At 41.4% G+C, this 72,089-nt stretch overlaps 1 long non-coding RNA gene across 1 annotated transcript; it reads left to right on the top strand.

Moving 5' to 3' along the window:
• Window positions 1-31,004: 31,004 nt before the first annotated feature.
• On the top strand, window positions 31,005-60,095 carry LOC117071420. The gene is made up of 3 exons (XR_004432289.1): window positions 31,005-31,171; window positions 49,209-49,586; window positions 56,759-60,095. It is a non-coding gene; the product is annotated as an uncharacterized LOC117071420 (long non-coding RNA).
• Window positions 60,096-72,089: the final 11,994 nt, after the last annotated feature.

Here is a 72,089-nt window from a genome sequence, read left to right as displayed (position 1 = left end):
AGATAATGGATGTATAGATGACAGAAACACAGATGTACACATAATGAATGAATGATTGAACAGATGAGTGGAAGCGTAAGATAGACAGACATAGATAGATAGATAGATAGATAGATAGATAGATAGATAGATAGATAAAATTTTGGAATTCATCAAGTCTTCCTAACACAAGAACTTGAATTTATGAAGTCTACCCACAAGAACTAGAAACCAGAGAGAAAAGACTGGCATATTTGTTTATTTTGTTTCGTTTGTTTTTTGAGATTAGATGGAGTCTTGCTCTGTCGCTCAGACTGGAGTGCAGTGGCGCAATCTCAGCTCACTGCAACCTCTGGCTCTGGGTGCAAGCAATTCTCCTGCCTCAGCCTCCTGGATATCTGGGATTACAGGCAACCAAGATGATGCCCAGCTAATTTTTGTATTTTTCATAAAGATGGGGTTTTGCCATGTTGGCCAGGCAGGTCTCAAACTTTTGACCTCAGGTGATCGTCCCACCTTGGTCTCCCAAAGTACTGGGATTACAGGTGTGAGCCCCATGGCCAACTGGCATATTTGAATATATAAAATTATGCATATTTTATGTGTCAGAAGATACAATGCAAAAGTTAGAAGACAACAGATTGAGAGACCATATTTGTCACTTTTGCACAAAAATTATTAACAATTTTAAAAGCAGCTCAATAGGAAAATTAGTCAATTCATAGAAAGATGAAATATTAATTCACTGCAAATAGCCACTAGTAGTCAGAGAAATACAAATCAAAGCGATAAGATGGCATCGTTCAACCATCATGTTTTTCTTTAAAAAAATTGATAATGGTTCTAAGCTGAGAAGTTGGAAGAACGTCTGCTCTTTCACAGACAGCTACTCAGAGTGTTTCATAAACTGATACAGTCTTTTTAGTGAGCAATTTGGCAATTAACTTTCAATTTTTTTTCTTTCTTCTTCTTCTTTTTTTTTTTTTTTTTTTTTTGACACGGAATCTCGCTCTGTTGCCCAGGCTGGAATTCAGTGGTATGATCTCAGCTCACTGCAACCTCTGCCTCCCAGGTTCAAGCAATTCTCCTGTCTCAGCCTCCCGAGTAGCTGGGACTACAGGCGTGCACCATCAAGCCCAGCTCATTTTTGTATTGTTAGTAGAAACGGAGTTTCACCATGTTGCCCAGGCTTGTCTCAAACTCATGAGCTCAAGTGACCCACCAGCCTCAGCCTCCCAAAGTGCTGAGATTACAGGCATGAGCCACCACTCCTGGTCTTCAAAATATTTTAAAAGTCCACACTGTTTGTCCCAATGATATGCATGCAGCAGTTTGTTACCACTGCATCATAACCTGTAATAGCAACAATGGCTCCAAAACTAACCTCCATGTCCTTCGATAGATTACATATGTGTGTATATGTATATGTATATGTATATGTATAATGTGTATATATATATATACCCCAAATCCTTGAACTCTGAATTAGCAAAGAGCTCTTGAGCATAAGTTATGGCAGTTATATGAACAGCTGTAGAACTATGTCATTGCTAGTTAAAAAGAATAAGCCCCAGAAATATATGAATGCCCCATTCATGTAAACAAATAAGTAAAAATTTGTCTGCATACAAAGACCTCTCAATGAGTAGAAGATGGCCTGGGAGGCTTGCGGGAGTGGGCAGGCTTGTGTGAGGGTGCTGTATTTTTTTTTTTTTTGGCAAAAAGGGAGTTTGTATAATTGGCTTTATATTATTTATTTTTAGACATTTTACAATGAGAATGTGTCTATTATTTACTCATGTGATTTGAAAGAAAAACTAACTAACAAAATGTAGTTTAAGAAATAGATCACTCTGGTAGCAATGCCCAGGATGGATTGAAGTGATCAGAAAGCCTGGAGAGGGGATCTTGCAGGGATCTGGGCAGCATGTGAAGACCTGTCAGCTGATCCACAATGGCCATAGTTGAATTTGGAGAACAGGAGCTAAAGTCATGAAATACTGAGAGGGCAGAATCCAGACCATTGGGTTATCCGACAGGGCAGGAAGTTGTCAACAAAGATGCTCAGAGTGTATTGGGTAAGTTACAGGGTGATGGTGCTGCCATTAACAATGACAAGTAATGCATAATGTGGAAAAGCAATTGAAACCTGAGGAAGCGTGCACTTGGTGTTATTTTATGTGGGGGTTATACTTAGGAAACTGCAAAGAACAACTGGGATCAAGGCTATAGGAGCTGGGTGAGCTGTAGACCAATTTTATTTGGCCTCTAACTTAGGTTTAATCAGTGGACTTACACCATCCCACTTTGGAGCCAAAATGGACATTAATTGTCTCAGCTCCTGACCTGTAGACCCTGAACTTCTAGAACTGCTCAGGACAGTAAGCTCTTAACTGCCAATGTTTCAAAAATCTGAAAGGAAATGTCTGTTTGTCTGGAATGAGGCTGCCTTCACTAACTATAGTCATTTTCTTTGCTTTTGCCTGGAATCATCCCACTTGTATTGCTCACCTGGTACAGCTTAAAAGCTCTGATTGATAAAATGGAAAGACAAACCAACAACCAAACATCTATAGAAAACAATAGTCTACAAAGAATGTGCTTCACCCCATACCTTCGGGGTTGGATAACAGGGAACATTTTTTTTTCCCTTTTATCGATTTAGGGGGTAGAAAGTCAGTTTTATTAGATGGATATATTGCATAGTGGTGAATTTTGGGGTTTTATTTTTGTGTATATGTCACCCGAATCAAATAGACTTTACCCAATAGGAAATTTCAAGCTTGCTTTCGCAGGCTGGCCTGGAAGCTTGTTGAGACTCGGTTTTCTCCCTTTCTTTTATGTTCATTTCCTCTTTCACATTATAATGTATGATCAACCTCAATTTTGATATCACCCCCCAGCCCACACCCCACTTTTGGTGTATAATTTTTTTTCCTCTGGAAGGGTAGTTGATTGATGGTAGCAGAAAGGACACCGGAAAGAAAAATAAATTAAATTTATGCAAGTGGGGAGGGAGTTGCCTCATTAACAGAATAATTGAGCTGTTAGTTAATTTTACTTGTTATCCACAGAAAAGGGCAAAAATCTAAGCAATGACTCCTCTTCTTCCAAATGATTAAAAGAACAACAAAAAGGTTTGTATCTTGGATGTATCTAGTAATTATGTGCCTGACACTTTTTTTTTCTTTATAAATATCATACAAGGCAGATGTATTTTTAAAATCCTGGCAATTTACACAACACTATGAAAGTGTCAGTTCTTCCTAATCAGAATTTTCTGCACTTCCCCCACACTTATTAGCAGTAATTTCTGCTAATTGATAATTATTACCTTTTTTCTTAGTCAAATCTCGTTGTTAGTGTAACACTTCCTACTTTGCTAAGATCAATATGTTTAACTATCACTGTAAATAATGCATAAAATTAATAATAAAAGTATGCCTGCTCAATAGAATGCAAACTTCATCTATTTTCATATCAGCTCCTTAATTTAGAGTCTTTTTTTTTTTGCCACAGACTGGTAATAATAAGTAGCTCGTAAGCCCAAATAATGAAACTCTTCATATGTAAACGTCATTAGGACTTTGACTAAAGCCTGTTGACACAAACTAGGCTATCACTGGGCTCTGGAAGTCCCTGTGGAGAATAAATCTCACTCCCTTTTCAAGTCCCTTGCAATAAATCTTAATTGATTTGTAAAAGAGAATTGTTCTTTACATCCTTGAACTGGACTGGACTGAGCCCTGAGTGATCACTCTTGGATTTCTGTAGCTAATTTCCAGGAAATTGATGATGTCTTTATGGCAGTAAAGGGCAAGGCCAGCCAGCTGCTGGGTCCTAGCCCAAAATGAGCCCTTACCGAGGACCACTGGCAAATGGCCCCAGAAAAGCTTCAGAGAAGGTTATCCATCATCCCATTCTCCCAGAATATGTCCTCCACCCCAAACCTACCACTCACCTCACATCCATGCTTACTTAAGTCAAAACTACTCACTCTCTGTAAGACAAAGACCATGGTCTTTGTCTTAAAAGATATTTATGTATCTATTTATACATGATTCAAGAGTCTGTTGCGGATAGAAGAAAGAAGTAGTCACAAAGCCAAAGCTTTGCCCTTGTTTTGGAGCCAGGGTAGTCCTTCAAGAAACACTTTCCATGTGACAGGATTCTTGTAAGAAATGATACTCACTTGTAGCTGTAGTGGAGAGAGCAGGGGAACTGGGAGCACAGGTTCTTGTTTCTAAAGCTTTGTGCATTAGCTTTGTGACTGACCAGGACTATGTTCTTTTGGGGCCTCAGTTTTCTCATTTGTAAAGTGAAGAAATTCAGAGCATAAGAAGTCTCTAAGCCTCTTCCTATTCTTTTACTCCACTCTAAGTCAATGTCCATCAACCCCACTGCTTATTTACTTGCTTTGAGGATGAAAGCAGGCATAGCCAAAAGATTGATTTCATAAACTACAAGGGGACAAAAAGAAGTTAAGAGCTCACCCACTGGTTGGAGGCCACTGCAGGCCAAGGAAATGCTCTACCCTCATAGTAGTAGAGAGCAAACAGTGCTGGAGGTAAGCTCATGTGTCACCAGTTGTTACTCAACATGGCCACTCTCGCTTTTTAAGTAGGAGTAAAAGTATCAAGAAAAAGGAAAGACTATTCTCAGAATAGAGAAAAGATCAGCTTCTAAAAGAAAAAAGACAAACTATAGTGACCTGAAAAGTGACAGGCTTTCCATATAGAAAAAGAAAGAAAAGAAGAGATTACATCCCTGAAATCAAAATAGCCCCAACTAAGAGAAGCAACAGGATAAGATGGGAATAGAAATGGGACAGACAACAAACCACCTGGAAGCAACGCAAAGCAGGAAGACAAAGATGAAACTCACTGTGGAGCTAGAAAAGTACTATGAAAGGCAGAAGAGGCCCAATCAGCCCTGTGGAAAGTAAGCCACTGTTGAGGACTAGGAATTTTACATTCCTCCTCAGAATGTAAAGGTAAATAAAAATGATATGGCAGATCGCAATCTTGGGATACAAAGACGAATTTTAGTCTATGGTCCATTCAGTGAGTATCTATTGATAACCTATCATATAGCAAGAATTGTTTTTGTACCTCAGCTGTATCAGTGAACAACACAGACAAAAATTCATGAACTCTTGGAGCTTATAGTCTAAGTCTGCAGTCCCCAACCTTTTTGGCACAAAGCACCAGTTTCATGGAAGACAACTTTTCACAGAGAGCAAGTGGGGAGGGTGGCAGATGGCTTCAGGATGAAAGTCTTCCACCTCAGATCATCAGGCTTTAGTTAGATTTTCATAAGGAGCAAGCATGCAACCTAGCTGCTCTGAACCCTTGCATGCGCAGTTCACAAAAGGGTTTGTGCTCCAATGAGAATCTAATGCTGCTGACCTGACAGGAGGTGGAGTTCAGGCAGTAATGCTCACTTAGCTGCCACTCGCCTCCTGCTGTGCAGCCCAGTTCCCAACAGGCCATGGAGTGGTTCCAATCTTGGCCCAGGGATTGAGGACCCCTGGCTTAAGTGACTGGTCTCATTGAGTGCGAATGTTACCAATCAAAAATAATCAAGGGAACCCCCATATTTTAGCTACCAGGTTTCCATTCTTTATATATAAGGTTCAGCCACCCATTCTTTGAGGTAGATTATGTTCATATATAACTCAGAGCCCTATGCCCAAAAAAGGGCACCAACTTCCCATAAATGGCCAAGCAGAAAAGGGAAGAGAAGAAATTCTCAACTTGTCACTGAGCAAGCTGCTAACTCTTTCTTAGTTTCCTGTCTTGACCTCTGTTGAACTCTAGGCTTTGTGAGAACCAAAACCTGTCCCAGTTACCACTGTGCAGGATATTTTCCTGAACCAAATAGGAGACCAATAACTATCTGTGGAATGTTAAGTTAATGAACAAAACCTGAAGTTGTTCTACTGCAGAGTTTATGCTTTCAAACACTTAGCTATACTTAGCTTACAACTGAACAAAAGGTTCCAACGTTTATAAAAGACCTGAGTATAGAAATTGAAGTTTAGTCCATGATTATGGGAAGCCAATAAAAATAAATTTGGGTCTAAAGATGTCCTGACAAAAGCATCAAAAGGATGTGAACAAAGACAGTGTGTATCTGATTAATAAATAATTTGCCTAAAAATAAATGCAAATCATGCTAACTCGGACTGTTGCTTTCCAACACTAAATGTTTTGATTGTTATCTAAATACTCTGCAAGAAAAACAGTTCTGATCTTTAACTGTAAGACTGACAAGGCTTTACTCCATCTAGGGAGGCAGTCGAAAGATATCATCATGTATTTAAACACTCAAAAAAGGGTGCCACACACTCCCTCTTCTTGGAAAAAAAGAAAAACTGATGAAGAAGAACCCAAGTTTTGTGAAAGATGAATTCAATTTAATGAACTCAAGAATGAAAAAAAAAAAAGAGAAAACATTGGTCACAAATGTGGACAAGACATAAGGCACAGTGCAGTTGCTGTTCTTTTGAAATAAAGAACTCTGCCTTGTCAAGGTTAAGTTTCAGTTCTGCCATGCTCCATATGGATGTCTAGGACAGGGGGAACTTCTGAGGCCTTCATGGAGTCATTTGGTGCCATGGACAGCGTGATCTCCATGACAGATGAATCTTTTTCCTAGTCATTTCTACTGTTCCCCACAAGGGTCAGGGTCTCTGACCCCTTGTTCACTTCTTCCCTTGTTGCCCTTTCCCTGAAGCACTCAGCTAATTTTGTGCTCCAGTGATCAAGATGGGCATTTGTCACTTTCTGGAGAAAAGAATAAAAGCTGATGAGTACTTGACATTCCCAGAAGCTGGTAACTAAATCTTGGCTCAGGTGACAGCCCACTGAGCACATTCTCTGAGTACTTCTGCATCTAGACCTTGGGTATGTCCCACAAGATGCACATGTGTGTTTCTTTCCATACTTTAATAGCAAGAATATTTGCTTTGAAATCCAGTGAATTCATCTAAAAAACAAAAAAGAAAAAAAATGTTCTGAAAACATTTTCAGTCTTTCCAAGGAAGAATCCACATTTGAGAGCTTTGTCTTATTTAGGGACTCTACAGACACACTGTATGAGCTAAGATAAATAATTCATTTAATCAATACACCTACATAATGAATTGGCCTGGGAAAATTTCTAATACAGACAGACAGATCAACTGATGTTTTTCTTGTTGCATTATTGTGCAACAAAATTCTCTAACCACTCATCCACCTTGTGAATGCAGATTTGATGATTAACTGAAGTATATGATTTGGATTATCCAAAGATCACGGCTGTGGTCTCTAGATACCACGAGCCTCCATTGACGTCATTCCTGGATCCATTGCCTTCAAGATGCCAGGTGAGGCCATCTACAGTTAAGCCTAGCATCATCCGTACCTGCAACCTCTCTTCACCTGCTAAGGAACAGACATACTAAACTGTACACACACCCCTTGCCTGAGGCACCATGTTCCTGGATGCCTTCAGATCTTTGTCTATATTTCCCTTTGTCTGAAATGTCACTCCTACCCTTCTGTTATTTTGGGGAACTTCCGTCCAGTCTTCAAGATCTTGCCCTATTCTCTCATTCCATGGAGGAGGAAATGAAAACCAGAGAACCTCAGTTATTTGCCAGAGATCATGTAGTTGGTGCTAGTGTCAGGACTTGGCTCTGTGGCTTTCAAATCTATGTCTGTGTCTGCCTATGGGTGGAGAAAGAGAGGCTGTGTATGCTGTTTGGATCACAATATTATTTATTTATGGTGTGTGGTTATGTATAAATTGAGTGGAACTTTATTTTTCGAGTTTCTTAATATGGAAGCTGACGTCACTGATTTTAAGCCTTTCTTCTTTTTTAATACAGGCATTTTTGTGCCAAAAACTTTCCTCAAAGAACTGTTAGATCCATCCCACCCATTTTTTTATGCTGTGTTCTAATTTTCATTCAGTTCACAGTACCTTCTAATTCCTGTCTTTTATTTCTTCTGCTTGAAGTTCATTGGGATTCTTGGATCTTTGGAATATGGTTTTCATTAAATTTTAAAAATTACAGTCTTTAGTTCTTCAGGTATTTTTCTGCTCTGCCCTCCTTCAAAGACTCCAATTACATGTATTTTAGGCCATTTGAAGCTGTTCCACATGTTGCTGATCCTCTGTTCAATTTTTTCCTTAACCTGCTTTCTCTCTGTATTTCATTTTCAATAGTTCCTATTATTTTATCTTCAAGTTCATTAATCTTTCCTTCTGCAATGCCTAATTTGTTGTTAATCTTTAGCAATGTACTTTTCATCTCAGACATTATAATTTTTATCTCTAGAAGTTTGACTTGGATTTTTCTTTTTATATGTCGCATGTCTCAACATACTCATTCCTCGAGGTCATTAAACACATGAAATACATGGAAAAGTTATAATAATTGTTTTAATAGCCTTGTCTACTAATTCTATCAGTTATGTCATTTCTGAGTCAGTTTCAATTGATTTATTTTTCTCCTCGTTATGAGTCATATTTTCTTTCTCCTTTGACTGTCTGGTGATTTTTTATTAGATATTGAAGACAGTGAATTTTACTTTGTTGAATGTTGGATATTTTATATTCTCATAAATATTATTAAGTGTTATTCTGGGATGTAGTTATGTTATTTGAAAATAGTTTGATTCTTTTGGATCTTACTTTTAGTGTTTATTAGATAAGACCAGAGCAACATTTAGACTGCATCCTACTGCTAAAATAAAGCACATCTGAGCGTTCTACCTGCTGTCCTGTGAGTTACTAAGTTTTTGATTGTGGTTGGTGGGAACAGGAACTCTTCCCAGGCCTGTGGGAGCTCTGGGGATTACTTCCTTTGATTTTGTGTGTGTGTGTATGTATGTGTGTGTGTGTGTGTGTGTGTGGTTCTTTCCCAGTGCTGGGTACATTCCACACATACATGTGTTGGTCAGCACTTAGTTAAAGAATTGAAGGGAACCCAGAAATTCTCAAAATTTCTCCTAGCACCTCTTTCTGCTCTCTGATACCCTGTCCTGTGAGCTCTAGTAACCTTAGCCTCCCAGCAGTATCCTCTCAACTCAGGGAGACTGAAAAGCCCTCTAAGCAATCAGCTTGGATAACTTGAGACTATGTTCAATTTGTTTTTCATCTCTCAGGCATCCCTGTTCTTCTTGAAAATGTCCCATTGTTTAAAATGATTCCTCAAGTATTTTAAAACTATTTTTATGCATTTTATTTTTGAGGCTACTTTTAGTCTCTTTTACTTCCCCTGGTCATAAACTTAAACTAAAGTTGGGTTTAGGTTTCTATTGTAACATGACTCATGTAATTAGAATCTTTGAGAAGAATCTAGAGAAATATGTTTTGCTGAAAAAAAAATGTTGATTTTTTTTTTTAGATCATGGACAATTTTATCCTTATTTTAGGGAGCAGTTCTCTTTGAATCAACTCTTTTTCTTCAATTGCCCTTTCTTTTTTTTTTTTTTTTTTTTGAGACATAGTCTTGCTCTGTCGCCCAGGCTGGAGTGCAGTGGTGCAATCTCAGCTCACTGCAAACTCTACCTCCCGGGTTCACGCCATTCTCCTGCCTCAGCCTCCGGAATAGCTGGGACTACAAGTGCCCACCACCACTCCCAGCTAATTTTTTTGTATTTTTAGTAGAGACGGGGTTTCACTATGTTAGCCAGGATGGTCTCGATCTCCTGACCTTGTGGTCCACCTGCCTCGGCCTCCCAAAGTGCTGGGATTACAGGCATGAGCCACCGTACCTGGCCCTTCAACTGCCCTTTCTAAGAGTCTGATAAACTGGGTTCATGCCTTAGATTGCTTTTAACAAGCTATATTATATCAGACAAATTACCTGAACTCTCTTGCCTTAATATCTTTAAATCTGAAAAATGGAAATTGTATCATCTACATAATGTACTTATAATTAGTAAATTAGAAACAAACAAAATATACATATATATACACATATATATGTATATTTGCAAAAATACATATATATGTATATTTGCAATAGCTTCCTCATAGGAAATGTCTGGAAAACAATTGTCTAATTAAAAGCAATTAAAAACTGTACACTTTAAAATGTCAAGATTCATTCATTGTCCCAAAGCCAATAACAGTTTTTTTAATCCATCTGCCTATTTGTTTATTTATTTATTCATCTTCATTTTCATCAAGAGAGACCTATAAAATGTGTTCCTTTAACAGGGAACTCAGGCTGGGCATGGTGGCTCAGCCTGTAATCCCAGCACTTTGGGAGGTAGAGGCAGGAGGATCACTTGAGCTCAGGAATTAGAGACCAGCCTGGGCAACACAGAAAGACTTTACCTCTACTAAAAATTTAAAAAAAAATCAACTGGGCCGGGTGTGCAGTGATGTGTGCCCATGGTTCTATTATAGTCCCAGCTATTTGGGAGGCTGAGGCAGGAGGATCACTTAAACCCAGGAGATTGAGGCTGCAGTGAGCTATGACTGTGCCACCGTACTCCAGCCTGGGCAACAGAGCCAGATCCTTTTTCTTTTAAAAAAAAAAAAAAAAAAAAAAACAGATAAAACTCAAATTTGGACTTTTTTTTTTTCTTTTCCTTTCTGTAATAACAGCTGTTCTCTAAAAGATGCAGGAATAAAATATTTATTTGAAATTTAGTATGTTTGCAGCAATGTGTTTCACATATAAATGAGATTGAAGTTTCTCTTATAGGTAAAAATAAGTCTTCAATTAATTACCTCAGCCCAGGAAGAGGGCATTTTCATTTGGGAACCTGCTGAGAGGTCTGCAGGAGACTCATCATAGCGCCAGTAGCTCCCATAACTTCGCCTGAGTCCCACCAGGCCACGCATGCAGAGCTGCCTACACACCTCAGTCAAAAGAGCTCTCGCCATCTATCCCACTGGAGAGAGATCATTAAAAATGCAGCCAAGTGTGATGCTCTCACATTCGGCAGTTCTGTGCTTTATGTAAAGGAAACTTCCCCTGTGCTAGTGTTGGTATTTAAGCTTCCAGAGGCTTCCAGTGGCTTCCAGATGATGCTTACAGTGGGCTCACTGACGCAATTTATTTCCCTCCATCTTAGATTGTCAACTCTATCATGACCTGCAACTGAAACCAGAGTGATTTCTTTATGTCCTTGGAATTATGGGAGTAAGAAGAAGGAGGCAAAATGCTATTTTTTCTCATCTATGCTATTCAGAATAAAAATAAAATCATTCTTAATTGCCCTCTGTAGTAGACACGTGTGGTGTCTATTAAACTCACAACATCATCTTAGCTTCTTTCCTTACTCACAGAAGGGGGCCCTGAGAATCCACACAATGGCACAGTGGGTTGGGCTAGGTGTAAAGAGCTGATATAAGATGGGTCAATTGAATTTGGAATTGAAATTTTATAAGCTATATTTCATACCAGATTAGCTCCCAGCAAACACGAAGTCTATGGGGGCGTCTTTAGAAATTCAGAGCGATGATTTCAGTGACTTTCACCTGATAGATACTGTAAATAGTAAAGCAGACTTGCAGATAGAAAAGAAGAAGTTGGCTTGAACAGAGAGACTTTGAAATATGACATCTTTGTGCATTTCCTAGACTGTATAGATGCTGTCCCATGCCTTGTCCAAGGGCTGGGTGTATTACCACTCCTGAAGACATGACTGTGGGCTTCCACTAAACGCCCAATTTTTATTTTATCCAATTTGTTTTGGTTTCTTCTGCTTGCAAACAAAGTGCTCTAACTCAGTGGGGTGACATGTAGTAAAAAAAATAGCTGAGCTATACCTAAATACACAGAAAAGGTGCCAAGCAATGAGTGAACACCTAATGTGATTCCTAACAACTTTGCTATAAAAAAATTCATTTAATCCTAAAAGGGTCTCATGGTAAGGAGATTTAGCAGGTCCTTCTTACTGAAGAATAAACTGAGGCTGAGCTAATTCAAGTGATTTGGACAAGATGCTAAAGTCCGTAAGTTTTGGAATCAAAGTGTGAAGCCAGGTCAACTATATCGAAAGTATGAGGATGCCGCCCTAGTCCTTAAAGAAAGACAAAGGCAGTATATGACCTGTCACTTCTGAATTCCTTGACTACAAGTTGGTTTATTTATAGAACATAGAGACATACTTATCAAATTAACTGAACTAGAGCCTCAAATATCATTCAAATGCAGTCAGGTAGGGATACAGTCCAGCAAGGACAACCCATCTTCTCCATGTATAATAAGCAATTAAATGAGCTTCTTGGCAATTCAATCAGAGAGGGACAGAAATATTGAAATTCCTTGGATTAAGAAAAATAAATTTTTAACACAGTTGACCTTTGTCATTTTCATGTAAGAGAAACCAATGATGAGCCACTGAACTAGCAAATTAGCTCTTCAGAGCTGTTGACAAGGTCAGTAAGAAATGAAACCCATTTTAACAAAGATGAACTGGTTTTTTAGGTGTATGACTCAGTTTTGGAGGCTTTAGCCATAAAGAAGTTCAGAGGAACTTTGAAAACAGACTTTAAAAATGTACAGATTTTATTTTTTTGTCTTGAGACATTTGACTCTTTTCTTCTCCCTCAAAAACCAGTGAAATGTAAAGGATGGGATTTTCAAATCTTCTGAAAGATGCAGTTGTTCTATTTTTTTCAGCTGTTTAAAAGCAAACATTTGAAATGCTGGGCATCTAAACTACATTAGGCACTGTTACTTCCATAGATCATTTACTCCTCACATGAGAAGAGGAAACATTCTTTCAAATTTAAAAATATACAATTTACAAACAGAAAATTTTCATAATTTGTTATAATCTCTTTCCCCCATAATTATGTTAAAATTTAAGATCTCTGTGGAGAATGTGGGGTGCAGAAATAAGGCAAAGGCTAGTTTGAAGATCATCAATTTTATTGTTTATATTTTCTGGGTACAGGCTTCACTATAGTTCCTATACTTTCTTGAGATGGGCATGGACCTTTGACTGAGTTCTAGCCAATGGCTGTAAGCAGAAATGCTTTGTAGCAATTCCTCTCTGGTCTATAAAATACTCCCACTAACAATTTTTCTTATTCCCCTCATTCCATTGGCCTGATGGAGACAAGCACAGCAAGTCTGAAAGTCCTGCGTTAAAGGTAGGGTAGTGCAACATGAAAGATGCCTGGATCCCGGAATCACCACACGGAGAAGAGCCATTCACCAATGGGGAGCATTTATTCTGCACCTCAAATGGCAAAACATAAATTGTAGTGTACTTGAATCCTTAAGACATTTGGGTATGTACTACCACAATTAGTGTCAATTTAACTAGTATAAAGAACTAAAGACCATGAGGGTGATAGGTTTGTTGGTAGGACTTTTACTTTGAAGCGTGGTCCTTAAATGTGACAATTAGTTTTATTAATATATGACAACTTGACTAGGTTGTGGTGCCCAGTTGTTTGATCAAACGCTAGTCTAAATGTTACTATCAAGGCATTTTTCAGTTGTAATTGACTTTAATGAAAGCAGATTACCCTCCACTCTGTGGGTGAGCCTCATCCAATCCGTTGAAGGCTTTAAGTGGAAAAACGAAGGTTTCCCAAAGAAGGAATTATGGCTCCAGACTGCAACATAGAAATTCTGCCTGAGTTTCCAGACTTTGGACTCAAGACTGATACACTACATCTTATGGATCTCCAGGCTACTGGCTTGTCCTGTGGATTACAGACTTGCCAGCTTCCAGAACTGAGTAAGCAAATTTTTTAAACTAAATACATATATATGTATGCTATATATATTATATATACAAATATATCAATTTAATATATACCATATAAGTCTACTATATGTTATATATATTAAAATATAATGATATGTGTTATATGTAATATTTATTTAAAGAAATTAACTTAAATGCATTTATTTATTTGTTTGTGTTAAGCACTATAGACACACATGGAAAGAGAGAGAGGTGGGGGCGATGGTACTTGGGATGCTGGCTGATGAATGAGATGCTACTACTGCTCTCATTTCTGGAGAGTCAGGGAAAAACAGTAGGGAGAATCAGCCAGTTTCCAGGACTCCTAACCAACATCCTGCAACACTGGGACATTGGCTAAAATCCTCTGTCATATTCCATGGCAGACAGTCCTGCTAACTCAGGTATTCACTGTCCTTCCCAAAGGAGGATTATGCTTTCTAGCCCCACCGACATCAGGGGTGGCCACTTGACCTGCTCTGTCTGATAACACCTGATCAGAGGGGCATGTCACATCTAGTAAGAGGCTTTAAGAGTCAACATAGGGTTCCTTCTCTTTTCCTTTTGCAGCATGGCTTGCAATGTTCTAGAGACAGGCTGCACCCTCTGTGTGGATCCCAGAGACCCACACGTGAAGGAGGGGCTAAAGCCAAGCCACTGTGAGGCAACAGCCGACTCACTATGGAGCCACAGTATGAGCAAGAAATAAGCCTTCTCTATTGAAAGCCACACAAAATGTGTAGTGATTTGTTACTGTAGCATATATTAACCTATCCTGACTCATCTATATCTAACTATCCACAACTATAGATAGCCCCAATTCAAATCATGGTTCCTACCAGTTCCTAGCTGTATGTTTGGACAAGTCATTTAGCTTCTCTGTTGCTCAATTGTCTCCTCTTAAAAAAGAAGTAGAAAGTACTCATATAAAGGGTTGTTGTAAGGATTCAGTTAACATATGTAAAGCTCTTATTTGTTACAGGCACATAAAATGCATTAATAAATAGTTTCTGTGATTGTCTCATGCTTTTTTTTTTTTCAGACAGAGTCTTGCTCTGTTGCTAGGCTGGAGTGCAGTGGCGTCATCTCAGCTCACTGCAACCTCCACCTCCTGGGTTCAAGTGATTCCCTTGCCTCAGCCTCCTGAGTAGCTGGGACTACAGGCACGTGCCACCACACTCAGCTAATTTTTTTTGTATTTTAGTAGAGTCGGGTTTTCACCATGTTGGCCAGGATGGTCTCGATCTCCTGACTTCATAATCTGCCCACATCAGCCTCCCAAAGTGCTGGGATGACAGGCTATCTCATGCTTTTAAAACTCCCCTCCACATAGTGACCAGGAAGCCATCACCTTCAGACAAGACAAAACTCAAAAAGTAATGCATAATCTCTACTCTACAAAGAATCAGCCAATTCTTGGGGAGGAGCAGTGGAAGTAATTTTTTTTTAATAAGGTGCCAGGTAATACCTATTTTAGGATTTGCAAGTTTTATTTGATATCTCTTACATATTCTCCTTGTTGTCATTTTTTTCTTTGTCCTTCTCTTTTTATAGATCTTTAAACATGCAAAAGCAATTCTTAGTTGGAGGGACATATAAAAACAGGTCATGGCCAAATTTGGCCAGTGAGCAGAGTTTGACAATCCCTGATCTAACCAATACTTATGGCATCTATTTCGATTGATTTTCTTTATAGGAGATTCCTATCTAACCTATATTCTGGAAGGAGCTCAAGGCCACCTTTCGTGCAGGTAAACATTCAGCGCACAATGTGTATGCCTGCATTCATCCATTCAGTGTACTTTCCCTGAGAGCTAACTGTGAGTCATCAGCTCTTCTCTAGCTGATTTCACTTCAATAACATGGGAGGTGATGCATTCCCTTGGCTCATTGGTCAGCAGTGAGGTAGACTTATTCATTACTAGAGACATTAAGTACAGCCAATGAAACCGATTCTTGAAGGGAAAGCAGAAATTTTTGTTTATATGAACAAATATTGATGAGCCACATTGCAAAATAACAAAGGACTTCTGGTGTGGGCGTTTAGTACAGTCTTGTTTGATAGGAAAACTGTGTTGCTGGCATGAATTCTGTTCTGTCCCTGTGATGGCCGTCAGTGGTCCATAGAGGTTGGGAATGCACTGGGTTAGGGTTGTCATGAGCATGTGGATGAAACAAATGCTGACAGTTCCTCATTGGAAAATCCCACTGCAAGTGAATCTTCAAGATTGGTTCCTCTTTCCAATACTGCAGGAATTCCACCTTCTGAGTTTTATTACAAGACAATAGATAGAGTGAGCAGGGACACACATTTCCATAAGGAAGTTGTGATGCCCTGTGTTTCAGCTCTACAGGTAGGAGCCCTATAAGATTTCACATTGACTGAATCGGATGATTTCGCAATCTTTCTAACAATGTTGTCCAACTTAGCTACTGCCTCTTCTAGTCTTTGGCATTTGCTTTCAAATTCTGTTTGTCCATCTGTTATTTGTCCTCTGGCATTGTTGCCTGCCCATTTTTTATGTTTTTCTGTTTTTTGGGTTTTTTTTTTTTTTCTGTCTTCCCAGTAATTTTGCAATATGAGCCTATTGATTGACTTTTTTATCTTGCTTCCTTTTTGAGGACAGGCTATGAGAAATTCTAGAACTGGAGAGAAGTGTAGGGTCTGATTTCTCTGGTGGCGTATGTCTGCATCCAAAGTGTGTGTTTACAGAAACACAGGGTACACAGCTCTATGCTTATAAAGCCACAAAGTTAATGTGGCCTGTTTTCCCGGAAAATTTTACATCACAATGAGTTGAAACTTTTTATTGTCATCAATATGGGTCTATTATAGAAACTGTCAATGTGTTCTGTTGTTTTAAGTATATATAAAAACAACATTGCTGAATGCCTTTTTAGGTTTTGCCTCAAGTCATCTCTCCCTGCTCTTAGAGAACAAGTGTAAAAAAGCAACTTGGAAACACCGACTAAGCCGTAGGGTGAGTGGGGGGAGATCCTCTGTGCACACCCCTCAATGCTTCCTATGCACCAGGCACTGTGCTTGATCTTCCCCATGGATCATCTTAATGATAATCTTTATGATACACAGGGCCACAATATTTACCCTTTTGACAAAATCAAGGCTGAAAGAGCCAAATTAAGGTTAGCAGGATAATGTTATTTCCATTTTATTAAGTAACTTTTCTAAGGCCATGCCTAAGAAAGATATTAACCCAACATTTCAAGTTGAGAGCTGTTCTCTCCTTATAAGGAGAGATTTTTGCTGATATTATGGTCTGAATTGTATATGTCCCCCCCGCAAAAAAAAAAGCCTGTGTTGAAGTACTAAGCCCCAGTACCTCAGACGGTGACCATATTTGGCTATAGGGTCTTTCAGGGGGTTATTAAGTTAAAACGAAGTCATCAAGGTGGGCTTTAATGCATTATAACTGATTTCCTTATTTTAAAAGGACACAGAAACACACAGAGGAAGATGATCTGAAGACACAGGGAGAAGACACTATCTGAGGCCAGGAGAGATGCTGCAGAAGGTACCAGCCCTACTGGCATTTTGATCTTGGACTTCCAGCCTCCAGAACTGTGAGAAAATAACTTTCCGTGGTATTAGTCACCTACTCTGTGGCATTTTGTTACAGCAGCCATAGGAAACCAATGCAGGAAACTAATGACAAGGTATTCTCTCTATCTCTGTCTCTGTCTCTGTCTCTGTTTCTATCTCTATCTCTATCTCTCTCTGTATTCTATATCTATATCATCTATATCTGTATCTATACTGCTTGACTTTACCTTATCTGAAATGCTTGGGATGAGAAGTGTTCCAGATTTGGGATTTTTAACAATTTTGGAATATTTGCATTACCCTGTGGATATCATGCGGGGCTTTTTGACATTTTCAACATTGTCTTTGCACCATAGAGGACAGAATAAGAAAACGAATACAGTGAGTAACACACATAGGTCTAGGCCCCAAGTAGGGCATGGCAGGGAACCTGCCATTGGGATGTCCAGCCTGTACACATGCCGTTTTATTACTATTTGTGTGCGTGTTTGCAAGGGGGAAGTTGAGTATGCAAGAAAAAGACATATTACAGCTGAAGGGGTCGGTCACATGAGGTCAGTGTGAGATTTTCCACTAATTCAATCGTGTCGGCCAACACTCAAAAAGTGTAGGATTTTGGAGCATTTAGAATTTTGGGTTTTCCCATTAGCGATAGTCAATGTCTATCTGCATCTATCTATCCAATCTATTATAAATCATCTATCAATATTCAGATATAGTAGACGCCGAGACACATGTAATTCAACTATAACACATTATTAAGGGGATTTAGTCTTTCCTTTCTAACTATTGTAAAATAGAACCTATTTTAATGACAACACGGTGTTTTCCAATCTTTACTCATCTATATGCTTGCAAGGTTTCTACACAGTGGTAATTACAGCATACACATGCATGTATGTTCTAATATTTCCCTTTATCGTTAACTTGCACATATTTACAAAAATTAAAAAGAAGAGTCTGTTAAATTACAAACTATTTCTTATGGCAATATATTGAAATGTTATATATTTTTTGTTTTTGTGTGTTCATCACATTAATAATCATTTTAGAAAATGTACAGAGTAGAAATATCATCTCCAGAATAAATTTTAAAATCTCGCATCATTTTATTATTCAGAGATGGTATGTGAACATTTTGTTGCTAGTGTTTCCATTTTACATTTGTATAAATGCACACATATACACATTGAAATGTGTACATATTCAACCTACTTTTCTGTGTTCTTTATATAGGAAAAGTACTAAATCCTTACCTGTTATCTCTGAAGCAAATATTTTCCCAGATTTGTGTTGTTTTTATTTTCATTTAAAAGAGTTTTTTTTATTTATTTGTTTGTTTGTTTTTTACATTCAAACCTCTTGACTTGTATGAGGTATTTTTTCGGTCATTTTCATGCTTCAAAATTATGCCTCTATCCTGAGATTAGATAAGTATTCGCTTGGATACTATATGTGTTATGGACTAAATGTTTGAATTCACGTGTTGAAATTCTAATCCCCAGTAGCATGGCATCAGGATTTCAGGAAGTGGGGCCTTTGGCAGGTAATTAGGCCATGAATGTGGAGCCCTCATGAATGGGATTAGTGCCCTTGTAAGAAGGGGAAGAGAGCTAGCCCTCTCTCTTTCTCCCGTGTGAGAACACAATGAAAAGTCTGTAGTCGGCCGGGCGCGGTGGCTCAAGCCTGTAATCCCAGCACTTTGGGAGGCCGAGACGGGCGGATCACGAGGTCAGGAGATCGAGACCATCCTGGCTAACACGGTGAAACCCCGTCTCTACTAAAATATACAAAAAATTAGCCGGGCGAGATGGCGGGCGCCTGTAGTCCCAGCTACTCGGGAGGCTGAGGCGAGAGAATGGCGTAAACCGGGAGGCAGAGCTTGCAGTGAGCTGAGATCCGGCCACTGCACTCCAGCCTGGGCGACAGAGCGAGACTCCGTCTCAAAAAAAAAAAAAAAAAAAAAGAAAAGTCTGTAGTCTGCAAGCCTGGAAGAGAGCCCTGACCAGAACCCAGCCATGCTAGCATCTTGATCTCAGACTTCCAGCCTCCACCACTATGAGAGAGAAATTTCTGTTGTTTATAAGCTGCCTAGTTTGTGGTACTTTGTTATAACACCTCAAACAAACTAAGACAATACAGTTTCACTTTTTCCACCTAATTATTTAATCTCTCTGGAATTTACCACTACAGAGTATTTTATAGAAGCCCCTACTAGTATTTCTCAAGAGGTTAATAAACAATCCCAGTGATATGTTGTGAACTGTTCTTCCCTTTTCCACTGCACTGGTTTTCTATTTCTGCATTTCAAGGTCCACAGACGTAGTGACTTAAAACAGCAGCTGCTATTAGCTCACTGTTCTGTAGGTCAGAATTCTAGGCACAGTGTGTCTTGGTGCCCTGCTCAGGGCCTCACAAGTCTGGAATCAAGATATCAATGCATGTGCCATCATCCAGAAATTCCATTAGAGAAAGATTTCCCTTCTTCTCTCTCAGGTTGTTGGAAGAATTCATTTTCTTGCCTTTGTAATACGCAGGTCCCCATTTCCTTGCTCACAGCTGGGGGGCTGAGGATCACCCTCAGCCCCTAGAGCCTGACCTCAGTTTCTTGTCATGTGACCCCATCCATAATCCCTCTCACATTTTTTTTTTTTTCCTTGAGACAGATCCTCACTCTGTCACCTAGGCTGGAGTGCAGTGTTGCAATCTTGGCTCACTGCAACCTCTGCCTCCCAGGTTCACGTGATTATCCTGCCTCAGCCTCTGGAGTAGCTCAGATTACAAGCCTGCACCACCATGCCTGGCTGAGTTTTGTATTTTTAGTAGAGATGAGGTTTCACCATGTTAGCCAGTCTGGTCTCGAAGTCGTGACTTCAAGTGATCCAACTGCCTGGTCCTCCCAAAGTGCTGAACCACCAAGCTCAGCCTCACATTTTGAATCTTGAGGAAGGACTAAATCACTTTTCGATCCCTTCTGATTCAGTCAAGACTACCAGAATGATCTCCCTTCTTATTAACTCAGTCGACTGATTACGAACCTTAATTACATTTGCAAAACTTACTCATATATGGTAACCTAACAAGGGGGATGCAGCTCGTCATATTCACCAGCCCTGGTGACACTCAGTCAAAGGAGTTGGGGGAAGGGGATGGCGGTTATGCAGGGTATGTACCAGGGAGCACAGATCCTGGGAACAAGCCCAAAAGTTTGCCTGCTTCCTCATTACTTTTCTATCACATGTTACTATAGTTCATCTTTGATAAATATTTGATAACTTCTTTATCACATGTTACTATATTTCATTTTTGTTCTACACATCATGACCTGCCAATGAACTCTGTACTCGGGCCTGTGCTCTGTTGCTATCATTATTATAGAAATAGAAAATGTTTTGTGACATCGCTAGGCTGGATGCCCTCAGTTTTGTCTTCTCCCAAGAATAACTGTCTGCATTGCCTTTTATTTATATATTTATTCTCCCAAAGGAACCCTGGCACCATTTGTCAAGCTCCCATTCCCCAGTCTGGAGGCTGTCTTATTTGAAATTTGACTTTGAGCTAGTGAAACCGATGTATCATGTTGGGGAAAAATTACACCTTTACGGAGTGTGGCCTTTCTACATAGACCGTACATTTACTTCCAAATTTGATTAAACACACATGGGGAGTGTCAACTCTTTGCTGGACAGAATTGAACATAAAGAAGGATGCTCCATAGAGCTCTGGTTTATGTGAAGAAGATGGATGATAAATAAGTAAACAAGTGAATAAAATTATTTCAAATAATGCTAAGTGCTGGGAAGAATAGGGTGAAGTCGTGAAAGTGACTGGGCTGACCGTGGTTGTGAGAAATGGGAAAAGCCATTCTTGTTCCTCTTCTGATAAAGTCAATACTTCTGACACAACATCTGTATGTTTTTTCCCACACATCAGTTCTCTAGCAGACACCAACTGGGTGTCCCACGACTTAACTCAATTCTGACACTATGTATTTGGAGACAGCATCAGATCCCATGGGTTAAATTCTCAAACCTACAAGACTGCTCCCTACTTTAGATGCCCGTGAAAGGTAGTAGGTTACCCACAACTTCAGCCAACCTTCCTTACAAATCAAGTGTTCACCAGCCCTGTTCTCAGGTGTGATTAATTTGCTAGAGTGACTCACAGAACGCAGGGGAACATGTGCTTATGTTTACTGTATTGCTTATGTTTATTGTGAAGGATTTTCCAAAAGATACAGATGAACAGCCGGATGAAAAGGTGCATAGAATGAGATAGGGGAGAGACAGCAAGAAACTTCCATGCCCTCTCCAGGCAAGCCACCCTACAGGTATCTCTAAGTGTTCAGCAATTTGGAAGTTCTCAGAACCCTGTCCTTTTGGGGGTTTATGAAAGTTTCATTACGTAGGTATGATCGATGACATCATTGTCCACAGGTGATCAACCCAACCTTCAGTGTTTCTCACCTCCCCAGAGTTCAAGGACAAGGATGAAAATTTTGATCCCACCAATTCTAGGGCTGGTACCTCAGCCTGGTACCAACCGGGCACCATCTTGATGCTGGGAGCCACCAGCCACCAACCATCTCATTAGCACACAAATTAGGTACTCTTAAGTGATACTAAAATATTCCAAGGTTATTGGGGAGCTATGTGCAGGAAAAAGGGGACAAATGACGGTGAAACATATATATATATAAAATTACAATTACAGTATCACACTGAGCAGTTATGGAACGGAAGTAAGGGAATCCTCTTTGAGATGATTGGACGCTTTGATAATTCTCAACCAATTATGAAATCAGGAGGAAATGCATTTGGGGAAGAGGAAGTGGTAAGTGCAAACACCCTGGAACTGCACAGGATACTATTCGTGAGGGACCTGAATCAAGTCTATGTTTACATTTCTGGTGAATAAGTTTGTGCAATGTTTCCTATAAGTGTACTGTATCCATAGTGCTTCTAGATAAAATTATATTTTCTGGTTTCTAGGGAGAATGGATTAAGATTTCCATATTTTCTAAATGATTGCTGCTAATATATGGAAAAGCCATTAAATTTTATATTTTTTGAAACAGTCTCATTACTTAACTGCGATTTTCCAAAAAAAATTTTTGTTTATAAACCACTGGATTTTCTGTTCTCCTGTTTTTGAGGTAGACATTCATAACAAATGCAATCATGATGATTTTGCAATAATCTAAATTTTGCATCCTCCTTTTAAAATGTCATCATAGTTTTGCTCTCATTTCATATCTTAGCACTAGTTTTATTTTCACACATCCCAGTGGGAATTATTCTTCTGTTTCACAGCAAGTTGCATTTCGGTTTAAGGTAGAGGGGGGGATTCTTTTCTGATATTTTCATGTTAGATACAGGAGCTCTTCTCATTTTGGATGTATTATAAATGAAAGCACTCTAAAGTGTCTGTTTTCTTCAAGTTTAGTTTTCCTCTGAATAATTTCCTTTAACTATATAAAGAAGAGCTGGATTCCTGGGTTAGAAGGAATCACTGGGGTGCTGGTTGGGGATAATGACTTTGGGCAATGTTTATCAGTTGTTTACTTGCAATGACCTATTTAGGAGTTGGCTTTATAAATAATAATTCAGTTGTCTTGGGGGGAAACTGACTCTTCGTGACGGCCATGGGGAGGGATGAAGAGAAGAGAGAGGCAGTCTGACCCAGGCAACATCTTGAAAACACAGCTAAGAGTCTGTTCTACTCCTTTTCTGCAAAGTGGCTCCTGCCCATCAGGAATTGGCCATTCCCATCCCTGTGAAGTAGTAATGCATCCTGTCCTGAATCTACACCCTGCTGTTAATTTGCTGTGCAATTTGGGCGACCAATTAACTCCTCTGAGCCTCTTTTTCCTCATGAGGGTTATGTCCTGTATCTTGTAGGGACTGCTATTAGTATTCAGTAACATACACTATATAAAGTATCAAGCATCTTGCACAGAGCAAATCCTCAAAAATGTTACCATGTTTTCTTTCTTTATTCTTCCAAACCAAAGAGACTTTCTAGTTGCAACAGAGTCTACAGACATTTCTGTTTAATGTCTCATGTGGAAAAGCAAACACTCAGTAACTGGGAATCATGATTACTGTGGCTGCTTTGTTGTTATTGCTATTTCTGTCATCATCCTCATCATCATCCCCATTGAGATGAGTCTAAGTCAACTGGGTCACCTGGTGAACAGGACTTTAAAATGGTTAGGCCAATTAGACACTGTATCTTGAAATCCTAAAGCATAAAGATAGTTATCTGCAAAACATATACTCTGTTCCTTACACGCTAAGAATGACTGTATCAGTGACCGAAGAAGTCACAATGGCCGTTTCTTCCTCCCTGTGGAAATTCTTTCCCTTTTCCTCCACTTCACTTCCCCTCTGCCCATCAGTCTATTTGACTCAACAGACACTTCTGAGAGCACATGTTTCTATATTTATTACAACTGTGCCCATATAGCTCAAGACTAGACTGCCAATCTAGTGCCCTCTTAACCCTGCCCCACAAAACACCAAATTTCTCATGTAAATTGTACGAATTTATTTCCAAACTCTGCCATAATTTTAACCATCATTTTGGGTGCCATTTCTCTAGACTTTATTATTCCCACATCATTTCACAAGGAATAGCTAATATACAAAGTGAAATATAAAGTGGAGGAATGATTAGGGAAATTCAAAGCACAAAAGCCATTTAAATTCACGTTCCTGTACCTGGGTCGTTTTGTGGAGATGCTGTGAGCAGGCGGTACAGTCTTCAGGCCCAGCAGTTATCACACTTGCCTTTAGGAGTTGGTTAATGCTGGCTTGGGCACTGCCCAGGTACAACTGAGCAACACTCACCAGGGGTCATTCTTTGCCATATACATATTAAGTGTCTTAGTGAAAAAAAAAAAAAAAAAAAAAAAAAGAAACACAATCTACTGCTGAAATGTTGGCCTTTGACTTGGAGTTAAATCAATACACTAGATTTGGGATCTGCTAGACCAAGCTTTAAAGCTCATTTACAACACATAAATAACTCTCTTTGAAATGCAGTTTTCCACCTGGAAAATTGGAGTAATAACATTTGCCACAATAGCATTTTTGGGGGAATGTTAGTGATATAGTAAGCATTCTATATAGAATGACACTTTATAAGCTTGTAGTAAATTATAACTATAATGAGTGTAATTATCATTTGTTGTGTCTCCAAAGTAGAACCATTGTCACCCATTGAATGTTTATAGCTTCTACTTGGAGTTGTGACTTCTGGGACAAAGCCCTTATCACCATGGCCAATGACCATTTCCTCCTTTATCGTTAAGACTTAAAGTCCAATGATCTCTCCAGTGAGTTAATCCTAGCTGAACCCCAAATTAGTTTCCTTTTGTCAGCTTCCAGCCAGATACTTCTGCTGAGATCTGCTTGCCTTTCCCTTGGAGCTCAAAGCCATAATGGTTTAAGAATTCAGCCGGGGATAAACTAGAAGCTTCTTCTGGATTATTTAGTATGGTCCATAAAGTATTCATTTGCCCCTGACCATTGTCTGGGGTGCATAAGGAACAGGTTTAGGCCCTAGCAACTAAGTAAGCACTGAGCAGAAGATGTTATCGCTAACCCCTTGTGAGGTCACCCTGCCCTACTGCACATCACTGAGCTTGTGGTCCCAAGAAGCAGAGCCTGAGATGGAGATCTTTGTGCAAGTGATTTACTGAGAGGGAAACTTTAAAAAGAGGGGGGAAATCAAGGAGTGGGCATATGAAGATGCTGAGCAAGGATGAAGTCTCAGATGCAGGCTAGCTCATGCCTGATCCCACAGAAACTCTGGGGTATAAATGGCACCACAATGTTGGTCCCCTTGGTGACTTGGACTCCAGATGATTGTTCCCACGCATCAGTTAGCTATTAGCTGCAGGCCACCTGTGTTGAGTTGGGTGGGTGGAGTATGCAATTTCTAGGGTGAGGAGTTCTAACAGCAGACGGTGTTTCTCTACAGAATAGTGCAGCTTTGAGCCTACAACAGCCAAGACTTGCAGCAACTGGAAGATGGGTAATCAGTCTGGATAAAGCAGATCTGTACAAAGTCCCACAGTGACCACTAAGCTGACTGCTCTCCCTGGACCCCTGAGACACACATTTGCCCCCATTTTACATAGGAATTGGTACTTGGTCCTGATTCTCAAATGAGTGCCCAGAGGAAACAATAGATCCTCAGAGCTCAATTCTGCATCTGACAATCTCCTACTATCCTAAGTGTTGAGTGCATTCATAATCATTTATCTAATGCATCTCTTTTTCACCAGATGGCAAACTTCAGCCCAGTAAAGACAGCGTGCCATATCGCCTTTATCCAGAACATTGCCCCTACCCTACAGTAGATGCTCAGTAAAAACACGTGGACATACACACATGAACATACACATCTACACAGATGTGGCATCTCAGGGATGTATAATCATTCTCAGAAGTAGAGCAGTTTAAGTTCATGTTAAGAAAATATTGGCTCTAACTGTAACGTAATCTGCTTCTGTGTGTCATTGACTTGGCACCATCCACCACTTACATCATTCCACAGAACAGAGCCAGTCCTGTTGTTAATCATCCTGATTCCTCACTGTGCTAAAGTTCACCGTGGATAGAAATGATTGGCATCTCTGATATGCAAAGACCTAGTGAAGGTTTGCAATGACTGACTTTCTTTGACCTGGGCCACTGTAGGTATCTAAGCAGAATCTCCTCTCCCAAACTGGCCTAGAAAAGTAAAAACAAAAATAAAAACAAAAAAACAAATGAACAAACAAAAAAAGGCAGGGTGGGGGGACTTGGAGGATTTGACTCTCTTCTGGACAATGAGAATAAATAAGGAAGAGTCACCTCCCGATGACCACACAGCCAAGTTATAAGGGAGCTCCCATAACTTACATGTGTATAGAGCAAACCTGCCCATGGCCCACCTTCAATCAAAAAGTATTTTCTGTTGCACAAGCCCAAGCTTCCAAAACTCTCTCTCCTTGTCCATTCTTGCTTCCTTCATCCTTTTCTCATTCTCTGATCCTTTTTATCCCTACCTGTCTAAGACATGGTGGAGAACAGACTCAAAGCCTGACCAAGTCAAACTCAGGATCTTGGATATATAACTTGCCCATGATCCCATAGTCTGAACTATCCCTGGACATAGCTTGATCTTCACTTTCAGTCAAAATCATCTTTCCTCCTTGCCAGATCTAGTTCCTCCCCTAAATGTACACACAAAATAAGCCTCCTTTTTTCAATATAGTTGTCATTTCCAAGGTCACTGTCAGACATGAGCATGTTGACCACACAAGCAACACTCCAACCACAGGAAGTAGGACTTGAACTAGAGGCCAGAGTGAAAAAGTTCAGATATGGAAGGAGTCTGATCAGAGAGAGCTCAGGACTCACATCATGTAGCTTTTCTGGAAAGAGGACTGAAAGCAGAGGATAAGTCCTGGGATTTGGTGCTCAATGACATGTTCCTGGGGAATGGCATACCTCAGAGCCAACGGTGCTCATTGCAGAGCTGCACACTGAGGCTACAGAAATGCTCAGTGGCTCTGTGGCTGGAAGGGGCTAGTATAATGTAGTATGTGTGCCTGAGGAGAGAGCAGCAACCCTGAAGGCAGAGTGGATTTGGCTGCTGAGGTTCTGTGATTATGGGTGCTAGGATTCTCAGGCCCAGTTTTGAAAGGAGCCTCTGAACTCTCGGAAAAGCTCCTTCCAAGTCAGAAATGATGAGAAGCTGAACCTAACCTTCGGCTCAAGTTCACCAGTGAAGAGCTCAGGAGTAGTGCAAGAGCCAGGGGCTATCAAATTGAACTTTATGCTTTTAAAGGTAAATACCATATCCCAGAGCTGTGTCTTCTTTGCTAAAAATTACCAGCCAGCCTGGCTATTTATGAACTTTATTCAGAAGTATTTATTGAGCACCTACCATGTACCAGGCACTACATTGTACGTTATGGATACTCACACAAAGTCCTAGTTCCTGCCTGTTGTGGTTAATTTTATGCGTCAGCTTGACTGGATTGCAGACTAATTAGATATTTGATCACACATCATTCTGAGTGTTTTTATGAGGCTGTTTTTGGAATGAGATTAACATTTAAATTGGTGGGCTTTGGATAAAGCATACTGCCCTTCTGAATTTGAGTGGGCCTTAACCAATCAGTTGAAGGCCTGAACAGAACAAAAAGGCTGACCTTATCCTACATTACAGGGAACCTCTGTTATCTGACTGGCTTGAACTGGAACATTGGGGTTTTTTCCTGTGTCAAATCTCTTTCTGGGTTGAGAGTCTGCTGGTCTTCAGATAGAAACTTCTACAATAGACTCTCCTGATGCTCAGACTTGGACTGGAACTAAATTACTGGGTCTCCTGACTCTTGAGCCTGCCAACCACAGACCTAGCCACAGGAATGATAGGGACGCATTTTCTCCCTGCCTTTCTGTACTGCCTTTCACAATGTTGGCTTCACCCTCTGGTTCTATGCAATAGTCCTGGACGTTCTGGACTCTTCCCCATTGATTTTTTAAAAATGGCTGTAGCTGTTTCAGACTTTACACCCTCACAAAATACAATACAGAGAAAGAGAAAGAGTTCCAAGAGATCCTATGAAGAAAAAGAAGGCTTCCCTTTCTCAGAATCCCCAATAAATACCTCATATTTCCTTGTCTCTGATTGGGTTGTGTGCTCATCCTTAAACCAATGACAGTAGCCAGAGGGATGGGTACAATAATCGGCACAGCCAATGAGAGTCCACTCCTGAAACTAGCCGCAGGGGTTAATTTTGCTATTAATTACAGCTGAGAACAGGAGGGAGCGGTTTCCCCTTAGCAATGCTAAGTACTGTTTCCTGAAGATGGTTGGACGGAAGAAAGAGAACAAGTACCATACAAGTTCACTCCACTGGCCTCCTCATTTAAACCCTTCTATGTGCTGTTCCTCTCACCTCTGCCAATTCCCCTACCCTCATTTCTCATCTCAGACTAGCCCTATTCTATCCCCATTGACTGGTTGACATTTCTGGGGAGCTCTCCTGACCACTCTCTTCCTAGACCCACTTAAGTGTTCGTGTTGTGCCTTCTCCTGACACTCCCCTAACAAGCACCTGCTGCTCTCCTGGCACTTCCATCAGTGTCTGAATCACTTGTTTGCTTGTTGCCCAAACCCACTGGACTATAAATTTTTTTCACAGTATTGCCAAGAGAAAACACATAGCTTCAGGCAGTAGGAGCTGTGCTCAAAACTATTTGACAGGTTAATGCAGGAATGTATGGATGAGTGAATGAATGAAGTGGGTGAATAATTAAATTAATGAATGAAGTGACTTGGACTTTAATCTTAACCAACTGAAAGAAAGCTCTCATTATCAGCATTCCAGGTAAGTCAGCAGAGATCTTGTTTTCCTAGATACTGGTCAAATTTGACAGAGAATATTGTTTTGAAACGTGAAATGCTGAAACCAGGGAAGAACCTGATTTAACATTGTAAGAAGAATCAGACATACAAAAATAGCAAAGTGAATGCAGTTAATTATGATTTAAATATTGATCATAAAGGACTCTTTCAGCCTGAATTAATGTAGTGAATTTCAAATCAAAGACCCTGCATAATCAGATAAAGATTGACCATTGATCCTGGCATTGTGCCAGATGACTAAATCAGGTCTCATCCTTTCTTGAGAAACCTCCTCTTGGTGTTGACATTCCAGGGACAGACATGGGTCCAGCAATGGACCCAAATGTTGATCTGCATAGAGGTAATCAGAGATGGAGGACCAGACTGTCTTTGAGAGGGATTTCCTCCAAACCATGAAACTGATCATTAATCACTTTTGTGTAGCTTGCTGCATTATTGCAATGATGGGAAAATTCAAGTAAAAAACAAAATTCACCTGACAATAACAAATAAATTTGGGTCAATATCACAGTATATGTGGCAAAAAGCAGCTCAGCCATGGTCTCAACTGAAGATAGTCAGGACAGAGAGTCTTTATATAGCACTTGGAATCTCACAGGGGCCTTGGCTTTCCTGATGTCTTTACTGTACTTTGGTTTAACCAACCTGGGAGGACGACATCACCTCCCCTGTCTTGCAGAAGAGAAAACTGAGGCCCAGAAGGTTAATGGGATTTGTGCACAGGTACTAATAATTGTCCACCTAATGATTTGAATTCAGATAGCTTCTTTAATGCTCTTCAGCACAACTTCCTCACTCTCCTTCTAAGTCAAATGTGAGCAGCATTGAAAGAAAATAAAAGTACAGTATCGTACAGAAAGCAACATATGTCATTCATGGCTGTGTGTGTCCATAAATATATATATATGTGTGTGTGTATATATGCATGTATATATGTATGTATCTATATGTATGCTAAAAAATACAAATAACAACTACAACAACAACAAAAACAAAACATGGAAGTAAAAAAAGAGAGTGATTTTCCAGCAGGTTCCTGCAGAGCCCTTCTCTTGAATCCTGAGAGGTTCAATTAACGGATGCAAGTCATAAAACAGTGCATTTTCTCTCTGCTATGATGCATTGTTTTTAATCTCACTGCCTTGTATTATATCACATTCCTATAATTCTTCCGACAGGAAAAGGCTTGTTTCATAAAAATATAGTCCCCAGCATTTGAAATATAAGTTCACATGCCGGCAACATATATATCACCGAGCTGGCAAACTAACTCACTTACTTAATCCACTAAACTTCAGGTGCTTTCTACATTATGTGAAATGGCTTGAAACAGGCAGAAGCTGCCAGGACCCATCACGGCTTCTTTGCTCAAGAGAGACAAGAGGAGAAGGGAGAGAGGGGGGAGTGGAAATTCCCTCAGTGGATTCCACAATAACATGCCTTTCATTATCACCCAGTGTCAGGACACTGGGTAATGTTCATTGTGCATGCACAATAAATTACTATTTACCTGGCAGTGCCTTTGATAAGCTCCCCTCCTCTCCCCCTTTCTGTCCACGCAGCACGGAGCAGTGAAACCCCTTTGCCTATAATTCTTATTAAGGTGATACCTTTTCTGAATAGGAAAGTACACACTTCCAAAGCTGGCACTCTCTGGGGTTTTTAAGGGACATTGTTTTTATTGGTTCCCTTTTATTTCTTCCACCCCGCTGTGTTTTAATGCTATAGTGACTTCTGTGTATACAACTCTCATATTGAAATGTCGGCTGCAGATATATGCAATATTAAAGAGCGCTTATGAATTTTTGACATCTAATTAGTCGCTACCCAGTTAACATGTCAGGACTCAGAGGGATTAGGGAGGCAGCCCTTTCTGAATAAGTTACAGTGAGGCTCCTGTCCTTTTCATGTATTATTCTTTAATGTAGGTGGTGATTATTTGGCTGTGATTAATTGATGAAGCCCATTGGTCTGGCAAGTGGTGCCGAATTCACCATTCCTCACTTTTATTTCTCTCAGTAGGGTTCTGCCACTTAATCGGAAGGACTTGCTTCCTTCCAGGCAATCTCTCTGTGCAGCATTCTGGGGCAGAGGGACTTTTCCTGGGTGACCCACTCAGACCCTTTCACAGCTCTTGACTCCCTGGTCAGCAGTGGGCTTTGAATCCTGCCTTCTTGGACAAGTCCTGTGCCCTGTGGCCCCTGGCCAGGCATGTCTGAAATGCTGCGGCACCCCCTATACAAAGGCTTCCTGTTGCTCCCCTTTTCTCTCATATCTGATTTTCGAGCCTTGTTTTCTGGTACCTTTAACACCTGTAGCTCCTGGCCTGGCTCAGTTTACTTCTAGGTTCAGCTGCCTGCCAAGACGCCAGGTGACACTCGGGGCTCTCCAAGGCCACTCCTGCCATTGTCTCCAGCTGGGGGGCCCAAGAAACCACACACGTGAGATGCACAGTCTGATATGGCCAGCTCTGCCCCTCTGGGTAAGTGATACCAAGCTCTAAAAAAAGGCAACAATGAGAAGCGGATGTTGGGGAGGGGGACCTGCTGGCTGTTTCTTTTGGGCACTGCCCCATGGGTGTCAGACACCCTGCTGTGTGCAAGCAGTTTCCACTTCCTAGGAACTCTATGCCCATGCAGTCTTCCCAGAAGCCCCTGTCCCAGCTCCCTGGGCTCCCACGGAGGAATCATCTCTGGAAGTGGGTTCCTGGGAATGTCAGATCTGATCGTCTTGGATTTGAAGCTGGGCATGATTTTTAACATTGAGATAAAGCAAGCAGGGAAATGGTTTGTGAGTACAGCTCTGTGTTTATGCACAGGGCAAGGGAGGGGTTTTCTGCTTCACTGCATGACTCCCCTTCCATACCCCCACATGCGCACGCAGGCACACACATGTATACACACAGGTGCATGCATCTATGCACACAGACCCACACATATACACACACAGGCCCACACACACCCATAGATAGACACACACACTCCCATATACATGTGCAGGTGCACACACCCATGCACACACAGGCACACACAGGTACACACACAGACACACACTCTCTCTCCCACAGCTTTCTAAACAAAGGCTCTGCCCTCAGACTTTCCTACCCTGGCCTCCTGGTTTTATGAACAAATAATTCGGTGTTTTTGCAAAGCAGAATCCCCCCACCACCATTATAAACTCCCACCATTCAAATCTATAATTGGGGGACTAACAGAGCTGTGGCTGACTTATCTTTTTAAATGCACCGACCCTGGACGAGCCATCCTAAAAATGTGTAATTATAAATAAACCTTCACCTATGTCAGCTGGCGGGGTTTTTAATTACTGCACTTGATGTCAATCAAGGCCAGCTCTGGGTGTGCATGTTAGGGGGTAATTTCAGAGGAATTTTGCGGACATAAGCTGTTCGCCTTATTCTATTATCTGCATTTAAAAGGGGAGGGGAGGAGATAAGGCGACAGCCAGGAGGGGAGAGAGAAAGAGCAGCTCATGGAAAGAAAATGGTGGGGGAGGCGTTTTACCCAGGCTGCAGCATCCTGCCTGGGCTGGGAAGGGCAGATACTGGACATCTCTCCTAACCCAGGGCCCCATACTGCTGACCCCCTCTTTGTCTCCCAATCCTTTCTTGCAGGAAGATCAGGAGGGAGCTGGGAGTGAGGTGTATATTTGCTGATGGAAGGGGGTGGGGGGGATCCCTGCTAATCACGTGGGGACAAGGCAGGGATGGGGGTGGGGGTAGGACAAGGCGGGGAAGGAGAAGATCAGGAGGAGCAAGAAGTGGGGCGGGGAGGGGGCGCTAAAAGGAAAAAAATCAATTGATGCATATTCACTTTCTCCTCCACTGCGGATTCTATCCGAAGGAAACACTGAACTTTGTAGTGTTAGCAGCAGCTGAAATTTAGAATTATTGTTTCCTTCTAACAGAAGACTCATTTTCCACGGCCGCATTTGCAGCATAATAAGCTTTTTGTTATTTTTTCAATTAGAGTCAATTGACCTAACAAAATGCTTGGCAATTAAGTGATTTTTGTAATGGTCCGGGGGTAATTTAGTCGAGCTTGTCAGCTGTGTTTCATGAAGCCAGGCTGTCTTTTTTTTTCCCCCACTGCCTCTCTCTCTCTCCCTCTCTCTCCCTCTCTCTCTCTCTCTTGAGCATAATGGCTCATAATTTCGAAATCTTTTCCTTCTGTTTCCCTCACAATAATTCGCAATTACAGGAAGTTGTTGGAGGTGATTTTTTTTTCTACCTTGCCTTTTGAGTCAGTAATTTTAAATAAAATGTACATACTTATAAAAAGGCAGCTATTACTGAAATCACTTTTTGTGTAAACTCAATTATTTCATGAATAGTGACACCAGCTTATACTGGGTCCCACTTCTGAAGGCTGAGGCATTATTATCTTCAGGGTAAAAAGGTTGGAACATTCAGAACACTCTTTCCAAATCAAACCAGCATTCAGTAAGGTAAACACGACTTCAGGAGAGCAGGAGGCTGCGCGGTTACCTGGCCATGAAAAATGGCAACCTCCGGGCAGCCCTCATCTCTGTTTCCTCCCCTGGGCAAGGACTGGACTTTCGCTTCTCATCCTCTGATTTATGAGGAAATTCCTCATTTGCCTAATTGATTCATTTTCTTAAGACGACATCTGGAGTTACATTTTCTTTTAAAAGGCTGCAGTTAGAGCTGATGACTGGCTCAGATGTTCCTTCATTGTATTACTATCTGTTTATACCTATCTTAAAAATATACAATATTCTGCATGTATCTGCATACTTGCATACATACAGAAATAGCAGAAAGCCACGTGCCTTTGTTTTTCAGACACATTAGCCTAGGAGGTAATGTGAGTCGTTATCAAGATTCATCTTCAACCTTTAGGAGGCTCATGCACATTTTCGCATTGCCTTATGTGTTTGAAAATGATCTCTGCCTTCTACTCCTGAGTTACAATCCCTTGTTGACTTTAGTTGCCTCCATTGTGAAAAACAACTTTGCAGCAGCCGACTTCGTTCCTTGGTAAAAATATCCCCAGTAGGGGGCAGTAGAAGAGCAAGCCAGCGGAACCCCATTTTGGTTGGCCCTTTAACAGGGCCAGGACTTCCCCGCTCCGGGAGACCCATCCCCTCTTGGCTCCCGTTGGAACGCAGAGTTGGAAAGATCCATTAGTACAGAACACTGGTTTTGAACTGGTCTCCCAATTCTGTCTGGATAACATCTAATCAAATGCTCCTCCCTCTCCTTTTAGGTTTTATATCTTTTCAAAGGGGTTCATTGAAAGCTGTGGCTGTTGTCAGCTGGGTGCTGGGAGCACTGGACAAATTTCCTGCCTAGGTTGTGTAGACAACGTGGGGAATGGGAGACCCCTGGGATCCTGATGGTCTTGTCAGGCCTAATGAGACAAATGTCCAGTGCCATCGGACCTGTGCTGATGCAGTTACTTGCCATGTGAATTTGACAACCAAAATTCTTCCTACATTTCAATTCCCCCAAGTCTAAAATGAGGAGGTTGAGCTTGGTACCATCTCAGAACTCTTCCAGCTATAAATTGCAAACCAATCAGGTATTAAAGAATTCACTCATCCACTCTTTACGAGATGCACTCTGATCTGCAGAAGACATTCCTGTGTGTAACAGAGTTATCATATTCTTGGGTTTGATTTGTTCTTTTTTAAAATATGGAATTTTTGTTAATTCCAAATGGTTTTCTTTATTCTTTTTGTTGTTGTACAATTTACCCTCAACCAAAGAAAGAATAAAGATATTTTGGAGAGTTAAATTTATTTCATAGCTGTAAATAGGTATGTGATTTCCACAGTGACTGACATCTCACCTCTATTTTGAGCTATTTGGAAATCTTTACCTGTTTCCCCAGTGGTCATGGACAGCCTTGGGCTTGACTAGGTTTAGATTCTCAGACACTGTGGTTTGGCCTGGGCTAGGGCTGGGCCCAGCGTCTCAGAGCTTTGATTAATCCACTGCACCTCTCATTTTCCTGACTATAAAAGAGAAGCTACAGTTCTGAATAAGCATCTTGCAGAAGAAAGAAGCCAAAGCAGAAAGTATTAAACTTTCATCCAGCACCATAGGAGAGATGTAGTTATTAAATTTCAGCTGCTTATCAAACTGATATGAAAGTCATTTTGCATGATTGCTTTGCATCCTCAAATCTTCTGCTTTTATTTGCAATGCATCTCCGTGCTTTCTTATTAGAAAAATACTCAAAGGATAAAAAAGCTGATAATATTATTCGGTTTTGACAATTAGGTAGAAAAAGCATTCAAAGAAGTGCTTTTTTATTGCAGCTGGTAATACTATTGGAGGTCCTCCTGATAGCAGTCTATACTGATGCTACCCAAGGTGACACTGGTTTTATCTTTTAATTGCCATGTACTGGTTATACTGGATCTGGGCAGGGGAGGCTATTTATAATCTTTGCATTGGGACATAGGACACTAGCTTATGTGACAGGTTGAGCTTATCCTGAACCTCTTGCATTTGCTCACTCTTGATTTTATGTCGTGTCCACTGCTCTCACTTGCATTGGGCCTAGGAAGAGGACCTTTGCTGGCTATTTAACACACCTTTATTGAATATTTACTGTGTGCTGGGAAATGCCTTAAGGACCAGAGATGTAGCTTCAAGCCGTAGACCATCTACAATTGAATTTTATCTCCCCTTTTCAATTAAATCATCAGAGTTCACTTTTAAATTATATGCACATATAAAATTCTAAATTATGTATACATGTATGCACATAAAGACATATGACTTTTTGCATCATGTCACTATCTTTTTGTGGTCCAGAGAATGCAAAAATGATTATTTTGACTTATTAGCCAGTTCTATAGACCTTATTTTACTTTAGCCTTTTAAATAGCTCTATGAGGTAGAGACACATTTTCTTTTGACAACAGAGGAAAGTGAAGCTTGGAGAGGTAAAGAGACTTGTTAAGGATAATACAGGTGGTATATGACATCTGTGTGATTCAAGTCAGGTCTGTGAGACTATGAAACAGTGCTATCTTTTGACCTTAGCTTACTGCCAGCATCTCCATCAGCATCTCTCACTAACAGCCGTCAATGCCCTTTATTTCTATGTGTTCAGATTCTGGCAAGGTAGGGAGAGACCTTAGCACAACTGGCATCATCACCCAGTAATAGACATGAGCACCAGGGCTTTGGGAGTTGAGACAGAGGAGTAGGAGCCCCATGCACCAAGGTCTCTAAGCATCACACTTTCTGCTTTTTGCAGGAAATGACATTACTTACAGCAACCATTAGACTGAAACTGACAACAAGGGAGATGCAGCCACTGAAATCTAATTCTGGAGAGCTAAAGGAACCCTTGTTGGAAGAGGGAAGTGGTAGCTGTGCCCCACGGAAATAGCTCAAACTGAAAGTCAAGGAAGACTCTAATTAATTTAACAATAGTTTGTTGAGGTCCCACCATGAGCCAGACATGGTTCTTGGTGCTTGGGATATCAGTGCAACACATGAAGACAAAGATGCTTGCAACAGTGGAACCTACGTTGTGACTGGGGAGTCAGACTAAACAGCAAGCCACAGCACAACATGTCAGAAGCCAGTGTGCTTTGGAAAAAATAAAAGTAAAGCTGGGGTCAGGCAGAAATGGGGAGCAGTTTCAGTTTTCATATTAAATATCCTGATCAGGAATGTAAGATCTAGCTCCAGGTATGTCTTGGATATCTTTTCCTTCTGGGCTTTATATTTCATGAACCAAAATTTCTCACACTTGACAGATCTCAGGAATTACTAAGGAGGAATGTGGTTTTTTAACTTTATAGAATCCCAGGCTCACCTAGGGATTCAGACTTCCAGACTCTTTTGGACCTGGAGCCTTGGAATCTGCATTGTTTAACAAACCAGCCCAAAGCATTACATATGTGCAACTATATTTAAGAAGCCCTGGACTAAAAGGCCAAGCATACTCTAGGGGCTCTAGGGTGAATCCTCTCTGTTCATTATCTCCGTGACCTTGGGAATATTATTGAACAAAGAGGTATTCTTTAACTCCTGTGGCTGTTAATGTGGGTTAACTAATACAACAAGAGTTGGCAAACACCTAGCCCAGGTCTTGGCACATCACTGGAGCCATGTTTTGTTTTGTTTTTTCTCCTATTCCTCCTAGTGACACTAACATCAAATCATACCTCGTTGAAATTATGAACACAAGAGAAAGCCGTTTGAATAGAAGCAGCAAGCTCTATAAAGGTGGAGAAAAGAGGAGAATAAAAAATTCGTTAGGCCAGGCATAGTGAGGTATGCCTCCAATCCTAGCACTTTGGGAGGCCAAAGAGGGAGGATCTCTTGACCTCAGAAGTTCAAGACCAGCCTGGGCAACATAGCAAAATCCCATCTCTACAAAAAATTAGCCGGCCATGGTGGGCACATGCCTGTAGTCCCAGCTACTCATGCAGATTGAGTTCGGAGGATCACTTATGCCCAGGAGGCCAAGGCTGCAGTGAGCCCTGATAGTACCACTACACTCCAGCCTGGGTGACAGAGCAAGACCCTGCCTCAAAAACAAAAGCAAAAACAAAAAGAATTTGTAAAGTGGTTACTCTGCCAAGAGAGAAAAATAACTCTAAGCCATAATTTAGGCAGAGCCTATTTTACCAATGGGGTTGGGAAAATATGCATTCAATGAGCTGAGATGACGACGAAAGGATGGACCTTAATATTCCCCATCATTAATACAATCTATATTGGATGGGGTCTGATTTCCTTCAGGTTGGGGATGATGGGAGACAGTGATCATTGAGTCTAGCTGGCTCAATGTCAGTGAGAACGGTTGCTATCTCTCCTGCTTGCACAAAAACCTGACATTCTGCCTTTGCCGTAGAATTGTCTGGGTACTAAGCAGAAACCTGTGTTTCATTTGTCACCTCAGCTCTTACAAAACTGAAATTGTATTTAAAAAGTAAAAATGAAACAGAAATGCAGGTGCCAAAGAGCACACAGCACAAAAGTATTCATCCACGCAAGGGAGGAATTTTCTCTTTCACCTCTACCTGCCAAGCAGGCTCCTCCCGCTCCCCCCATCACTCCTTGTCCTTTTGCCCTGCTCTCTGCTTTATAGGACTTATTCCCACCCAATGTATCATCTATTTCATTTGGGGTTTTGTTTGCTTGTTTGTTTTGCTGTATACCATCTCATTCTCCCACTTTGCAATATAGTGTCTTTGCTCGCTGCCCCATCCCCTAAGCTACCATGTTACAGGTGCTCAAAAAATATTTTTTGAATAAATGAATCTCAACTCATTCCAGTTTTCCTAAAATGTTACCAATCTAGTTATTCTCTTTTATAAATTCATCCAGGCCACTAAGCTGGCATGATCATAGTATAAAAGGCAATTCAAAAAAGAGAGAGAAAAAAATACAGGAAGAAAGAGGAGAGTAGTAGGAAATTGAGCATAAAGGTATTCAATGCAGCATTATCAGCTTCATAAATCATATGTCAATGTCTATAGACGCCACGTATCTTATAGCTTAAATTTTAACTTGGGGGACATTTTTTGTAGAATTCACCATGGTAAGGGCAGAGCAAGATTTTAATGGCCAAAGGTTATTTGCAGATTTGCTTGCAAAATTGCCAGTTTCAAATATATTACAGGGAATTTGGACAAGACTGAAATGTATTTGCAATGAGTCAAATATAGAGTTTATTTTTAAAAACATACTTTGATTAATTTCAGGTACCTAATTATCTCCTCAATTTAACAACTACTTCTGTTTAAATGACAGCTTTTAAAATATTTGACTCTAATAAACCTCCCCTGAAAACTTGTTATGCTATTAATTTGATAATACTTTTTGTAAATGGAATGTTCATTTGTTAAAGAAAACTTCAGTGTGTATCTAAAAAAGTCAATCCTTGCAAGAATATGATACAAAATAGTATTTTACTGTCTCACTACTAAAACGACTGTACTGAGTGTCCATCCCCTCTGCTCTGATGGTGTAGGGTGATGTTTCTCTGAGGCTATGGACTGGATGGCAATCCCAGCTGAAGCCCATCCAAAGCCCCCAAGTCTCTAAGGACTCCTGTTGTAGAAGTGATTCTCACAACAGTCCAATCTCATACCCAAATGCAAGTTGAGAAACTCAGACTTCTACCCTTTTCCATGTGTCCTTGACAATGATAAAAACGATGTTTGTAGTATCTAAATATGTCTTCCTTTCATTAAATCATCATTTGATGATCAGCAACTAGAGAAGACTATAGAGAAACTGTGACTAAGAACAAATGGACTTCTCCGTTCCCATGAGATGTGGTATGTGGAGTGCCGCTTGGGAGTCAGGTTTAGATTCTAAGTGTAGTTCTGTCAATGCCTGTTGTGCTCAAGCCCTTGTAGCTATATCTGTAGAATGAGAATTTGGGACTAGCATTAATATTTTACCAGTTTATGAAGGTAAAAAAAAAAAATCACGGTGGACCATCTCTTAGACTTGGAAATTAAGCCAGCAAGCATTTAACCATTGAACATTCTGTGCCAGGCCAGTGTATAGTCTCTCTGCTAAGTGGAATTAAAATACATAATACACATATGTGCATGCCCATGCACACATGCACACACACACACACAAGAGAGTGGCTGCCTGCAGGAGGATTGCAATCTTCAAGATGCTGTCAATTGGAAAGACAATATCATATAGAAGAAAAATAGTAGACTTCTGGGATTCAGATCTCAACTCCACCCATCAGCATCTCTGTCCTGGTGGGCAAGTTGCTTATTTGACCTTATCTGACCCAGAGTATCCTCAGCTGAAGAATAAATGGAGATAAGATTGTATACATTATAAGGTCATTACACAGATTAACATGGTCTTTTTTTTTTGAGATAGAGTCTTGCTCTGTCACCAGGCCGGAGTGCAGTGGCACGATCTCGGCTCACTGCCACCTCCCAACCTCCACCTCCCAGGTTCAAGTGATTCACCTGCCTCAGCCTCCCAAGTAGCTGGGACTACAGGCACACTCCACCACACCCAGCTAATTTTTTTTAGTAGAGACGGGGTTTCACCATGTTGGCCAGAATGGTCTCAATCTCTTGACCTTGTGATCCACCCACCTTGGCCTCCCAAAGTGCTGGGATTACAGGCGTGGGCCACTGTGTCTGGCCCACATAGTCTTTTTTAATAGACCATAATATGTAGTACTCCCAGGCACACAGTAGGTGCTTGGTAAAGAGTGGTTGTGATGACTGTAAGGATGACAATGATGGCAATGAAGATAGAAGGTTCTAGATTGAATCTTCCCATAAATGAGTTTGCCAGGACAATAGGAAATTGCAGCTCAGAAGCTGTAACTCAGGGACCTGAAGGCTATGAGTCACCACTTTGCTTCGTGCCTGTCAGTTCATTTTTGAGAATCCACAGAAATAGAAATGTTCTATCAGACCAACTTGGATTGCCATCTGGCCCACACATTTTCCTGGCACGGCCCGAAGGCCAGCACTGCTCTTCTCCCCTCCAAGCAAAACCCCAAGTTTAGCAGAACAAAATCTGCTGCTGAAATGCATCAAGCACAGCATTGGTTCATTATCACGATTAGCATATTAGTAGTAGTTATAAGGCAATTAATGTTAATAATAATTGAATATGTGTTAAGGTCATTAATATAACTACTAGTTATTTTAAATGGCTAGTGTACTATTTAATAAAAACAGAAACAGTAATAGAGTGCACTTCATACTTTTCACATGGCTTTCACATTTCTTCAGCTCACTGAGACTTCTTTGGATATATTATTATCCTTAGTTTCTCTTCAGGGAAATTGAGGTTTGGAAAGTTAAGAGACTTATCCCAGATCATAAACTAATACGCAGAAAATTTGGAATTAGGAATTCCACCTTTTGATTACTGGGGTAGCAAGCCCTGGCGTTTGAGTAGAACGAGGAGAGACATGTTTATCAAGTAAAGCACTGTTTGGTGCAACCACTGAGTATCACAGGATGCCAGGACCAGAAGAATTTTGGTGTCCATCTGATTCAATGCTTTTATTATACAAATGAGGAAACTGAGGCCCAGAAAGATGAATTATTCACCTCCAAAGAATGGCATTGTGACACAGATTTCAAATTAATTTTTATGTCAGAGTCCCTTTATGTAGTTCCACTCTTGAGAACCCGAAGGGACCTATTTAAAAATTTTCCCATGAGCTGAAAACCAGATAATCAAGTTTGGTAAAAGTGTGTATTAACTTATCGATTTAGCTCTAAAACGCACCCTAGTTGTATTTCCCAACATGTGTCTCTTTTAATTCTGTTGCATAGTATTAGTTATTTTGTAAAAAATAGGATTCCCTGGACAATTACATGTGAAATATACCGGGTTAAATTGTGAGTTACACAGTCTCTGTTTTTGTTTTTATTGCTGACCTTTTCATTTTTTCCTGTGTTTCCATCCATGTTTGACCATAACATTATTTGCTCTCAGAAAACTCTTTTGAGACTCATATTTAATAGATCATATAATTTGGGGAACTTGGGGGCAGTGGGATCTTTTGCAGGGCTTCCATGCATTTATTTGTAGCAGGTATTTCTGATATCCGAAAGTCTGCTGGGTTTGCTTCTGGGTCTGTGACCAATTTATGTCAGGTTAAGGTCTCTGAAAATATCAGCTGCAGATATGAGGGAAATCTTAGCAATCTTGTTTTATTTTAACTCACAAGGACATTAGAAGCCACCAAATCCACACTATAGAAGATGATTCCAAATTTCTTTTTCAGCCCTAAAACCCCTAATGAGTGGCGCTCGTCCTCAATCACTGTTTACTAAGTGCCTACAATGTGCCACTTTTCACACCATTTCTGGCTATTTTTGGCTCCTTCTGGATCTGGGTGTCCTGCGGTGAGACACCTGAGGAGGAGGCATGCACAGAAGGGAGAGTATTTATAGGTTTGGGGCTTTGAAATTAGGTAGTGGTACTGGAGCAAGTAATTTCTAACAGTATCCTAATCTCTGAAGGAGGCCAGATAAATAAAGCTGTGAGTGAAAGCAGTCATTTCTTCTATGTCTCCTGGATTGTGTAGCTACTGGAAAAAAAAAAAAGTTCTGATGGAAGAAAATTAAGAATAATTAGAGAAGAAATGAGAAAAGTCAAAAGGATTTGGCCAAAAGCTTGGTAAGAGCTGCGATTTTCCTCCGAGAGACGTTTGTGTTACTAGTAACCCTTAAAATGCACAGGCTTAGAGATGGAGGAGTTAGTTCTTACTGATCTAAAGTTTGGCTTCAGCTGTGTCAGTCCCGAAAATCTGTTTGTTTGTTTTATAAGTTTTTAGGAAAAAAATATTGACTTTGAAAATTGCATGAGAGTAAAAAGTCCAATGAACAATAACTTTCTTTCTGAAAGACCTATACATATGGATTTTTTTATTTTGCATTCAGGACCACATTTTCAGCCACTTTTCCTCCCCCAGCCTCCTCTTTAAATATGTAAAACTCTGCATGCCTCTAATTGTTCCTTCAGTTGTCCACTTGCACCTTCAAATTATGGGACAAGTGGCCAATTGGGCCTGCAATTGGCTAATTGCGCCGACAATTAGCCAATTGTGGGTATAATTAGCTGCATGTAGAATTAATCATATGCATAAAGTGGGCGTCCACTCTTTGAAATCATAGAACTAAATGTGTTCTAGATGCACATCTGTACTCGGGCACAAAAGGGACACAGGCGAGAATCCTGGATGAATCACTGTTAAGAGAATCATTAAAACAAATCTGGTGCTCGGTTAAAAACGCCACATGATTCAACTCTGAATATTAGGTCTACTTGCTTTCTTTATAAGGAGCTTGGTATGGACAAGGCAAAGAAGATAAAATTATTTCATCAGAAGCCTTCTGCAAGAAAATATCCTGGCTGCTGTCACCCTCCAATTGCATTTTTTAAAAAATTAAATCATTGTATTTATGATACAATTGGCCAGTTGTAGCAGGTGGTCTCTGACACTAGAGTCTCCATAAGGAATCACATTCATTTTGGTCCAAATACTTGCCACAGTGCGACATATTCCATCTCAGTCACATTTAGCACTCATGTTTCTTAGACTGGTTTGTGCATATTCTTGGGGAGACCAGGGGAGCCTCATGCAAAAGTGGTACCCCAGGATAAACACATTGAATGTTTTCAAACCAATAATTTTATTTGATGGCAAGCAAGATAAAATAATTTTAAATTTCAAAGTAAGCAACAGAAAATTTTGAAAGCAGTTAAAGTTGTAGTGGTTAAAAACTCTCCTTAGATTCATTATTTATTAACTCTGGGACCTTGAGCAATAATTTAGTTTCTTCATCTATAAAAACAAATTAATATAAACGAGTGATAACTACCTCATAGGGTTTTTTTTTTAGAATTAAATAAGGTTATTTAAATTTATATGACAAAAGTGAGAGCGTGGAGGGAAGTAGACAGAAAGAGACAAAAAGAGAGAGAGAGACATGAAAATCCAAGACTCAATAAATCAAGACACTAATACATTAAAAGCTCTATGATTTCCTGCTATAAATAATTATTTGTTTATCTCAGAATTTTGCCAAACAAAAATGATCAAATATCAGTCTTTTTTTTTGGTAATACTATTACTAGCCACTAAAAAATACCAGTCTAAATCAAAAATGGTCAGTGGATGCCCATTGATCACAGAGCAAATTTCAGATACTTAAGCTGATTTCACTCTTCATAATGTGCCCTTACACTTCCCTTCCACTCTAATCTTTCATTTATGGAGGAGCCTTTCAGAAATGCACCCATACTCCAGGCACGTTTGTCTACTGAACCTGACCACCATGCTACCTACCCTTATGTTTAAAGTGGCCATCACTGACATGGGAAAAGGTTATGAGAAATGCATGGAGCTATATCCACAGTTAGAGGTTTTGAAGGAGAGAGAACTGCAAATAAGAAAACATTTGCTGATAATAGAGAAATGTTTCTTTATTACCCAGAGTCTTTTTTTTTTTTGAGATGAAGTCTTGCTTTGTCACTCAGGCTGGTGTGCAACGGTGCGATCTTGGCTCACTGTAGCCTTCGCCTCCTGGGCTCAAGCAATCCTGAGTAGCTGGGACTACAGTCGTTTGCCACCATGCCTGGCTAATTTTTGTATATTTAGTTGAAATGGGGTTTCACCATGTTGGCCAGGCTGGTTTAGAACTCTGACTTCAAGTGATCCACCCGTCTCGGCTTCCCAAAGTGCTGGGATTACAAGCATGAGTCACCATGCCCAGCCCATTTTTTTCCTAAGTTCTAAATTTTGGCTGGATTTTAAACACATATCATTATTCAATGCATAAAAAATGCACACACGCCATATGTATTTCAAGAAAGGAAGAGAGGGAGGATAAGAAGAACTTACTTTTACATCAGGTACTTTACAAGTGTTGTTTCATTTGCTTTTTGAAATAATAACATTACATATGAAATAATTGCCCAGTTTCGGGGATGAGACTACTGAGCCTCAGAGAAGTTAAATGATTTTTCCCAAGTCATGTAACAGCAAGTAATAAAGAACCAGCATTCAATTTCTAGTATATATATCTCAAAATTGTATGTTGAACAATTTTGATAAACATAAGCCATTAGATATTTAGAATCATAAAGAAATATTATAATTGTACCTCATGTTCAAATGCATATAACAACCTGTCTAAGAATAAGCACCTCAACAAAAGTACACATTTGTGATTTTCTAGATAGTTATTAGTTTGTATTAGGAAATTCTACAAAGGATCATGTTGATGCTGAGATCACATTTTGTGTTTTCTTCAAAATTGAATTGAGCCTAAACTCTGGATTTACAAACCAATGTCTGAATTCCTGAAAGAACTCAAAGCAAGCCAAGGCCAGGATGATGTCCTCAATCTCTATGCCATTGCAGAGCCCAAACTCAAGAGAAATGCACAAGAGATGACTTATTCATTGAACACACTTTTCTAGTTGGCCCTTTGTCCAAGCTGACTGGTGGACTGTTCATTGATAACATATCTGATGTTTCACCAAATACATTGTCAGCATTTAAACAAATTTACTCTTCATACCATCATTCTTGACCCACACTTCCAATGTTACCTCTCTATGAAATTCCCTGTCTGAGCTTGGTGGCTCACGTCTATAATCCCAGCACCTTGGGAGGCCAAGATGAGTGGATCACTTGAGGTCAGGGATTCGAAACCAGCCTGGCCAACATGGCAAAATCTCATCTCTACCAAAAATACAAAGTTAGCCAAGTGTGGTGGTACATGCCTGTAATCCCAGCTACTCGGGAGGCTGAGACAGGAGAATCGCTTGAACTTGGGAGGTGGAGGTTGCAGTGAACTGAAATTGTGCCATTGCACTGCAGCCTGGGCAACAACACCAAAACTCCGTCTTGAAAAAAAAAAGAAGAAATTCTCCTTGTCACCTCTGGATAGATCTAAATACTTTTCAATATTCTTACAATTCTTGGCTTATAATATGTAACTATTGTGTTCTTATCTATATCTGTATCTGTCAGCTGTGCTGTAATGATGCTGTGTAACAAATAATTTCCATGTTACACGCTAGCCTTGGGTAGGCTGAAGCTTTGCAGCTCTGTGCTCAAAGGCTCCCCTCCAGTCTCCTGGTGGATTGTGGATCTGCTTCCTGGGTCTTCTCATGCTGGGAATCAGGTTAAAGGAAGATCCCCTGCCTGCTGAATATTGTTTGTTCATGGCAGAGATCAGGAATAAGGGAGATGGCTGAAACTCTCACTGCCTCTAAAAGCTCTTACATAAAGGAGGTTAATGTTACTTTTTTTTTAACATCCCGTTGGCCAAAGAAAATCATACAATCAACCATGTCAAGGAAATGGGATATAAACTCTTCCGAATTGCAAAAGTGGAGAGGAAGTAAATATTTATGTACAAAGAACAAAATTGATTTTGCTATCTATCTACATATTATGTTTCTCCCCCACTGATCAATAAGGTAATGCGTCATAAAATAGACATCTGTCTTTCAGTCTTTTATTTCTAGCATTCAGTATGTATCAAGAGAAAGCTTATTTAATACTTGAGTATGTCTTTAGACTCACTGGTAAAGGAGTAAAAGCATCAAATGGTACTTTCTAAAATGGTTAAATTGTATCAATATTTAGCTTTTTAAATTTCTCTCTCTCTCTCTCTCTCACACACACACACACACACATCCTTTCCTTTAATAGTGTCATTTTAAAGATGAAGAAACTGACTTAAAGAAATGAAGAAAGTCTCTGTCCAAGGTTACATAGAGTCTTGTTGGACTGTAGATCATGTAATCTAACCCATAGTCTACCTACATTGTCTTCCTCTGCTTTGGTAAGCTGGATGAAGCAAAAGAGCAAATGTTTTAAACAAGAGTATGTAAGGGGAACTTCTTAGATGATGTGCCAGGAAATAAGAGTCAAGCAGGAAAGGTCATGCCATAACATTTTTGTCCTTAGAAGAGGTGAATGTGAAGATACACCATGTAAGGTCATCCTTACTGTAGGCATTAGCAGCAGATACTCTTGTGGGATGAGGGATGGTCTAGCAGTGCTTGCCTAACTTTCTTATATTACAGCACATGTAAGAAATGGTTTTATCTCTGTGAAACCACGAGCAACAGCAAATGTGTGAGCAATCTGGAAAGAGGTGACGTAGGCCCATGAGGTCACCTAAAAGCACTAGGACACCCTGCTGAGGACAAGCCAACTGGAGATGGCCCCATGCTCCAGAAAGACCCACACTCACTCCAGTGGGAACCAGAGGGGATGAGTAAAAATGTTGGTATGCAACCCAGTCATAGGCAAGGTGACCTAACACCTTTCATGACATATTTCTCAGAGGTTTACTAAGCACTCACGTAAATACTGGTGAATTCTTTATTCAAAATTCAACTGAAGGCATATGATTGGAATAAATTACTGTATAATAACCTGGTCTTGTGAGGCATTCAATCTGAGAATGTGAAGGACTTTAAATGTCATTATTCTGATTCCTCACTTCAGGGCTTGAACACCCATATCTGTGCATTGCCCATTTGAGTCCTCAACTGTCCTCAGCACAGCCCAGAATCTGAAACGTCTTTTCAAGAGACAATTTCTTTAATTATATGGGAGACTCTAGTTCAGAATCAATAAATTTTATAATGATCACTTGTTTTTTAAGCTTGCTGAAAAGGATAGGAGACTGTAGGAGCTGATAAAAGTAATACTACTCAGAGAATTGGTTATTAGCAGGCCAACCAGAAAGAGAAAGACAAAAAAAGGGTTGTTTTCAAAAATTAGAAAATATAAGGACAAAGAGTCATGGTGTTCTGGCACATTTGGTATAAGGGCGCCTCAAAGTCATGATTGTTTAAGTGATAAGTGTTGTACACAAAATAAAGTTTAAAAAATAATTAAATGATTTTGAACATGTATTGCAAAGTTTTCCCACCACGCTGAGATAAAACAAACACACAAAAATAAGACAATAGGAATAAATTTGCCTTCGGAGGGACAAAGGGAAGCACTCACCCTTGTTGAAGTCCCTCCATATGCCTGAGATTATCCACGTGTTATTTCCTCTAGTTACCATAAAAAGATCTCTTAGGACTGTTTCATCTCATTTTTACCACTGAGGAGGCTGACGTTCAAGGAAAACCCTCTTGGTTGAATTTATATTGTGAGCCTCTAATCCAAGGGTTTTCTCTTCTAATTCCCGTGCTGTGAGATGTATGGATAGTATGGATAATCCTTGCATATGTGGAAGTGTGTTTCCAGATGAAGTAAGAAAAGTCGAGGTTCTGGTATTAAAGATAATGTCTTGGAAGACAGAGGGTTGTTAACATTTTGTGCGAAGTCATCTGCAAAACCAAACCCAGATCCAGGGCCTTTCCCTTCCCTGCCTAGCTGGTTGCAAGTTGCAAGCTCCTTCCCCTAAGTGAATAAGAGAGGCAGGTAGAGCTTGGACTTCATATGCAGCCTGCCTGTGTGAGTGACCGACAGCAGGCTCACCCAAAGCGTCAACTAAATGTTGCTTTCTTGTATTTATAAATAACAGCAGCAATGTGCCACTAGCGCAGTGCCATTTCATTTAATGGCCCAGCACAGAGCAACTTAATTAATCTTTTAGTCTCTGAAACATTCATCATAGTTTTGCAGGGGCTCTGAGAAAATCTGCTTCCCTCTTGAAGCCATTGACACAGAGACCAGTGAGGAGTGAGTTGGCTTTTCCTTAATAAATTTGCTGAGCTGTGAATCTGGGGTCTAGTGGTTTGAAAGTGGAATTTCTACAGGTGTTAGTCATGGATTTAAAAAGTAGAGACTGACTGCATTTCTACGATGAGTCCTTACTGTGTGCCAGGATCAGCACTGGGCTATCTTACTTAAATGTTCTCACTAATTCATCACTAAAGCCCAGTGAAGCAGTATCTTTATACTCATTTTACAGATGAGAAAATTAAGTACTGGAGAGTTAAAGCTACTTCACCAAAGCCACATTTCTAGCTAGGATTGGAACATGGGTCTGTCCAAAACCCTTACCAGGATCATGAAATTTGTGGTTAATTGTAACAATGCTGATTATAGTTATAATTGAAGCAAAACTTACATACCATTGGTGATGTATCATATATTCATTTAATTATATGCCAGGCATTTCTGCATACATGATTTATTTGAATTCTCCAAATAATCTAGCAAATTAGATATGTTGTGCATTCGTATTAGTAGAATCAGGATGGAATTCTTCAATAATTATTGTAAACATTAGTCAATATGCAATATTAATCAATAGCACATTGCTCTTGTTATTTATAAATACAAGAAATAATATTTAGTTAAAATTATTCCTCCATTTTGTAAAATGGCTTGATACCTAGTTTGTTGACTTTTGTGATGTTTGAAAATGAGAGAGGTTATGACATGTGCATAACATAAGGTGATAGATAAATAACTAGTTTTAATGGGTAAATGATGGCATCTATACCACTGAGCTTTATGATGTCAGTAAGGCAAAGAATCAAATGTATTTTTTCAAAGGGAATGAAGATACCTTAGTGCCTCCTTCCACCTGGACTCCATTCTAAAGCTACTAACTGCAGTATTTATCAGATCTTTAAAGTGATCTTACTCTATGGCAGTGAAATTACGTTTTAGGAATTTATACTAAGAAAATAATCAGAGATACACTACACATTATAAAAAGATATTCATTGTTGGATTATTATAACAAAATACTGGAAACATCCTAAGATTGTTGCTGGTTATATCGGTTATAGTGTATTCACTTGACTGCATACCATGAAGTCCTTAAAGATGGTATGTACATGCACAGATATGGGCACACATACAGGCACATGAGCTGGCACATGCACATACACACATCCATAGGCAAAGAACAGAAGAATACCAAGAACAATTTAAAAGTGGCTTCATGTTGGCTGAGGAGGGGATTACAGATGAGTTTTGGTAGTGTGTGTGTGTGCACATGTGTGTGCATGTGCCTGTGTGTTGTGTTTCATTAAACTTCCTTCTGTTTGCCAGGTTTTCCTCATTGAGTATGACTTCTCCAGTATGATTAGCAAATGAAGAACCATGCTGAAATACTCTGTGGTGTAGCCCAATCCTGCTCTTAACCCTGACCATTACTGTAGCTCAAACAAAACATCCTGGAACTGTCGTACCTTCACAGCCTCAGTGAACTGCGTAGTCCCCTTGGTAATCATGAATATCTGGTAAATGCTGCCAGTTCTAAATGAAGCCATGATGCTGGGATCCGTTAACAAAATCCAAAGTGAATTTGTCTTAAACATTTGCAAGTGGATGGAGGAGAATCTCTACATTTCTATGTGGAATGTTCAGATGGCAAAGCAACGGTTTCTGCAGTGAAACAGGTTTCATACAAGGACACTGTCAGTACAGGTAACATGCCTTTGTTTATTTAAAGTCTTGGTCATTCAGTTTTCTGCCAGTTATTTCCAGAGCAGAGTAATTTACGATGTGCAGAGTAGGTACCCTCAGCAAGTTCACACAGTAGGTATCTTAACATTAACAACAAAACAGGAGTCTGCAACATCAGACTGTAACATTCCTCAGATTAACTGATTAAAACATACCTGTTAATGAAGGGCTTTGATGCATTAATTCAGTAACCTTTTAAAATGATTTGTTGTATTTTAATCCCAATAGAGTGTCTCTCTCTCTCTCTCTCTCTCTATATATATATATATAGACACATATATGTATATATATTTATTTAACTGCATACCATGGAGTCCTTAAAGATGACATATACATGTACAGACACAGGCACACATACAGGTATATATATATGTGTGTGTGTGTGTGTGTGTATATATATATAGAGAGAGAGAGAGTGATTTGCATACACATGCTCTCTCTCTCTCTCCACACACACACACACATTAGCATGTAGTATGCTTCTATGCAAAACCTAGAATTTATTTATATGAACAATGAACTTAATGAGCATAAACTATTGAGCACCTACCATATGCACCAGGCATTGTGCTCAGTGTTTTGTAAATATTATTTTTGTCTAACTGCCATCACCTCTTTAACAGATGGGACACTGGCTGGAGAGTTTAGTAACTTGGCATGGTCACACAATGCACTTATCCCTGACCCTTGAGCCCATATCCCACATGATTAGTGATGACTCGTTACAGTCTTACAAAGCCTGTTCAGTCCTACGGAAAACCAAAAGGATGGAGCCCACCTCCCAGTCATCTTGGAGACTTAAACTGGGAGCTTCCACAAAGATGATCAATACAATTGTTTCTAAAAACTCTTTGGTGCAGACTGTGGGAAGAGTCACCTGCTGAAAACTGAGGCTGAAATTCAGACCTTGGATGGCTCTGTGATACATGCAAGTATTTGATTGCTTGCCAGGATATTAAAAACATCCAGTTGTTTTGCAGCCTCACCTTGCAGTGAGTCAGACCCGAGAGTCCTAGAAGAAGCAGTGTGGGTTGTGAGGTCCCCCTGTCCTGCACTCACGCGCTGGCCTCGCCTTCCACTCACTGGGTCTACGACTGTGGACGAAGACCTTTCTCTCTCTCAGCTTCAGTTTCCTCAGCAGCAAATATATCAGGCAAGAGGTTTGGGCTGTGTGTGCCAAGCTCTTTTACCCAAGGATCCTAAGACATAAAAACAATGAGTTTTTATTCTCTCTGGCATCACTCACACAAGCACAGGCACTTAAATGCCTCCATTTGAGATACGACTATTTACAAAAAGATTCGAGAGCCTTATCCTCTTTCAGGCTAAGCTTTTTTTAGTTGTTGGTTTGTTGTTTGCTTAGGTTTTTGTTTTGTTTTGTTTTGAGGAGGGAGAGGATGTTTTGTTTTGTTTCTGATTCAGCTAATGTTCTAAGAATTAGATAGGATACTCATCACCTGGCCTCAGTTAGTAAGAGGCCTCCCTGGGATGCTCCCTGCCGTCTTCCTCAGCAACTGCAGGTAGATGTTTTGTGTCCCGGCGTCATGGGAGACTGCAGGGAGGAAGAGCCACAGATACGGGTGAGACAAGCTACGGAAGCCCAATCTCTGAGTCCGAGGGGTGTCATTCTTTGCTGCTGCTTCTAAGGGGTGAATCCGCGTCGATCAATGCATTCGCTCAGCTCTCCCCCTGCCTCTCCCTCAGTTAACACCCCAGCACACACAAAACCAACGAAGGTGATTATCTCTGCTAGCATAATTCCTCCCTAACATCTGCTTTCGCCCATAACACTCCACTAATTTTTCCCTCATTTCATTACACATAATTTTCTTTCAACACAATCTACATGTATTAAGTGGTAATGACTTTCCAGTTAAGAGCAAATCGACACCAAGGGACCCCCGTCCCCCCCACGGTTGCCTGCAGAGCCTGACTCTGGCTATTAGAGATAAATTCGGTACCTCAGGAAGCTGCAGTGAGGTAATCAATCAATTAAGCGGTTAGGACATACATTATCAAACTTCCACAGTGCGGGGGGCAGGGGGCCATGCTGATCTACTTGCCATGATTTTTTAGGAATTCAAAAAAATGAATAAATAAGATGGAGAGCTATTATACAACCAGGCTATAATTTGCCACTCAAAGTCAGGGGCTGGTGCTGTCAGACTCAATGCTGCAGAGTAAATGGGGGTAACTGTGGTCCTGGATGTGCCCTGTCTGGGTGGGAATCACGCCTCTATTGTTTACTAGCATTGTGTCCTGGGGTGCACAGGGGACACTTGGGAGTCTGAAGTTCCTGCCCTTTAAAAAGGAAAAGAGACACCCGGATTACAACTCTGATGGCCTAGGTTTGCAGTGGGGATGAACTAAGACTATGCACATGGAAGCACCCAGCGCACAAGGGGCATTCAGGAAACCTTAATGACCTTACTCTGCCCTTAGACTTTGGACTTAGGAAATGTAAGGTGACCAGAGATCACCAAAATGCTGACATCAAACTTAGTCATCATCGTTGTCATCATCGTCATCATCATTTTCCTCAAGTTTTTGAAGAAAAAAACAAAATGCATAAAATCCTGAAAATAAATTCAGAATATATGCCAGTCCTTGTTCCCTTGCTGAATTTATATCTGTTCCCTTTGTACCAACATCTCAATTAACCTCATCTGTAAAAATGGGTATATTGACGTCATCCACCACAGCAAGGATGATTGGAACACTCAAAAGAAATATATATTAAACTGCTTTGAAAATTGTAAAGCATAAACAAAATGGGATTGTATTTAATAATATAACTTAGCCTACTGTTTTTTCTTCCCTAAACTTGATTCATCCTATAAATATTGCATGAGTCTGAAAAGTATATTAAAGTTCAAAAAAAAAAAAACTAGTTGCAAAGGCGGAAGGCAAAAAACAAAAAGATGGGTAAGTGTGACAATATGAAAATGAAATATTTATCAAATAAATGAACTAGACAAAATAGTTTTAATGTATATGTTAAATAATATGTAAACATGTGTATATGATACATAATATGTAAGTTCTAACAAACTGATAAAAAGGAAAAGATAATAAAATAGGAATTTTAATAAGTGTATAATGTTTATTACTTTACAAGCACTGCCCTAAAAGTTTTATGTATTTTAATTTATTTAGCAAGAAAAAAATCAAATAAAAATCAACAAATAAAGAAACAAACACTGAGGCCAGGCATGGTGGTTCATGCTTGTAATCCCAGCACTTTGACAGGCCGAGATGGGAGGATCCCCTGAGGTCAGGAGTTTGAGACCAGTCTGGCCAACAAGATGAAGCCCCATCTGTACTAAAAAAAAAAAAAAAAAAAAAGGCCGGGCGCGGTGGCTCAAGCCTGTAATCCCAGCACTTTGGGAGGCCGAGACGGCGGATCACGAGGTCAGGAGATCGAGATCATCCTGGCTAACACGGTGAAACCCCGTCTCTACTAAAAAAAAAAAAAAATACAAAAAACTAGCCGGGCGAGGTGGCGGGCGCCTGTAGTCCCAGCTACTCCGGAGGCTGAGGCAGGAGAATGGCGTAAACCCGGGAGGCGGAGCTTGCAGTGAGCTGAGATCCGGCCACTGCACTCCAGCCCGGGCTAGAGCGAGACTCCGTCTCAAAAAAAAAAAAAAAAAAAAAAATACAAAAATTAGCCGGTGTGGTGGCACACGCCTGTAATCCCAGGTACTCGGGAGACTGAGGCAGGAGAATCCCTTGAACCCAGGAGGCAGAGGTTGCAGTGAGCCAAGATTGCACCACTGCACTCCAGCCTGGGTGACAGAGCAAGACTCCATCTCAACAACAAGAAGAAAAAAAAAGAAAAAGAAAGAAAGAAAGAAAGAAAGAAAGAAAGAGAGAAAGAAAGAGAGAAAGAAAGAGAGAAAGAAAGAAAGAAACACAGAAATAATATATGAAAATGTTAAATCTCCTTATAGTCAAGGAAATGTAAAATGACATCAAGGAATTATGATTTTTTTATCTATCAAGTTAATAAGGTTTTGAAAATTGCCGTCACTGGTACTGAGGCTTCAGGAAAAGATATATTTTCCATACTGCTAGTGGATGTGTAAATTGATTTTTAAAAAAATATTAAAAAAGCTTTTTGGGAAGCAAATTTCCAGTATGCATCAAAAGCTTAAACATATACCCACCCATTGACCCAACAATTATACTTCCCTGGAATTTACTCTTGAAAAATTAAAAGGGATGTTAGCAACTATTTACTGGCAAAGATGTTCACTACATTGTTGTGTACAGCAGCAAAATCTTGCAAGTGATAGAATCCCACTCTGGGAGATGGTGTCCATTCACCATTCACAGAGCAGTTTCACCGAGCACTTGCCCAGGATCAAGGGCTGACACAGTGCAGAAAGCAAAATAGACTGGTTCTCATGCTCATGGACATCCAATTATAGTGCAGGAAGATCTACCAAGTGGTGTTGTGTGCATGTGCTGGAATACTGTGGGTCTGTTTTCGCAAAATATTTACTTAAGGCCTACCACATTCCAGGCACTATTCTAAATCAGGACACGGCACTACCCATAGGGAGGAATTTCTGCATTCATAGAGTTTATGTTCTAATTGGGAAGAGAGAAAATATATAACTAAACATTATGTTGCTGCAGTGTATTTCATGATGTGGGGAAGGAAAAAAAAAAACAAAAACATGTTCTAAGAAGTGAAAACGGCTATATGACAGTGCATGCAGTATGAAGCCATTGGTGTAAATCAGCAGAAATAGGCAAGCAACACATTTTTAAAATACTAGGAGGATTTCCACCAAGTCTCCAGATTTTGTTCTAAATTTTTTGTGATTGTTACTTTTAAAATAAAAGCAAAACTAAACTGAAGCAGAGATTACTGATACATACATACGTCAAGTCAATGCTTAGCTCTTGATTCTTCTTCTAAAAAAGTGATTGGATTTATACTTTGTGGAAGCCTCAAGATTTGATTTCTTAATAACTAGAAACCATAATGAAAATGAGTGCTAGGTCATTCTCCCAATTTTGTTTTTCATCGTATAGTAGACTTTTGTCCTAAGACCTGAAAAAAGCAAAGGACCTTAGGAATCATCTTCAGCCCAGTACTCAGTTCAGAGTTGAGTGCATTTAGGAGACCTGCTCAATTCCTTTTTTTTTTTTTTTTTTTTGAGACGGAGTCTCGCTCTGTCTCCCAGCCTGGAGTGCAGTGGCGTGATCTCAGCTCACTGCAAGCTCTGCCTCCCGGGTTTACGCCATTCTCCTGCTTCAGCCTCCCGAGTAGCTGGGACTACAGGCGCCCGCCACCTCGCCCAGCTAGTTTTTTGTATTTTTTAGTAGAGACGGGGTTTCACTGTGTTAGCCAGGATGGTCTCCATCTCCTGACCTCGTGATCTGCCCATCTCGGCCTCCCAAGACTTGCTCAATTCTTAAAGTAAGAATTGGGCCCTAATCAACTCAAAATGACTTGGCTTCACTTTTTTTTTTTTTTCCAATGCTAAAATGACAGAAAGCAGGGAGAGGAATAAAAATATCACCAACAATGATTAGCATTTCCATGATAGAATCTACCTCTAAACAAAAGCAGAGCAAAGCTAAATAAACTATCATTTAATCACCTTCGAATAGAAGTAGCTTCTCTGTCTTGTGCACAGATAAAGGGAAAACGAGAATAGGCATCACATAGGAGCTATATTTACCAATGAGAAATAAATAATGTTTTATTTCTGAATTAAAATTGTTGAAGCCTATTTTGATCAAGAGGTAGCTCTATTTGTAAATGCACCCGGAATTAACCTGGAAAGCAGCAAGTTAGACATTGTCTCCCTCATCAACACTGATACTAGGATAATTATTGAGGATAATTACTAGAACGTAACTGTAGGGTACTTTATGGTTTACAGATCCCACTTACAAGTATCTGTCATGTGATTCTCCCATGAATCCTATAGTGCCTATCTTGTGCCCAGTTTATAGGCAAGCAGGTTGAGGTTTTGGTCAATCAAATGGCTAGCCTGCAGTCACACCTCAGAAGTGGAGCAGAGCTATACAAACCCTCTGGCACAAGTTCATTGCTCCTTCTTGAAGGACAGAATGGGAAAAGGTTTTTTGGGGGGGTAGGGGGTGGTGTGGGGAGGGACAGAGTTTCGCTCTGTCGCCAGGCTGGAGTTCGGTGGCGCGGTCTCGGCTCGCTGCAACCTCTGCCTCCTGGGTTCAAGCGATTCCCCTGCCTCAGCCTACTAAGTAGCTGGGATTACAGGCATGCGCTATCATGCCCAGCTAATTTTTGTATTTTTAGTACAGACGGAGTTTCACCATGTTGGTCAGGCTGGTCGTGAACTCCTGACCTCGTGATCTGCCTGCCTTGGCCTCCCAAAGTGCTGGAATCACAGGCGTGAGCCACTGCTCCCGGCTGGAAAAGGTTTTTATAATAGCTTTTGGATTGAAAATTCTTGTCAGAAATTTGGAAAGGGGCGGCAAAACCAAATGAGGGATTTATTTCATTGCCTTTTTTTCTTTTCATTCTTTCCTTCCTTCTTTCCTTTCTTTCTCTCCTTTCTTCCTAACATAACCAGGAAAACCTATTGTATGTACTCTAAAAATCCAGCTGTCTGTTTTGTCTGTCTTCTAAAACCTTTCACCTTGTTTATTTTTTGGACCAAAATGACTTTACTCAGCCAGGTTTCCATGCCAAGCAGGGTTTCAATTTTGTAAGAAGTAAATTTTAGAACAGGACAATATGGAAGCTCCAAAGAACAGTAGTCTATGAAAAACAGGTCATTTGTTTATTTGGCCATTTGTTTTAAGACAAAAGTAGAAACACTGGGCTGAACAGAGAAAGGAGAGGCTTTGGGCAATTTCCTATGAGACCATGAGACTGGGCAGGATGAAACGTGAATAGAAAACATGCCAGATGTACGCCGCACAACTACAAACACAACTTTCTGTCGCACACTGATTTGGTCATCTCTTTTTCTTTTTCTCAGACGCTGATGCTGCCAACACTGGAGAATACCGTCATAGGCAAAGTGATTCTAAAGGCCCTTTTGCACCAAGCCAATCCTAACACACAAATCCATTCCACCTCTCAGGGCCTGTGGTGCACAGTTTCTCGCCCTGGAATTTCGTGTCAGCAGGTATCAGTACCACCAAGTGCCAGAGAAGAATGCAGTCAGGATGGCGAGAAGTACAGTTTTACTTTCTCCCATCCTGTCTTTGTTTCGCCACTATTTTTCTTGTCCCCCTCTTCCTCCCCTCCTTATTGCAAGATGTCTGGCACCCTGCGTCTGGCATGAAATCTTACGGATCTGCATTTTCTACAGGGCTGCAACAACAGGTTTCAACTTGATTTGCCATCCCTGTGAAACATGGAGTTTCATTTGTTTGCTTCCGAGGACAAGAAGGGCTGTAGCTCTTAGTGCTGAAAAGGTGGATCTTTATGTTGGATTGGAAGTTTCTAAAGAGATGAATTCAACTGTCACGTATTATTTAAGAAAAGTATTTTTATTGTACGATGTATTGTGAAAGCACATCCCACGTTTGCATGTCATTTCACCGCTCTGTTGTTTTAAAGTTGTTATGGGCCTTGAGAATATCCACTGGCAGAAATTTGCACTGAGCATTCTAAAATATTAGTCACAAAAAGGTGCTGAGAATCATGTCACCTGGGCATCTGATTTTACAAGGTGGGAAACTGAGGCTGGCAAAAAAGAAAGGGTTTGCTCAAGGTCAGAGCTGGTTATGATAACACTGGAAGAATTCCCGAATTGGGGGTCTCAGATCATTAGCATAATCCACATGGTCTTAAGGATTCGTTCAATGCTCATTTTATTTTTTGCTGTAGCCATTCTTTCTCATGCACTTTTATACCACATCTACGTACACTTAAAAACAGATGGCACTTATATGTAATACTATCTCTCTGGACTCACACATATTATTAATATTTGATTATTTTACAGAATTTTATAAAATGGTTTTCCTACTCTGACTATTTTAAATGACATCATATGCCTTTGTAGAATTTTGAATTGGAGGATATTATCGTTTTTTGGCCACTTCACATCTATTATGAGTTATATACAGGAAATTGATTTTAAAGAGTGATGGATGGATGGATAGACAGCGTGGATGAGTAAATAAATGAATACATAGGCATATATTTACATATGCACACATATATACCATTTTAATAATAAACGTATTATTTTGTACGGAGACCTGATTGACAAATGCTACATGTGTGCATCTCGTTGAGCTCCTCAAGGACAGAGGTGCCCCTCTCTTCACTGTCTGCTGTGCCTGGACCAGGTAGGACCTGCCACCAAGTCAGTGCTGAAAATGTTGGCCAACAAAAACATCTGTACTGTCGGAAGGATTAGAAGCTCCAGAACAACGCCTGGGCTTCAAGATCCAATGGAACATGGTCAGTTGAACTCTAGTCTTGAATCCAGGTCTTCTTGCTTCCAAATGTGGTCCTTTGCTGTCTCATCAGCCTCTTGGGGCCTCATGCTGGGGCTCCAGTCCGGGGTGTGAGGAGATGCCAAACGCTTCTCAGAATGGCCTATCTGGGATCTCGCCCAGTGCCTTTCTCCCTCCTCTTGTTATTTTTTGTGTCTTTTCTCTTCCCCCTCTCCCTGTCTCGGGCGTGTTTACTCACAGCAGCCAGAAAGACCACCTTCCACCCGCCCTTTCTTCGGTTCAGCTGCACCTCTCTACTCCAATAATCCGTTTGCATTCCATCTGGTGAGCGTTTGCTCTGAAGACATTTCCTTGTCAATCTCTCCCGCCACATTAAAAATCTGTCATTACGATTGCATCGCCGCCTGGCTCCTGAGATTTCTGACTGCTTTATTGCTCTCCTCATTTTTTTCTCTTGCCTGCTACAGCCGAGAAGCAGAAATAAAGGTTTGTTGTTGAAACATGGCCGGGAGGAAAGTAGGAGGCACACATCTGTCAAGGCATTACCTTTCTTCAACCAGGGATTAAGGTGTTTTACGGCACTCGCTACTGAGCAGTCACACTGAATAAATTTTCTCAGTAGAACATAAAAATGAACTCATACATTTTGAACCAAGTTTCTTCTTTCCAGCCAGCCCCAATCATTATGCAGTGGCACCCGCATACAGGGGCGCCGGCGAGTCAGGAGGTTTCTCAGACCCATCCCACCTCCCGCCAAAGCTGCATTATTTAAATGCCCGCTGAGGTGAGGGAAGCATCGGGATTAAGGGGAGATGGTGGTTGTGAACACTTAGGCTTCCTCGGCTTATGGGAGAGAACAGAAAGATTTAGAAGAAACCTGGCCCCAGGTGTCCTCACTCAGGCCTGGCAATGCCCGATCTTGCTTTAAAAGCTGGATCAAATCCCTTTCTGTGGGGAGTGGCCCCTGGTTCCTCCACCATCCTGTCCCCTCCTCCCTGCCCTGTAGGAGCACTTATGTGACAACTGCCTGTTTCACAGCCTATCCTCCTACTTTCTTCTCTATCCTGGAACCTCAGGCTTACAAGACTTTACAGTGCCTATTAAGAGCGCTGTAATCATAATATTTGGGGGGGGGTTTGCATTCTAAGCTCTGTACAGGGATTAGCTCATTTAGACTTCCCAGCCATCCATTAAAGTAGGCCATTCCGTTCTCATTTTATAGATGAGGAAACTGGGACAGAAAGCCATGTTAAGCACCTTGCAGAAAGTCAAATAGCTAGCCAGGGACAGACCTAGGATTTGAACCCAGCATCAGAACCCCTACTTCTAAGACCAAGAGTCTGTTGATAAGTGCTGTGCTATTCTGCCAAGGGCATAGGGCATGGGGAGAGAGGAGTTTAGCAAAGGCTTTGAAACAACTTTCTGGCACAGCAGCGTCTTGATAATGAGCAAAGATGCCTGGGAGCGCTATCTTGTCCGGGTATCCTCTGCCCTGGGAGCTGCTACAGCCCCACCCAAAGTTACAGAGCAACAGGATTGGTGACCTGGGCTGAGGCTTCATCTGAATCCTGTTTGTGACTTTCTCCACTATTTCTCTCTCTCTCTCTCTCTCTCTCACACACACACACACACAAACACACACACACACACACACACACACACACACACTGTCCTCTCCACCTTTCTGCCTATGCTATTCTCTCTACCTGGAATCCTGAAATTCACTCCATTATTTTTTAAAGGTGGAGAAAACTCCTATTCATCCTTCAAAACCTTTTACTTTCTGTGAAATCTTTCTTTACCCCTCAAGAAAAAATAAAAACAACAACAACAACAAAAAACAACACCCCGCATGTCCTTTCTCATCCCGGAGTAATAGCACCCACCAAGTTGTATTTTACAGGTTCTGTTTTCAGGTCAGTCTCCCCCATAACCATCACAAAAGTCAGCACCCCTATACACACTGAGCCCTTAGTAATCTTCATAATAACCCTGAGAAATAGCTCTGCTCTCGTCTCTTAAATGGACTGAAGATCTGTTTAGCACCTTAATACCATTGTGTTCTCTGGATGGCCTAATGGAACCAGCAGTGCAGGGAGGGCTGGGAGCAAGACTTGGGGATCTGGAGATTGCCTGAAATCCAGGACTGGAAGCTGGTTATTGTTTCTATGGTTTCTAAGAGCTGCGCTTGAACCACGCATCCAGACACCCTCAAGGCAGGGCTTGCAGGAGGCACCTGCTTATCCCCAGACCTAGGCTCAGGACCTGGCACATAGTGCCTGCAGGGACAGCAACTCTGCTTTGCTGCCAGAAACCTATGTCTAAGACCAGCTTAGTTTTCCTGGGATGGCCTTGCTGCTTGCATTGCTTGTAATGGTAAAATCTGAAAGCAGCCAGGATATTCAGCTAAACAGGAATCCCTATGATAATCCAGTCATGCAAAAGAGCCCTATGCAGTCGTGAAGAAAAATGAGGTCATTCTAAATGTGCTGATACAGAAGAGTTAACACAATTAACTATTGTTAACTGAATAAAAAGCAAGAGGCAGAACAGCATATCACACAAAGAGACAAACATGCATGATAACACGTAGACTACTCCTGAAAGAATGAATAAAACCAGTGGTCATCCCCAAAATGAAAGAGAATTTTTTTTTTTTGTCTATCCATTTTATGTAGTTTGAATTTTTGGCAATGTGCATGTCTTATTTGCAATCAAATATGAGTCAATTTTAGGTAAGTGCCTTATGAAATCCTAAGGACCATCCTGTAGCACAATGAGCATCACTAGAGTGGATGTGCCCAGCCACTGGTTTGTGAGAAGTGGGGAGCTCCAGCTCAGTGTAGACAGGCTGGGACACAAGTAAGGACTCACCCTCTTAGGCTGAGCTGGCCCTGGACTAAGAGACACTTTGTTTATCTTCCATGTGGCTTAGGCACTGAGCAAATGCCCCATGTTCATGTTTGCTTCCCAGCTGGTATCTATTTTGATTGGGTAAATGGGCCAGTTGGCAGGACCATTGCGATTAACCTTGGCTGAGCCCTGAGTGAATGACCTTCTGGATATGGGTGGTAGGCCTTGAGTTGATTTGCCACAAGGTAGAAGTCTCAATGTTCCTCATTACCCAACAAGCCACTAGGCAGGGAATGATGATACCATGCATCAGATTGTTTCCCGATAGGCATCATGGCCTGTCTCCTACATAGAATACACCCATCTTGCTATGAGTTAACCACTCGTCCACTGGCTGCAAGTCATGTGAAATTCAATTAATTTTCTACAGGAGGAATACAAGCAAGGAAGAAGCTGCCACACCTCAAGAGCCAACGTGTTACTAAGCACTGAGGTCAATCAGTATTTTTATCAGATTAAATTAAACGTGATCCCAATGACAAGTCCACGTGGCGAGCATCATCATCCCCATTCTACACACCCAGATGCCGAGGCCCAGCTGCAAGGTGGTGCAGAGGGCAGGATGGGGGAACCCTTCCATTCTATCTGCCTGCTCAGCCTGTGAGGTGAGCATCTGGGGGCTCTCAGTTTGAATCTTGTCTCCACCATGGTCAAGGGGGGCTAGCTGGGAGATTGCATCACTTCTCTGTGCTTCAGTTGCCTCGGCTGTACTGTGCTGCTTATGCCGCTGTGCTACTGTGAGGATTAAATGAGATACCCCTTAAAGGCCCATCGTGCCTAGCATACAGTAAATGCCCAATAAACCCTACTCAGCATTATAATCCAACTTACCAAAATGTTCTCCTTTTGGTTTTACCCCCCAATCAGAGTTCACACATGCAGAGATGTGGGCCCTTCTTAAGTTTCCCTTTCTTCCCCTTTCTTCCTGTCCCCACCCAATTTCTTCAAATTTGTTTTGTTAGTTAGATTTTCATTTTCTTGTGACCATTTCATAAAACTTATTTTGGAGTCCAAAATCCTGTCAACTTGAGCACATTAATCTGCAATCCCCATAAGGATGTGTAATGTGATTTATAGATGCATTTTCTTTAGCTTAACAATATCACGTTCACATTTCGGCCTCGGCGGCCTTCATCGCCTTGCCAAACTCTGGAATTTTATTGTTGGATCAAATAAACCGTGGTTATAAATCATTCCCAGATGTCAGCCTAATTATTTAGAATGCGTGGGGACCTGTTGGATGAAGTGCTTTGGCCACACACTCGCCGTGTGTTTCTGATGGCAGTTTCCTCCCCGCCTCGCCCTGAGAGCTCCCGGGGCTGGCTCTGAGGCACTGGCTTTCTGCCCCAACCCCAGGGCTTCCAGGCATTTCCTTTTTTATTTCTCAAAGATGTCCCCACCAGTGCTGGTTTCCAGGAGCTGGGGTTTCCCATCAGATCCCTGACTCCCCTCTGCAGAAAAGCAATTTGCTTGCCCATGATTTTTCACAGCCAACGTTGACAAACAAATATGACGCCTGTCAGGGCTACTTGTTGACCATGAGCAAAGAAGGGAGTGCAGGGCTTCAGGGTGGCAGGAGGGTGGGGTTAAGCATTTGGAAACAGAAGCCCTCAGGGTCATCCTCTGGTCCTGCTGGTGGCACCACTTAGCAAGCCTGCAGAAGAGGACAGAAAGGAGCCCTAGGTTTTTTTGGATCTTAAATGGAGATTTTCCAGAAAATTCATTCAGAGAAGGAGCACTGACTGTTCACAGCTCCAGTCACACTCCCCAAAAAACCAACCAGCCCCTGCCTACGGTGCCTTCCTTCTTTCTTCCTGTCTTCCTTGTTAGCTTTTCCTTTCATCAGATGCCACCATGGAGGTTCCCACCTGCCTCTCCTCTCTCTACCTTCAGGGTGCCTCTGCTGGAGAGGAGACTTCACTGTTAGGAAGGGGAGACCTAGGATGGGCTGGCCAGACATGGGCCAGGAGCTGCACTGCCTACCGCATGGCTGCTCCCTTGGGGACTGTACAGGTACTTTCTTCAAAAAGTGCCTTGATAAACCCTAATATTTTAAAATATTCACTTCTGTAGCCAGGCCGCTCTCAAAGAGCTACTTTAAGGGTGGTCGATGTTGAAAAATGCACGCTCTGCACAGTGGAGCAGTGGCCATGCCCTTCGTGTTTCCCTGGCTCCATTATCAGGAGAGGAATCTCTTGCTGGAGAGCATCTCAGCTGTGCTGTGGCCCCAGCTGCTGATGTTGGCCTCGCTGCCCTTCTCCTCCTTCTGATCCAAGGCCCAGTGGCCTTCCTGCCGGAACTCGGCCTCCTGCCCCTGCCCTCCCACCAGTGTGGGCGGACGTGCAGGTGTCTACCCTGAGCCTCCTCCCCCATCACCTGGGTTGGTGTTTAGCCAGTTGACACCGTGGCTTGTGGTTTTGCTCCGCCAAAGCCTCCGCCATATGGAGCGTTTCAAGGCGAGCTATAAACGTGACCAGGCCAAGAGCTCAGCTGTTGGCAAAGGGTGTGACCAACTGAAAGTGTTTCTTTGGAGAGCCTAAAACATCAAGGTCTCCAGGATTGGCGGAAAGGGATGGTGATAGATTTTCTACAGTTTCTTTGTGAGATTATTCTTTTAGCTTCTACCCTCTGTATCAGATTAAAAAATATTAATAATAAAATCCCAACAAAGGGGGAAAAATGCTGGAGAAAAAGTTGTTTGAGAGGCAGACTATTATAAAAAGAGAAAAAGAAATGGCTCAGGGTCTCAAAGACTTCTTACTGGCTTATCAGCAGGGAAACAGCTACTACCCTGCGGCCCCATGGGAAAGCTTAGATGTGGGAACAAGTTGTGAACGTTACTGGATCAGAGGGTGCCAAGAAGGTGTGAGGGGTTGGTATTAAGGCGCTAACAAAACATACAGAAGGTGGAGAGCTTGAAAAGATGGGAGAGGGGCAACCAGTCCTACTTGGGTCTCCAGCAATGGCTCCAGGCCACACTCTGTGCTCACCACACCAGGAAGTAGAAGCTGAAGATGCCTAGAGTTCAGGCAGAGACACTCAGAGTTCAGTCAGAGATGCCGAGAGTACAGTCAGAAATGACCAGAGTTCAGACAGAGCTGCCCAGAATTCAGTCAAAGATGTCCAGAATTCAGTCAGAGATGCCCAGAATTCAGTCAGAGGCAACCAGAGTTCAGTCTGAGAGTATCAGAGTTCAGTCAAAAACAACTAGAATTCAGTCAGAAATAACCAGAGTTCAATCAGAGCTGCCCAGAGTTTAGTCAGAGACACCCAGAGTTCAGTCAGAGACAACCAGAGTTCAGTCAAGGATGCCCAGAGTTGTCAGAGATGTCCAGAGTTCAGTGAGAGATGACCAGGGTTCAGTCAAAGATGACCAGAGTTCATTAAAAAGTAATCAGCATTCAGTCAAAAATGACCAAAATTCAGTCAGAGCTGCCCAGAGTTTAGTCAGAGATGCCCAGAATTCAATCAGAGATAACCATAGTACAGTCAGAGACAACCAGAGTTCAGTCAGGAATGACCAGAGTTCAGTCAGAGACACTCACAGTTCAGCCAAAGGCAACCAGAATTCAGTCAAAAACAACTAGAGTTCAGTCAGAAATGATCAGAGTTCGATCAGAGCCATCAGAGTTCAGCTAGAGATGCCCGGAATTCAGTCAGAGACACCCAGAGTTCAGCCAGATACAACCAAAGTTCAGTCACAGATGTCCAGAATGCAATCAGAGATGGCCGTAATTCAGTCAGAGATGACCAGAGTTCAGTCAAAAACAGCTAGAGTTCAGTCAGAAATGACCCCAGAGTTCAGTCAGAGACAATTTAGTCAGAGATAGCCTGAGCTCAGTCAGAGACAACAAGAGTTCAGTCAGAGCTGCCCACAGTTCAGTCAGAGATGTCCTGAGTTCAGTCACTGAGATTGAAACGACACACCATGCCCCTCTCTCCCATTCTGGGAAAATGTCCATAGTCCAGGAAAAACACAACCTTCAAATTGAGGTTAAAATCCAAAATGTCCTGTTAGGACAGCCCATCACTGAATGGACAAACTACGTTAGAGAGCTCCTCATGTAATGTTGGGCTACCTCATGAATGTTTCTGTGGAGGAAAGATCACTCTTTCTGAGGTCAGACTGTCTTGGGTAGAAACCCAGATTTGAAAGGTGCAGTTTCTGTGAATCTGAGAAAACTGGCAAATCTGTGCAGAAGTGGGATAAAGCAATGCTTCCCTGGAAGGACTGCTATGAGGGTAACATAAAACTCCTCGAAGAGGCATCAGTGCAAATTAGGTCCTGAATGAGGGTGAATCCCTGAGTATCACGCAGGTGGCGTTCTGACGGTGGTCCAATGTGTAGGAGTTCCAGAATGGGGGCAGAAGGGCAAGCAAAAGGATGGGAGGGTGAGTGGAAGACTCAAGTAAATAGATCTCTGTGTCCTTTCCAAATTGCTGCTGTTTTTTTTTTTTTTTTTTTTTTTTTCAAATTTTTCAGAATTTTTTCTTGGAAAAAATTGAATAATTTTTTTTCTTGAAAGAATTTTCCCTTAGGTAAACTCAAATATTTTAAAGTTGAATTGGTGAGAAGCTAAATCTCTCCTAAACCAAAACAAGTGAATTTTTTTTCTTATTTCTCTAGATCTGTCTAATAGGCAATCAGCTAGCTAGCTAACTGATTAGTTTACTGACCAGTTAAAAATATTATAGATTCAATTTCCATTAGGAAACAAAAAAAAATTACAACCCAATGATAATTCCATTCAGTGCCAAACCCTAGTATTACAGTTTGAACCTGAGAGGCATTTCTTCTTTCTCCCGCAGATGTGGTGCTTTGTGAAAAGATAAGATACCAGCCAGTCCACTTGGAAATGGCGTAACACAAAGGTTTTGGAAGGATCTTTCCTAGTCATTGAGGTCTGTTGTGTGGTCTAGGAGGCATCACACTGACCCAGGGCAGAGATTCCTCAGCAGGGGCCACTGCCTCTCATTTGGTTCATTAGATCCCTCAGGCACTCTTCATGGGGAGTGAGAAGGTACCCTAGAAAGTTCTTCCTGCCCACCTCTGCCTCCTTTACTTGACACATCTCAGGCAGAAAAAATGCGTGCAAAAACATGGAAGCAGGACCCAAGCTGCTGTACTCCAGAAAGAGAGAGTCCCTAGTCTGTTCCCGACACTGCACTCTCAGCCACACAGGCATCAACGCCTTCTGGGCCTCACACCAGGGATCCCTCACACAGGCACCTGGAGGGAAGTCCTTTCATTCTTCTCATTTTACTGATTTAAAACTTGGAGCTGAGAGGGAGTGAATAACTCGAACCAAATGACAGTTCTGGGAGGCCTGCATCCTGAGGTTAGCAAATGTGGATTAAGTCACCTTGGGATGGGAGCAGGGGTTAGAAGAATGAAAAAGTCATTACCCCTGATCCTGATTTCAAGGCCATCCCAGCCTGGGTCAGCTAGTTCAAACTCTTCTTTCCCATCAAGGAACATACGATGGATTTATTGACACAACAGGTATTTCTTGGGCACTGACTTGTCCCAATCACTGATCCAGACACAGGGGGCTGAGAGGACAGCTGCAAAGCCTGTGCTCTTTCCCATGAGCCACAGGGTCCCTTGTGTATGCAGAGAAACACAACATCTTCCCCATGAGCCACAGGGCCCCTCGTCTATGCAGAGAAACACAGCAGCACGTTTGTACAATAAAAAGACCATTTTACAGAGTTGGCACTGGATATTTCTAATCTATTTAAAAATGTAAACCATTCCCAGGTTCCCGCACTTTATGCCTGTGAACCATATGTGGGATTCAGTGTGTGACCTGTGGATTTGCTGTGGTAGGGATTGGGGAAGGGACATAAACCAACCCATGCAATTCCCGGGGCTAACAACTAAACCAGGGATGGCCACTCCAGGGGGCTTCCAAGGCGAGGTGTGACTAAAGATGAGTGTGTGTCAGCCTTCAAAAAAAAAATGAGAGCATCCAGATAGAGGAACTAGGACAATTAAGAGGCAAGTTCTGTGTGGTGGGTGGCCAGTGAGGAGCAAGGGGACCCGTGATTGATTTAAACTGATGAAGAAGAAACACTGAATCAGAGAATGGCCCAGGAAGTCCCTGGGACCTCTACGGTCTTATATATGCCCATGTTAAAGAAGTTGTCTGTGCTGTATGGTTGCTCCCCCTTGGCCCTGTTGACATTTGGGTCTAGATCCTTCTTTGTGGGGGGCTGTCCTGTGTATTGTAGGGTGTTCAGCAGCAGCCCTGGCCTCTACCCACTAGATGCCAGTAGTAGTCCCTCCTCCAGTTGTGACAATGGAAAATATCTCCAGGCATTGTCAAATGTCCCCTGGGGGCAAAATTGCCATGGGTCGAGAACGCTGCTCTAGGCAAAAGGCTGCAAGCATACAGGGGCAGCCTGTGACTAGAGGCCTCAGCAGGAAACAGCCTAGAGAAGTCACTTGGGGCCTGCCGCAGTGCTTCCAGCCTCGGGGGCAATGCCTGGCACACAGTAGGTCCTCAGCAAACCGGTGCCAAGCCTCCGTTGTACAACAGGGCTGTTGCAAGATACTCAAAGGACCTAGTTGTCAAACTGCTCTGCACTGGGCAAGGCTAGGGTCCTGTCAGGCCACCGTCCCTTGGCCTGGGAGGTCACCACTTCCGGCCAGGCAATGCTGGGTGGCTATTTATCTGTGTGTCCATAGCTGCCAACCAGGCATATTAAAGGCCGTGAAATAAGGATGAGGCCTAGGAGGGGTAATTAAAGCCACGATGACATTGATCTGCTGAGATTTCTGAGAGAGCCCAGAGCACACAGGGTGACTCTCCATCTTACCTCATGCAGGCCCAGCCTGATTGGCCCCCTGGGGATTGCTGAGGCCGTGGAACCTCACCTGTGGCTGGGAGACTCCCAGGGCAGAGCCAGGCTGTCTTCAGAAGCTGTGCAAAACAGGAGGCCTGGGCCTGGGGGGCAGCCCAGCTGCTGTGCTTTGCCCTGAGAAGGCAGGAGCAGGCCGATCTATTCAAGACACAGGTCCCCATTCTCAAAGGTCTCAAAGGTTAACCTCTTCCCTTCCTGGGCCCAGAGACCCAGTCAGGTGAGAACCTGAGATGCTCCAGGGCCATGTCATCTGCAGGGCAAGTCCATCTTTGCACATTGGTCCAGATGCCCACAAAAAGATTGCAGTCTGGATGCAAATTAAGTCAACAGTTAATTCTTGACCCTCTACCCTGAGCTAGGAAGGTTGCTTACTTATAAAAATAGGGTCACCTAATATTTTCTTGCAATAGTCTTTGCGAAGATGGACACTTTGATCAGAACAATAATTGTGTTCCTACTGTTATAGCTATCCATCAGTGTCTGTTTCTTTGTTGTCATTTTAGCTTCAGTTTTACAATTAGCACAGTGAGTGAAATTAATTAATGTATGTTCAGAGTCAGAAAGAACCAACATTGGCTTTGGTTTTACCCATGACTTGGGCAAATCATTTGAGCATATTGTGTCTTCATCTCTCTATTGATAAATGGAGATAAAAGTAATCAGTGCCATAGATCAGAAAGGATCAGATGAAATGATTGCAAACTCATGAGCTCAGGAAGCCTTAGTTCATTTGCTACCTTGCTATATATTAGATTCTTTCTTATACTTAAGATTATTACATCCTCACAGTCCTGTGTAGTGGTCATCAGTCACGCACTTTACAGATGAGGAAACTGAGGCAACAAATCCTTTCTGAGCTATGATTCCGTATGAGGAGACTCCACACCCACCCCATCTCAGAGGGGATTACTGAGGTGCTCACGCTGCAGGAAGCCCAAGTTATTTTTTGTCTTCCAGCTGCTAAAATCAGACAAGTAGAAGGCAGGTGCCCCCCCTCAAAGCCTGCGATTGCCTTCCTTCCTGCCTGCCCATGAACTGGCATGCACTGTACTTCGTTACATCATCGCAGCTTCTGGTCTTCCTCTGTGAAAACCTGGTCTGTTTTTTGCCCTCTTCCTTCGCCACACTGGTGGGGGATGGGAGCTGCCCCTCTGATCTTTGCGCTGTAAAGGAAGCAGCAACCCTATCAGATGGGAGGAGGGAGAAGTTTTCTTGGGGCCTAGAAAAAAAATAGCCTATCTCCCACACGAGTGGGGCACCTGTGGTGAGATCGCCTGTCTAAATATAAAGAGATGTGTTTTTTTTTCTCATGAGCCGTCTTGAGTGGGGTGAAAGATTCTTCCAGAATTTTGGAGAAGATGTTCCTGTTTAAAGTCCTAGAAAAAACCCTGTCTCTTATGATCTCCACCTTACTCTGAATTAAAGTCCTAGAAAAATCCCTGTCTCCTGTGATTGCTACCTGACTCTACCCTCTGTGTTTCTAAAGTGGGTGGTGCATGAACTTTTAAGAGTAGAGAGCTGTGCACTGACTGGAGGGTGGGAACCGCACATCTAAACACTGCTTCCCATTAAATGCACTGCATTGCAAAGACCCTGATTAGGGAAAGGCTTGGAGAAATGAGTTACCAATTATTGAATGCCCAGGATCTATGTGTCGGCTTATTTAATAGAGGTTTAATGTGATTGCCATGAAGCCTCTTCTGGGTAATAGCAATCACAGGCAACATTTAGGGAACCCTTACCGTGCATCAGCCCCTGGGCTGATCTTTTATTCAGGCCAAGCTGCCTCCCTAAGAAGAGTTCAGGATGACTGCTGTGCACATTGAGGTTGGGTAACACACCCATGAGGGCATCGCCCCAAATTAAACCTGGCCAGGCTAACAGCAGTCTGCCCTCAAGTACTTGGTTGAAGAATACTCTCTCCTTTCCATGCATGCCCTACTTGTGAACAACACCTAATTGATACAGTGAAGCTGTGTGTAGTTCTTGGTTGCCATATGTGTGGTCTGCCTATGGAAAGAAGAAAGACCTTCTCTCGAGACTTATTCTGTTCCAGCCCATAATCTTATAGTCATGATTCCAAAAAGGTTTGCAAAACCAAAAGTAGTTTTTATCATTTATCTGGTGGTAAAACCTGACCTGAACTGATAGAACTAATATAAGCCTATTTATAGTCTTTATTTTTCCCATGTAATGTTAACAGTCATTAATTTCACTGCAAAAATACTGTGTTCTATCCCTAGGTGCTGTCCTAGACTCCTCTGCATGACGCTGTATAAATATGTAATTATGAGACACATTAATTATTTTAAATGTACCAAATTCTGATTTCTAAAATACATGTGGTTTCAAAGGTTTCTGAAAATGGATTATGGGCCTGCAAACCAAACCTGTAGTCCCACTTTCAAGGTGTATCCTGTAGACACCCTTGGGTAATCACAATTATAGGGGTCAGAGAGATCTATCAACCTCAGCCCTAATTCTCATTGATGAAACTAAAGTCTGTGGCATCCTCAGCCACATTGGAACCCATTAGAGCCTCAGGTTGCCCAGTTACAAAAAGGAAAACAGCAGCATCTTCCTTGCAAGGTTTCTGTGAGATTAAGTACGTAAGGATTATTCATGTATTGGCCACTGGGACACTCTAAGGTTGTCTATATTTTCAGATGTTCTTTGTAATGATTTTCAGAGTCAAGCACAAAGATGTTGTAAAATTTTCACCTCTTCCAAGTTTGCTGTCCTGTGCTTGGAGTAGGACGTGGCCCCTGGGAGCTTGGGGCTAGAGAGGAGGTAACAGCCCCTGAAGACCTGCCTAGATCAGGGCAATTAGCAGGAGACAAGACCTTCTCAGTATTAATTAGCTGTCTCTGCCCTGGTGCTACAGAGGATTTCCAGGCCTCTGGAGAACCCTCAGGGATGTTGCCACTCACAAAGGAGCTCAGCTCTGACCATGAGAGCTGAGTAAATAGGATGAAGCTTGGCTTCCAAAGGGCCAGGTGCTGATGCAAGAAGGATCTCCCTGTGCACAGGTGAGAGGCAGAATCTGGAAGGACGAAGCGCGGACAATGGCTGGAAGGACAGGGCCTGGCGCCCGCATGCTCAGCCTCGCTGTTTCCACTCTGATGGCTAGTCTTTCTCCCCTCTGTTTTTTTCTCTCTCTTGGTTCCTTCTTTAATCTCTCTGTTTGTCTCTTGCATTAGGCCTCTCTCTAACGTGCCTCCTTCCACGTGTCTCTGTCTACAACCTTGTAGTTTGGTCCCCACCAGTCACTCTCTAGGCCTTTCTCCCTGTCTCTTTGGCTGTCTCTTCTCACATGCATTCTCCAGGGCATTCTACCCTCAGAGCATAAAGCTTAAGTCACGTGGTGGCTGATGGTCCCTACTCTTCCACTGAGCCCATGGTTCTGTCCAAAGAGAAGGTGATTCATACAGCGCAGGATAGCTGGCATTTTCTGGGTGACTGTTCTATTATATTTCAAACAGAAATACTTATTCAACAGATATTTATGGTGCACCTACCACCTGCCAGGCACTGTGGATGCAATAGTGAACAAGAGAGGAAGTCTTTGCTCTAATGGTGGGCTGGGGAAAGGCATTATGTAGAGACATAAATGAGACCTGGCATTTCAGAAGGTGATAAGTGCTCTGAAGAAAAATAAAGGCAGATGATGGGATAGAAAATGCTGGGGACAAGGGATAATGATCACTGACAAGGGAGCTTAGAGGTGTCCTGAACGAAGTGACAAAGAAAGTGTGTTGTTAACCGGGGAAGAGCTTCCCAGACCAAGGAAAAGAGAAAGTGCAAAGACCCTATGGCAGAAACATGCTGGGTGTATTTAAAGGTTATCCAAGAGTACACAGGATGATAGAATAAAGGGTCAGAGAAGCTTAATATTTTCCCATGTGATCTTTGCAATCTTTCTTCTGGAGAGAGGTCATTAGCCAAATGTGGAACAGAAAATAGAAATTGTTGACTGCAAATCACAGAAATTTCAAGTTGATTACTAAGCTGAGATTCTAACGAAAACCTACAAAGAACAAACTGCCTTCCACAAGGCTTTCCTGGAGCTGGGGGACTTAGAATGAAGCTGTAAGCACCAGCCAGCTATTAGGATCTTATTTAAATGGAGTGGCATAGGGACAGAGCAACTGTCCCAGCTTCCAAAGTCAGGAAAAGTTACCACAAGTGACAATGCTGAAAACTTGGGCTTCTAGGAGGAGGCAAGAAACAGCATGAGGATAGGTTGAAATCTGAGTCCCAAAACAA

Source organism: Trachypithecus francoisi, unplaced genomic scaffold (assembly GCF_009764315.1).
Source record: "Trachypithecus francoisi isolate TF-2019V2 unplaced genomic scaffold, Tfra_2.0 Lachesis_group3, whole genome shotgun sequence".
Classification (NCBI taxonomy): domain Eukaryota; kingdom Metazoa; phylum Chordata; class Mammalia; order Primates; family Cercopithecidae; genus Trachypithecus; species Trachypithecus francoisi.
This window is presented reverse-complemented; position numbering and strand designations above follow the sequence as displayed.